The sequence below is a fragment of the Eufriesea mexicana genome, unplaced genomic scaffold (assembly GCF_001483705.2).
Source record: "Eufriesea mexicana isolate 0111107269 unplaced genomic scaffold, ASM148370v2 scaffold605, whole genome shotgun sequence".
NCBI lineage: Eukaryota > Metazoa > Arthropoda > Insecta > Hymenoptera > Apidae > Eufriesea > Eufriesea mexicana.
This window is the reverse complement of record NW_016908762.1, coordinates 540,478-612,566: the sequence shown is the minus strand read 5'-3', so window position 1 is coordinate 612,566 and position 72,089 is coordinate 540,478. Positions and strand designations below refer to the sequence as shown.

General features: G+C 47.0%; 1 protein-coding gene across 3 annotated transcripts; it reads left to right on the top strand.

Annotated features, from left to right (window-relative positions):
* Positions 1-12,196: 12,196 nt before the first annotated feature.
* LOC108546084 (glutamate receptor ionotropic, kainate 2) lies at positions 12,197-66,357 on the top strand. 3 transcript variants are annotated; one of them, XM_017898011.1, is made up of 16 exons: positions 12,197-12,369; positions 23,230-23,349; positions 48,811-48,966; positions 50,095-50,306; positions 53,308-53,607; positions 57,591-57,689; positions 59,500-59,673; positions 59,863-60,081; positions 60,385-60,600; positions 60,895-60,979; positions 61,065-61,203; positions 61,377-61,514; positions 64,842-65,040; positions 65,105-65,333; positions 65,409-65,674; positions 66,054-66,357. In XM_017898011.1, exons 2-16 carry the CDS (start codon positions 23,238-23,240, stop codon positions 66,288-66,290), a joined length of 2,781 nt encoding a protein of 926 aa, XP_017753500.1. In that variant the 5' UTR covers positions 12,197-12,369; positions 23,230-23,237; the 3' UTR covers positions 66,291-66,357. The 3 variants fall into 3 exon arrangements, with proteins under 3 accessions (XP_017753500.1, XP_017753499.1, XP_017753501.1); XM_017898010.1 differs by lacking the exon at positions 12,197-12,369 and adding an exon at positions 21,583-21,660; XM_017898012.1 differs by lacking the exons at positions 12,197-12,369; positions 53,308-53,607 and adding an exon at positions 21,583-21,660.
* The last annotated feature ends 5,732 nt before the right edge of the window (positions 66,358-72,089 follow it).

The following is a 72,089-nucleotide window of genomic DNA, read 5'->3' as shown; positions in this document are numbered from 1 at the left end:
CGTTGGTCGTGCATTCGACAATTTTTATACCCTTCTCTGGACTTAATCGACAATTACTTTAAACGAGACCAGCGATTCCTCTGGTAAATAAGAAGAAGCCCGAGCTGGGGTCGATAAGGCGAAAAGAAGGGAACAAAGATTAGCTCCGTAACTACTTCCCATTCGATACTGCGGGTCGGAAATAAACTAGAGTGGCATTGTAAAATCCGAGATAGAACCGACGTAAGAATTAATACGTAGACTCGTAACCGTCACCGATACGGAACTATCGTGAAATAGAACCGGCGAGGAATCGATACTTGAAAAGCAGTCGGACCCGTAAGAAAACCCGATATTTTCCCTGATTTCGAATCTTTATTACGGTTATATAGACTAACGATTCTTTGAAACAGTTTCGGGACCCGTAATCGATATTACAACAGTTTTCATCCCCCGCGAAAGGAAGACGAAAAGGGGTTTAATATTCGAGCGCTCGCCGCAAGGTAGTTACAGCGTTTTCGCGTAGTTTGCCTGCCGGACGTAGGAATTTATCGTTCGTACGTAAAAGCGCGGTGGGACGAGCAACGAAAGCGACGATGATGTATTCCTCGTCGTTCTCGGCTGCGACCGCCGATTATTACATTTCATATCCCGGCGAGGAGCACTCGAAGATATTGGCTTTCAATTTGCCGGGCCGGGCTTGTTCGTTTTCGCGGCCGCGGCTATCCGTGCAGCGGTGCATTCCTCGACTTCCTGGCAAGTCGAATAGGCCGGAATCCGCGTTGGAATGCCAGCGGGTATTTTAAAGATGAACGCCTCCCTTACGGCCCGAATAGACGCCGTTGGATACTCGGCTCGCCGAGATTAATTGGAGCGCCGAACCCTGTTACAGGTATTTTAAGTCTTCTTCCTCGTTAACACGCTGCATTCCGTCGCTGTGCTCTTATTACCTGTCACCGTGAGCGAAGATTTTTCCAGGAAAAATAGAATCCCGAGGTCTCTTCGCGGCTCGAGGGGTTGTTCGGGGTGACACGACCTCTGCTCGAATGGAGTTCGATGTAGCGCTTCATATTCGGTTTCTTTCTCGTTGCATAGTCGCCGGGACGGAATTTTCGGATAGGCGTTCCTTACTCAGCGACTGAGATTCGAGTGTCGGACACGCGAGGGTGAGCCTGGGGTGTGAACACGAGATTGGGGTGTGAAAGAAGAGTACATGGTCTACCGAGGTTTCGGGTAGACGAGACAGAATGTACTCTGAGAATGTCTGCATAGTTAGTTTGAAGTGAGGGAAAAAGAGCGTGGAGGAGAGGAAAGTAAAGCAGAGCGTGTTGCTACATCGCGCGCGAGGGGTAGTCGAATGGAAGTAAGAGTGAGACTCGCGGGGTTGTTTTGCATCGTTGCGACTGTTTCGCGTCGTACGGCTATTTTCCCTTGTTTCTCGGTGTCGAGTTTCGCGCTTCGAAATTACGTTATTTATTCGTATTTCTACGAGCGAGATGTCTGGCAAATTTATTTTCGTCGAAATCGACGTAACGCGATAGCTGAAATGCAACAATCGTAAGCAACGTCCAGATACGTTGTCGAGACGCGCAAGGTATACGAATTGCACAGCGAGCCGCGATTGCGCAACGATTTGGAAAAACGTTGGGAAGAACCGGGGCTATTTGTACAACGATACCCAACAGTTTTGCCTGAATCTTCGGGGCGTATCAGCGTCAGTTGACAACGCTCTCAGGGGTAACGGGAGGCGAGTCTGAGTGCAACATTAATATTCCCGCGCGAAAGAAACTTTGTTGGAGTGTTTCGACGATTCCGCTGAAAACTGCACGGCACGGCGACTTTTATTCGGAATCGCCGTTGCGACCGAACAATAACTCAGTGCACGACCACTCAATGGTTAAAAACGGTGAAAAATAATGGCCTCGTCCGAGGGTAGGAAGCATCGCGGGGCGGAAAATCGAGAACAGGAGGGTACGGGAGTAGAAAGGGAACAACGAACGTTACGAGCGACAACTACTTAGACTTTGAAAGCCGACGTTACTCGCGCGTTTTTCTATTCAATTTCCGAGCAGCAGGCCTGGTCGTTCGATGGCGAGCGTATTCGAAATTTTCGTTCGCTCGTCGAACTGGCACGACGCAAATGTCCAATACGCGTACTAACCTAACGATACTGCCGGATAAGGGGATTGCGGAGCAAGAAAATCCAACGCGGTCGCTGGGATTTTTAACTCGTCGTTGAAATGGGATTATCCGCGACGTGGAATTTAATCCGCATATAAAACTTTCCGCGAACTTACGGATCCGACTTGCCCTTCCTCTCCGCCACCGTTGTCTATCCCCTGGATCGCGAGATAAAGAATAAGCTGCGTATCGCTTTCGCGAAACTTCGTTTCGCAGCGTTCCCGACGGATATAGTCCGATTTGCATTCCCCTCTGCGATCCTTGCCGCTAATTTTTAACCAACAATTTAGCTGGACGAGTGTCCGGACACGTTGGGAAACACGGGGTAAGTGGTTAATCTGGTTAGACAATGGCCGACTCGTGTTCCCGATACGGATACGTGTTCCCGAGGTAATATATTTTATCAAGGTTGCTGGTTGATAAAATATACGAATATCGCGTCCGCCCTACTCGAAAGGGGAGCAAGTATCGAACAGCGTGCGCGATCATCGATCTTAAATTCGACACTTATATAAAGACAAACCGTAGAAAGGTAAGGGGTCTAAAGATAAATCGCCGAGACTTGTCCGCGAGGAACACATATTTCAAAAGGTGCAATTTACTTCCAGCTGTAATCTTTCAGCTCGTAACACTTTATTCGAGGGAACGGGAACCCGGGGAACGCGTTGTAATTTATTTCGCTGAAACAAAGCAACCGTTTAAGTCTGCTGCATCCGAAGAATTATTAAACGTCTTCCAATTTCCCTCGTCGCATCGTTACCTACCTCACGCGATTCGCGACCGAGACGTCTTCGAGTCGCGTGACGCTCCTCCGATATCAAAGCATACGATATTTTTACGGCATCTCCGACTTTTACGTTTAACCAGCATCGTTATCCGCGAATCTGTATCCGGGCGAGTACGTAGACGTCTGGCGAATGTAAAGGGTGGCCGTGGAAATTTAAATTGGCCATGAAATATCGTAACTCGATTTGACGCACCTCGGCGAGCCAGTAACGAGAAAGAATAACGCGGTTTTAATTCGAAAACGGGTCGAGGGCCGGTTTTACGTGTTGCTACCTTTCCTCGGACGTCCAGGCTCGTATAATCCACGACCGCTTGTACACGCCGAACCCTTTCGACTATTACCTGCTCGTTGCGTTCGAGATTCTCGCCAAGATTTGTCGCCGCTCGATTTTTACCTTTCGTAATTTAACAGCCGTCTCCCCTGACACGGCATGTAAAAATATACCTATGTACGCGCGTATATACGTGTCCCGGAAATCCTATTAACAGGATCCCGTTTCGAATTTCTCGAAGAGGCGCCATCCATCGCGACGATGTTAACCGAGGATGAGGATCACGTTATTATAGGGAAAACTTTTCAGGACGAATCATCGAGCAGAAAAATAAACTCGAACGTCTTCCGTACTACCCCCCTCGACCTAATCGACGTTTATAAATTCCACGTACTCGTTTCGGCCGCGAGAATAGAACTAATTTCCGCTCCGTCTTTGAATTCGCGACAAGTTCGTTCCGATTTGCTCGGATGTAATTGCATCGGGTATAACACTGCTCCACGAAACGTATATTTATCGTGACCAGACGACTTTCGGTCTCGAAGGTCCTACTTTCGATTTTACCGGTGGCTGGCTCAGCTCTCTGCAGCTTAGACTCTGGTAACGCGGGCGAGTAAAAACTACAAAGCATCGGGAAATGCCTGCGGTTAGAGGTTTTTATGATTTTAAGCGAGAAACTTTATGACATCGATATCGTTTTTCATATTTGCCTATTCTCGATTTTTTTTCTTTTTTTTTTTTTATTTATTTATTTATCGCGCAAGAGTCCCGCGGTTGAATCGCAAAACACAATGGGACATGGCTAGTTGCTCCTCGTATATATCCGCGAGAACCACGCGAACCGAATCGTCGAGAAAAAACGTATTCGCAAATTAAGGGATCGTGGATTCTCGACTTGGAAACGAGGTCGTAGATTAGCAAGGAAAAGCGTGGGAAATTATTAGCGAAATTTCTCGAAATCCCGTTGGACTTTTATGAAACTTGCAACGTAACGGGGCAACAAGCGAATATGTATGGACGAAATTTGATGGAAAAATGTTTGTCGATCCTTTTGAAAAGAGGAGGCTGTTCCATGATTTGACGCGTTAAAGCTTGTTTCGTTTTTGAGGGAAGGCGAGCAGAGGGAAATTCGCAACGTAACGTTGTGACTTTTTAATTAAACGTTTATGAATCACGCAAATAGCGAACGAAATGGAATTCGATGAACACAGTGGCACCGGAATTAACTAATAAATTTGCATCCCAGAGAACATAGACACACGGGTCTGGTGCGTACAAGAGACGTTTGTTGCAATTGCAAACGTGTACATTAATTGTTTCACGGTTTAGTTCGCTTTACATAATTATTCCTGCAATAAAATATCAACGTAATTGTTGCCAGTGCAATAATACGGTTTCCATTGCGCGATCGTTAACGAACTGCAAAGCGTTCGCGGCTGTAAGTGCTGTCTTCCATAAATTTTGAATGACAAAGATACCGGCTACATACCGATCGGAATTGATCGCATTGTAATTTGTAGAATCGTTACACGCGATTGCAAACGTGATTTAAATAAACCGTTCTATACATTATCAAACGAACGCGTCGCGTTCCGCCACTTTTCATTCCTCCGCAGGGGTGCCGATTAACACCGCGGTTTACGTAACTCGCCTAATTTTTTCCAACGGGATGAAGGGAAAAAAAATTCGTTTCGAGATATGAAATTAATCAGAGAATCGCGTGGAGCACGATTCGAGGACACGTCACTCGAAATACGACGGTTCTGTTGTAAATTTCCGTTTCTCGTGTTCCGAGAAATACGCAGCTGCGTGCGTTGTGTCGAGACGTGGAACTGTCGCTGGGGAAAAGGGAATAAAAGAACATGGAAAAGCGAAAAGAAGAAAGAACCGGAGCAGAAACGAAGCAAAAGCGAAACGCGAGGAAAATTTAATCAAAGGGAAAAAGATTTTTACCCGTTCGCCGGTTATTCGAGAGTTTCTCGTCTTACGTTCCGTAAACACCTGTATCGCGTTCACCTCCTTTCTTCTCGTTTTACCCCCGGATCTCGTGCACTCCATCCTCTCTGTTCGACGTTTAGCTTTCGCTGCGTAGTGCACACAGCTGTTGCTAATTCCCCGAATATTAATAACACGAAGCGGGTTAAAGCTCGTTGATTTATCACCGAAAAACAACGCGATATTCATACTTTCGGGCCATCGATTATTCCGTCGAGCAGTCGTTTCGTACACAGGAATATTTGATTTGGTTATAAACGCTTAAATAACGGCGATCCCATGGCAAACCCTCTATTTCGTTCGCGTTAATAACCGTCGCTCGTACAGCTAGCGAAGCTGGAATAATAGATACGTCGTTCCCGCCTAAAATTCGCGCGCTAAAAACAGCGAAATTCGCGTGACTGACACTGTACCCTATCGTACAGCTAAGCGATACGAATCCTCGACGTTCGTTCGACAAATGCCCCGTCATTTCGTGTCCAATTTCTCGTTAATTCACCGGGTCGTCCCACCCTCCTACCTCTTTCATTCTTTACGGCCACGAATAATTGAGATCCATGCGTCGCCCCTTCTTCGTGGCTCTCCTATTCTCTCGAGAAATTACGCCATTATCGCGCCATTTTTCCGGCAAGACGTCTGGCAAGACGCTCGGATGTCGCGGCGAGTTTGTCGGGGCGGTGGCTCGAGGAACGGGAGGAGCGATTTTAAACAGCACGCGCGTCGGATACGATTAAAAGGCGGGAATAGGGGATGAGAACGGGGGCGAGAATTGGGGCTGAGACTGAAACGGAGTCGGAGGGAGAAGGAAACGCCGGGAAAGACGATGGAGGAAGGAGAAGAAGGGTGCGAGAAGTGGCAGGAAGGAAGGAAGGGGTGCGGGACGAAATGATTGTTATTAAAAGCCGCGAAAGCGCGAAGCTCGAGTCAATCTCTCCCAAGCCGGACTTTTGCCCGGCGACACGGAAAAATTTCGCTGCTCTTTCGCTCCCGCGTTTAAGTCCCGCTACCGTCGCGTACATCAGAAGCTGCGACTATTAAGGAACAAAAGGCGGAAAAGGAACGAGAGCGAGGCACACTCGGGGATGCGGAGGTGGAGGAGTTGGCGAGCCGCGGAGGCCGGACAGGGTGGCACAGGGTAAAATGAAGGAACGGCGAAAGAAACTCATTGTTAGAGTGAAGAAAATGAGAAAAACAGCGGGTACCGTGACGGGCGGAGGGGGTGGGTGGATAAGGATAAATATTAAATGGAACTGCAAAGGGGGCGTCGTGCACGGTGAAAAGTTGATAGAGACGAGGACGAGGAAGCGGAGCGAATGATAATGTAAAATGTAGCAAAAAGAGAAGAGAGAAAGATAGCGAGAGAGAGGAGGGAAAAGAGAGTGGAGCTCGTCATGGTCGTGTAACGGGAAAAGAAAGGGAAGGAAAATGGATAAAAACTGCGAGGTGGTTAGTACGAAGAAACAAATACACACTCGCGGGTAGGGAAAATGGAACGGAAAACATCCGAGTTAGCTAGGAGGAACGAAGACGCAGAGCGAAATAAAAGTACAAGAGAGATAGGAGGAAAGACAGAAGGGGATGGAAAGGATAGAAGTCGTAAAGTCTGGCCGCGGGAATTTCATATTCTCCTTCTTCAACGGCGTTTCTCCGGTCTAGAGGGAAACTCGGGGGCGAAAGCGTGGATCTTAAACTCGAAAGTTTACCCGCTGAAGTGGTTAGCCAGTTGCGATCTATGCCCTTGCTCGGAATTTACAAGTCCTTAAATCGCGCACACGCCGGAGGGGGTTGTTCCAGGGTGTTAAATTCTTCGCGGATGCGAGTTTCGTCGCGCGACATATCGTCCATGTCGACGATGCTCTATCTTCGCTAACTTTTTTCCTGGCTAACGGCTAGAGGGATCACGCGTCCCTCGTGATAGCTGCAATTAGGAAAACCTGCGAGAGGAAGGGAACAGCGGTGGACGTTCGATCATACACGTTTCGAGTTTAAACCCGAGACTCCATTTGTTTCGCGAACCTCGACCCACGAGCCGAGGTAATTAGTCGCTACCTTGACTTTAGAGATAACGAACAACCCAGAGTCTCTAGCATCCTTGATCGATCGCGACACGAACGAAACGGTGGATGCAAGGCTAGAAAGAAACGCGCCGGACGATGATTGATAGCGAAAAATGCAGACGCGTTCGCACATGGCAGAGCCATTAAGGCGACCCGTTGAACGAGCGTGTCTGTTTCACGAGCAAACAAAAAAGACTCGCCAGCTTCGGCCATCAATAAGACGTTATGTCCAATATGCTGCAGTTTTTCGCTAGACGTTCGAAATTATTTCCCCGTTCCCCGGATCGAAAAGCCTAGAAAGTTGCGGGATAGAGGGCCAGTTGAGTCGGAGGAATGCTGTGTTAAAAAGTTTCCGATGTCCACTCGCTGAATCCTCGATTAACCAACGATGACGCGAAAAACTCGACCAAACGCGACCCGACCCGTGTTTCGAGGTCCATTCTTTGCTCGTTCGATGCAAATTAACCGCGAATTATTAATGGATAAACGGAGCTTTTTGGCTTGGCTGCGTACAGGTTCGCTGGCATGATCGACCGACGAATTAGTGCTTTCGCCGGCACGCTCGGATAACCGATTAAATTTGTAACTGGTCGCGTTTTCGATACGTCCGCCAATAATACGGTTTGGTTACTCGTGCTGTGATCAACGCGAAATTTTCCACCCCCCTTTTTTTTTTGCTTCTTTCCCGTTTTTCCTTACGCGTAATTCGTTTCCGCGATTCGCGTCCAATGGAGTGGCTGTTTTTATTAACCGCGAAGGGGTGGCGCGCGCCATTTTGGTTTCGCTGCCATGTAAATCGCTTCTGCGTTGAAGTTCGAGAAACAGATAAGGAAAATTTACCTAACTCCCGTCCCGTATCAGATCGAAGAAATAGTGTATGCAGTTTCTGTAACTAAATACGTGGCTACGCGTTATAATAAATTCAACTTACTGTCGTTGGGAATTCAACTGTTTTCCACTATTCGCAAAGTTGAACGGAAGATAAAGGATGGAGTACATAAAGTTTCAGACAAACGACTGCCACGACCGGCGCGATACATTTTGAAACAACGGCGTGCGTTATCTTGACACGGGTCCACCGAACGAACGTGAACCGTGTGTAATAAGAAATATTTAAAGCGGTACGAAAAGACGTAGTCGCGTGCTGCAGAATTCCTCGATAAATTCTACTTGTCCCGGAGTCTCGATAATCCTCTGATAAAATAGGTGTCCTATCTCCGGCAAATCCTCTCCTACTAATAATAAGTCTATCGACCCAGTTTATCAATGTTGCGCGAGATAAACACGCTTTAATCCCGGTAAATCCTTGGCCTCGAAATTGGGGGTGAAAGAACCCCGGCGAAATTTAGCTGCCAGGCGGCAACAGCTTTTTATCCCGCCCGATGTGAGACCGCTAAACTCGCAACGCTTAATTGCTGATCGGATTAACCCGCTGTGAAATACAATATTCGTACTGGAGCTCACGACTTCGTTTCCCGGTTCACGGTTATTAAACAATTAGTTCTTTCAACTTTCCTCGCGTTTAATTGCCTCCCTAGTACCTCGATTTAACGCGTTCGTTATCACCTCGGATTTGCGAATTTTCTACTTTGCCACGTTTCGACGACACGCGTGTACGTTCGCACGCTATAAACGCCACGCCGGTCCCTATGGGCGCTAGATTTTTCGGCGCTAGATTTTTCGTTCGGGCCCCGTATGGCCCGGAAGGGCCCGCATGACGTGCGTTGGATCAGATAAAATTACAGGAATTTTCAAGGCGAGCTTCGGATAAGGAATTCTTCCGCGAGCAATGTCCGCGAAAGGGTTAATCGAACGTTTCCGTGTATTTTGCCCATTTCTTTTCTCTCTCGTTTGTCCCTTGGCGTGCGGAATTAGGCGACGCATGGCGGAAAAGTTCTCGTTGCTTGCCGCAATCTTCCGTGGCCACGTAGTACGCCGCAAAAACTTTGGCGCAAGAATTCCGGGTCGGCCAGTGATATAGTGCAACGGGCTTTAATTTTCCGACGGCGGCGGTGCTCAAAATTTCTATCCAAGTTTTACAATTCAACGGCCCGCCCCCTTCGGCCGGTAACCAATGTGAATCACGGTGAAACAATCGGAAAGTTAGCGCCGGTAACTACCCCAACCGAGAAAATTACGTTCGAGGCGAAACTTCCTGCCGGGGTCGGGAGGAAAGAAAAAAGCCGTTGTTGCTGCAGATTGAACCGTACTGCTGCGACAACGCTGACTGGATTATGCGCCACTTCGATAAGTCTCGATATGGCTTTCGAAAGAAGTGGAAATACCACTCGGGCAAACTGAGGCAATGATATTGCGAGTATTAAGTAGCCTGATTCTTCGACTTGGCGATTTTGTATTTCGAGGGTTCATTCCACTTTCGAAAAGTAGATCTTGCTGGCATTTGCTCTAGCTGGATCGCTGAAAGTTTTATTACAAACTGGACACGAGGCACGGCAGGAACAGTGGGAACAATGTCCTTTCCCGTCTTTCGAAGCGAAGCAAAATCGGAACGAATTTCGTATAGCGGCAAATTCGCTGAAAAACGTACGACACGCGAATATTCTAGGCACGGTGGATCTCGTAAAATTAGTATTTAATGGCCGCTTCGACAGTTGACTCGTTCTTGTCTTACATCGAGCTTACCGAAAACGTATTATCGTTCCCTGGGCATTTCATATTCTTGCCACAAGTTTTTAATAAAGTCACACGCGACCTACATGCGTGTAACGTTCCTTCTTATTTATATCCATGGAACATAGAAGTTTAGTCGGTAAAAAGTGGGACAACCCGTGCAGAACCGGAGTCACGTCTATGAAATTACTGCTACGTATCCAAGCGATATTCCGCTTGCGTCTTCCGGCTCGCTCTCGCGTCGCGCGGAGTTAACGAGCGACGCGGAAATTATTCTCGTCGGGTAATTTGACGTCGTTCGCCACACGTCAAATCAAATCGTGGCGCGCGCACGTCGCCACGTTAGAAAAATAATTTACATTGTCGCGGCAAGTAAGCGCCTTTGAGAACGTTTCCTCTACCTTTCCGACCATTGCGAGAGCTTTCGCCGAGAGGCGGCGCACGGCCAGCGAACCTCTGTCGCGTGCAATTCCACCGGACTCCTTTCTGTCGGCCTGGAAGAGCTTGAATTTCCCCTCCGAGTCGCGCCTGCCGTCGCGCCCCCTTTCTTCCATTTTTCTCCCCTCCTTTTTCTCCTTTTCCATTCTCTTGAAAAACGTAATCCTCGTTAAATTACGTCCTATATAGCCTCGCACAGACCTATTAAAGGGTCAAAGTTACTTTAACTTTGACACGGCGCGGCTACAGTGCCCCAACTTGCTCCGGAGCAATTATAGAATAGTCGACGGCTGCAATTAACTTGAGACCGCATCGGTACAAACGCCACACTACCTGCCTCTGCACGCCTATGAACACGTTTGTTTTTGCAATTAACCAATTAGCACCTGTCGAGACGCTCCGTCCGGAATAACGACGAAATCGCAATTATACCAACCAGTAAATAAGTAATATCCCTGTACCCCTTATCCTTGAGAAATCTTCCAAATCGCCGGTTAAATGTCCTAAGGATCGATTTTACTTACGGGACCGACATTGCTTAGAAAAACACCCCGGAATTTAACGAAGTCGTGTTTCCTGAAACGTCAGAATTTCTTTCGCATCGCGGCGAGATCGACAGGTACCGATTTATTTAAATTTAATTCAGTCGACTTCTCTACTTTGTCGATTTATTAACGGCAAAAATTTTTATTTTTTCCAACCCCGTGCGGGCGTCAAGATCTCCAGTCGAGAGCTCGGTTTATCGCGCGTCGAGGGGGTTAAATCCAGGAGCCAGTGGCAAGATATAAAATCCCTTTTAGGGTACGCAAAAACCACGTAAGCTCGGATGCATTCCAAATGTACAGGGTGTTCGAATAAGAACGGGAATAATGAAATTCCTGTCGGTCATACCGCGTTTCCATATTTATTACGGTACTGTTTTACGCCATTTTCACGGTTTATAGATTCGTAGAAAAGGATTTCATTTCCTGAACAGTTTTGCTTCCCTCTTTATACGTTTCTCCCGTTTCCTGGACAACACGCTGCGCATCTCGCTTGCCCAGCCTTGAACTCTCAGTTTTGTCCGCTTTGCGAGTTCACTGAACGTCGGTATACCACCCATGACCTTTGAAAATGAAATATCACCGTACCCTTTTTCTCTCACGGCGTAAAGTTGCAGAGGCACGAATTAATCACACGATCAAAACACACGCCCATTCATTTTCGGCTCTCATTACCACCCCTCGTAGCTTATTATTACGGTTTAAAATTTATTCCCGTTCGCTCGTTACACATCCCCCTACCCCGCGGGGCGTAAACGCTGTATTATTTCAGGGCCGTATTGCTCGCCGACTCGAAACCAGCCGAAACATATTCGCCGGAAATAAATACCCACCTCGTACGTAAGACGCCCACGCGACCGGCCAATTAATTCCCCATCCTACGGCCCTGGTTTCTTTCGTTTCCGCAGTTTCGCGGCCGCGCAAAAAGCCCGGCGTAATTTATAATTCAATAACTCGGTAATTTAACGTTCAACAACTAAAAGCACTTCGACCGCATAATAGTTTCATAATTGGAGCGCCGACGGGCCGGGAATTTTTAATCGAATTTCGCGATTCGAGCCTGTAATTCGGTGCCTCGTTAATTCGATCGGGACGCCGGTGAACCCGTACGATAATCGAACCGCGAAGAAAATCGACGAGAATCGTCGCCGGCATCGAAGATCGCGCGCGTGTCGCGGCGTTCCTCGAGGCGTGCAGCGTCGTCCGGTGCGTGTATTTAGGCTGGTCCACGCTAAATTTAAATCAGTCCGTGGCGAGGCCACTGAACGCGACACTGCACGCCACGTTCCCATCGATTTCGAACTTCTCCACGGTGTCTCTTAGTGTTCGAGAAGCTTCTCGACGGGAATTTCGAAGCCGAAAGCTCGAGACGCGGCGCGTTTTTCCGATTTGCTCCTCAACGTATCGCTCGTATGCGCGATCGAGGATGAAAGGATGAAAGAGTGCGCGTTCATCGTGATCGCTGGATGAATTAGCTGAGATAATCGAGTAAGTATGTGTCTCTGTATCGAAATATACGTATTCGTATTTATATTTGGAAATACGGAATTCGATTTCCCGGATTCGGAACTCGACGATGTATCCGTGACGCGATCGGAAGGTTCCCCGTCGCTTCGTTAGTTTTACCCAGTGTATTAAACGGTTTCTGCCTGTGTCCAATATGGCGGCGCTGGTACAGTTTCAGCATCCGGCGAGGAACGAGATTCGATCGCTGCGCGATTATATCGTTGGCTGTTTATCATGCAGAAAATCTGCCCTCGACGCCGGCACAGATTAAAAGAACAACTCGTCTCGCTTGATCGTCGATGCGATCGCTGAAATTCCGCTCGAAAAGTATGGCATTTCGTTATAAAATGTTCCACTCGCGATGAAAAAGCGCGGTACGCTGGCGTGTGTCGACGGAAATATTTGCAAGCGTGTAGAACGCGCTATATTTATCGAAAAATTTCTCCGTACAAATTCCAACTAATAACCGATTCATCGAAACCGCGACTATTCGAAACAATCGTTGCCAGGCGTTCGGAACTATTCGTTCCTCCGGCAAGCCGTGGCAGGCGATATTTAAAGCTCTCGAAAAAGGGGAGTTGTCGCGAGGAGAAAGAGAAATGGGGAAAAAATGAGAAAAAATAAGGAAAAATGTCGGAATGAAAAGAAGTGGAGGAAAACGGGAGAGGAAAGGGGAAAAATTGTGACGGGAACTCGCGGATATTCGTCGAAAGGCGCAATGCCAGGACACCGAGCTGTCGATAGCTCGGAGTTTTCGTTGGGTCGCGCGGCTCGTATCGAAACGAGGCCGTCGTTACGTTTTTAACAACACCGACACTCGACATCTGCCTTTTTAACGATCATGATCCACGTAATTCCGGGGGAATAACCGAGCTTGTCTCACCCCGCGCGTTCCGTCGAGCTTCTCCACGACCGTTCCTCCGACTCGGCAATTATGTCGGGTTCAGCTGCAATTAAGCTCTAGTTCGAGCCGTAAGTGGCGCATCTAGAACTACTATTACCGATAAATTTATAGCCTATCGATATCTTATAAAGGGGCGGGGGGTGGGCCAGTTAAGGATCGGGTAAATGTAAATTGTCGACGAAAGAGCTTGAGCCTGGTAATAATGTATCTATTGATCAAGGAACGAACGAGAAAAAGCGTTCGAGACGACAGGTGAACTTAGCACGAGTCGACGCGCGAAATTTATCGTCGCCTGTAATTGCGAATCACGTTCTTTGTCAATTTGGAAATTCGTTGCGAGAACATTTTTCCCCGGCGAAGCTTATGTCTTTCGTTGGAGGAGAAAATTCGGGAGCGCCCTTCCAACGGTTCCAATTATTTTCGCTGCTATCCCCGTTAGAAAGCCAGTTTCCCTGCATCGTGCCGCCTAATTGGAACATTCTAATTTCCCCTGTCCCGTTGTTTTCCTGCCCGCTGACATCGCTAATTCCAATTTCCGGCGTTGCAACAATTCACTCGACGTGGCCGACGATAACCGTAAGGAACGAAAAAGCCCCTAGAAATTCCCCGGTAACCCGTGGCCCCTTCTCCGTTTCGATTCCAGTCTACCGGAGACGGCCCCGTACGTTTCCACGCTCTACGATCGCTGTTTTTTCCCTGATTTTGTGGCCACGAGAAACCCTGGTATTCATAATCCCTGCTAGACTGCGAAAGAGGGGAGAACTCGAAATTCCACGCGGTCTACTGAATGGACCCGGACCCGATATTCGATTCAATTTCTGCACAGGAGTATATACCAGACCGCTAGCCAGGAGAGCTCGAATGGAGACCAATGGCCGGCTGTTTCTACCCCGTAGCTCGGATCGGGCTCGATCCAGCGCGAGTACCTCACGCTGGGAAACTCGACGTCCGACGCGTAAAAAGAGGAGTCGACTTTATGGTTGTGCGCGCATCGGCCACCTGTTTTTAACCAGCAGTTCCCATGGCTCGGATATTTTCTTGCTTCCCCTATTTTCTTCCTTTTTTACACCCTCCTCTCGGGGCTTGATTTTTAAAGGCGAAAAGTAAATTAGCTGCACGGCTATCATTTATCGCGATCATTATTCGACTCCGCCGAGCCGAGTCGTCGCGTTCGTATCGGATGAAGAAAATCGAGGAGACGTCGATTCGAAATTATCGGGTACATTTGCGCACGACGAGTCGTAAATAACCGAGACTGACGCGGTAATGAGCGGTCGATCTACTTGTAGCCCGTTCCCCTCGGCTATGTAATTAATTTGTCAGCTTCGAGTCGGAGAGGAGCGTTTCCTAGTCGGATAAAACATCGAATTATGACAATCCAGCTGGATTGCACGCGGTATATCCGCGTTTCCACACGAATCAGACGTCAAGGCTGAACGTAACGTACGTTAACGCGACGCGAGAATAAAGCTCGTCGCGAGGATTCGCTCCAAGTTACAGACGTCGCTCGGGCTTTTTCGAAATCTCGTTTCCAAACAAGCGAAACAAACTGACCGTGACAAAGGGTCGCCGCGCGAGGACGGATAGAAGATTTTCCACTATGAAACAATACTCGCTGTAACAACGTCGCTTTACAAGTCCGTATCCATTATCGTAAATTTCGACTCGTACGCGAGCAAACGCCGTTGTTGAAATGGCACAACCGGTTTACCGAACAATGCGTAAGATTTAGTATCGATCGTTGGAGAAAATGGGTGGAAAGTTTGGACAAACGAGCCGGGTAACGCAACTGTGGACCGGGTCTTGCGTACACCGCGGGAAAATATTGCGATTGGCGGTGTCAAAGGATTGAAAACGGTAGAAATTTCAGCAAAACGTGCGGGAAAACAGGCCACGTTGCAGGTTCACCGACATTTTTAGGAAGTCCGTGTGAAGCGCGAAATGGGCCCGTGACTGTCGCTCGTACTTTGTCGGCCACGATGAAAGTTAGTTCCGCGCGCGAATTTTCACTCGAACGATAAAAATGTCCGCAATATTCAGCGAGACATCGATTTCACCGTGTACCTTTTGTCCGGAAACGCTGCCATTAAGATTCCGTCCCTTCGATCCGACGTTAAGTTACAACCCGCGTAATTGCACGTTGATACGCGTGCGAGATAATAACCGAAGGGATTTTACTTTAATCGCAACGAAGGTTGCCCGCTCATTTTTGCTAGCCATCGTTCGATGCATAAATAATCGCGGATAAATCCACCGTTCCGCGAAACGCTAATATTATTCCAACGACTCGCGGCAGGTTTAATTCGTCGTTTGAAAAATCAGCTCGCTCGATCCCCGTTTAATTAAATTACCGTTTAAAGCACGTTACATCGAAACATCATTTTTTCCCCGATTTTTCTCCGGCTCGGGTATTATTGCCGTCCGCGAAATCGATTTTCCATTAAGTTGCTCGCAAAACGAACGAAATGATAATTAATCGAAAGACCTTCCGAAGAATTTCTTCTCGTCCCTGTAATCCCGGATTGAACGGAAAAACGGCGAAGAGATGGAGGATTTGCGCGAAGACAAAGGGATGATGACGCGAGGCGTCAATTTTCAGAATTTCCCAGTCATCTGTGCGCCATTTCTCCGCGACCGTCCTGCGACAAAGTACACAGAAAGCGGGAATAGCGCGAAAATAGTCCTTTGATGTCAACTACAGTCACTATGGCAGTTTGCCGAGCTTCATTCCCTTAAAAACCAACGTGCCGGATTTATTTACAAGCGAAATTCACCGAACATCTCGTTTCTCGTTGAATCCTCATCGAATCGGCAAGTTTGTTCCGCGAACACGGATGATCGTTGAATAGAATCTCCTCGAATATGAAGCTGGAGCAATTAGAGAAGCGACACACCCTTGACGAGTGAGTGTTTGATTCCATTTCGTTGGGGTTTGGTCGTTAATTGTCTGGATCGATAAAACGATCGGTTGGTTTAATTAATTTTCCCGCGCATCTTTCCGCGATAATTAATATGCTAAATTCCGTTATAAACGGGGAAAAAATTGGTATAATTAGAAGGAAATAACGCAATAATTAAAATTTGAATATCTGATCGTCGATAACCCGTGCAATTAACGCGTTTTCAGCGAAACGAGGAACCGGGCGCAATAACTAAGCTTGCAAAACACAATTTTCGCGAGGCTATTACGGTAATAGCGCTCTGTTCCACCTCGATTCCCGCGCCTTGTACTTATCAGCATTGTCTTCGCTACCGGTATTATCTCTATCATTGCCGCGTCAGTTATTATTATTCGCACTCCGATGTTTGTCGCGCGTGAGTCAATTTCAACACAGTGACGTGTACTTTTCCCGTGCGATGCATCGGTGTTCGTAATTACCAATATTCGCGTTCAATTCGTCTGGGAATCTAATAAATCCGGTTGATCAAATTTCCGCTCTCGACGCTGATGAAACAATAACGAGTAATTTCCCGAATAAACAAAATTTCTCCAAGTATCGAAGCCAAATTTCGTAGTTTCGAACGAATCTCCTGTCGGAACTTTCCTCGATTGCCTTCACTCGCAACTTATTTTCCCTGTAACTCTGGGTACGCCCCGACTCCGTCGACTGTTTCCTCGTTCCCTTATTACGTGTAACCAAAATCTCCGTTTAATCGAAAAAACAGAACGCGCAGTTTATCGCGGATGCTGATATAAATTCCCAATTTTCGTCTCGCGAATTTTCCACGACGATAGCGAATATCGTCGAATTTTTCGAAGCATCATTCGCGATACCCACGAATCGCGACTCTGACGAAGTAATTACGATGTCGATCCTCCGTCGAGAAGGCCATAGCCACCTTCGATGATTTCGTATAATTCAAGCGCACTTTGGATCTTCGAAGCTCCAACAAAGGAAAGAGAGCGTGCAGACGATTCGACGAACAACACTGCAATTAACTTGGACCTCTCGAACGCGGGAAAGTAGGAAGGATGCGTTAGAAGCAGCGATCGAACGGCCATTTTGAGTTACGGGCCGAGAACTCGTTATCGGGGGAAAAATCCTGCGTGTAGATGGGGAAAACTTCAATATCGTTGTGAATCGAAAATTCGTGATAAAGGGAAACGGAGAATTAAGAAGAGAGTGGAGAAATGGATCGACGCAATAACTGGATACAGCGTGCGGAAACCATCGAATCTATTTCTTGATACGGTCCGATTCACTTTCATTTCCCAGGTGTAACGTTTCACTTGCGTATCGATTCCAGTTGCGTTTTCATCGAGATACACGCGCGTATGTATATGTGCGCAACGATATTAGGTAATGAAAGGAGAAACAACGAGAATGCGAGATCCTACCGTCGAGATCAGGCTTTTCCTTTGCGTAATGAAAATCCGCTTGTATCAGGCAACAAAGGACGTTGGAAAAATTCTGCCAATTAATTATAAATCGCCCACGATGAAATTGCGTTCGTAGATTTCACGGATCGCTGGGTACACGACGAAACGAACATCGTTAACTTGCACATCGTGAAAGGGTTTCCCGTCATTGTAATAATATGGCGAAATTAATGCCGTTTCTTTCAAAGATTCGTACTTAAATTAATAAAATTCTGTCTTTCTATCCACGTCTCGAAATGCCGGGGAAAATGTACATTCGAAAAACGCGAATAAAATTGCAGAGAAGAAACGTTTGCCCTCTTCATTTACGATTGCACGAATTGCAATAGTAATTAATTAAATAAAGCGCACCCTCTTTCATACGTTGTAATAAGAGAAAGAATGATTTTTAAAAAACTTTCCCGTAAGAGGAATATTTAACCATCGTTTCTCTGTATATCGAGGGCAAAAGATAATAGAGAAAAAATTGAATAAAATACTGCAGCAGTCGTAGAACATTTAACGGGTATGGCCAAGTCCTCCGGAAATCATAATCATCCCCATCTTTTTAATTTTCTAGCTCCCGCGCGAATTTTCCAACCTGTCGAGTCTGGGATTTCGATTCTCCGACCGCGATTATAGCCTTCCGATATTCTAAATCTGACGCATATACCCTCTCACTCGTATAATCCGCGCACTCGAAAATTTCACGCGCAACGATTCGATTCATCCTTCTGGCTTATCCGCGAATACTACCCCGAGTCCAGTCGCGTCGTTGGAAACAATAATTAAGGAACGAATATCGCGAACGATAATTGCGACGAGGTACGAAAGGTCCATCGACATACTCGATGTGGCCGCCGGCGTCGCGATGACCCCGGAGGAAGCGAAACGTTCGAGGGGTTGCTGAAAGTATCAATTGAACGAATTCCGTCGTTCTCGCGGATCATTACAGTTCCCAACCCGAACCAGTCGACAGAACAGCGACTTTAACGAAGGTTGACACAGATTCTCAACGAGCCAAAGGGTGACCGAGGGTGTTTCTGTATCCGATAAAAATCGCGCCCCTCTCAGACGCCTGTCGGGCTTCCTTCATCTTGACCTTCTTTCGCGTGCTCGAATCAATCCGCCGGTATTTTTCGCGACAGCCGGGGAAACTCGCCAACTTTTCCGCTAAATAAGTCATCCCCCGCGTTGTTTCGTCGTCGACAGGGGGATGTTCGTTTCGTCCGTTGAAGTCGAGCAAACGATTCGCCGCGAACTTCGCCATTAACCTTTACTCTGCAACTCGCCGTTCTCCATCATGGCGTTGCCTGCCATTTTACGCGCACGCCGTTCCGCCAAGGGTGAAACGTGTCGGTTATTAATATGCACGCGTGTACTTTGGTGTCGGCGAAAAGTAATTCGCGATTTACGATGAGTTATCGGACAATTTTTCAGCGCGTTGACACGTTTCAAATTAAACCGATTTCCCGCTGAATTTTCGAACACATTGTTCTATCGGAAACACCCCGAATCGCATTATCGCGCCGCAACTTTCGCCGGGCGAGGTAAATCGCAGCATTTGTCCGGGGAAAATAAAATTTTGACAGAGTTAGTTCATTTAACTTCTGACGAGAACGCGGAACTTGTTTTCTCCCGGTTTTCAATAACCGACGATGCAAACTCTGATACATTTCCTACGTAACGGGATCCACGTCACATACTCGATTACATTTTTCCTCTTTTTCTGTCCCTCCTCCCTTTTTCTCTTTTCGTAGTTGTATTATCCGAGGATGATCGTCGGAACCGATTTCTTATTTCTCAGAGAAGACGGTATTCGTAAAAATTTTAGATTCCAGATTCCAACAATGGCGGAATGCTATTTCCTTTTTCGTATTATCCGCAAGGTATTCGGAATTTATCACCGTCGTAATTTCCCGGCATTTACTTAATTAGAATCTCGAAACAGGAGAGTTTAGGGAATCAAAATTTCCGAGATTGGCTATTCCGTTTTATCGTAAACGGATTTCAGTTTCGCGTCTCGATCGTAACGCGTAACAACGACACGACTCACGGGATGGACGTCTTTCGTTTTATTAAACTCTGTTACGACTTTGTTTACATTCGAACTATTTGTCATCGAAATCGTGGACGTGGAACGATGGCGGAAATGTCAGGCGCCACGCGAGGCAGTTAAAAACTTTTGCCCCCCGTTCATCGCCTTTTATTTTATCACTCGCGTATGAACAGAAATAACAGCCCGAAAAATTCGACGGGGAAAGGATGAACGCGTTAAAACATCGAGCGTACGAGAAAACTTAGGATTCGTGGAGAAACTCGTCATCGGTCTCGCGGTTTATTTTTCTTTATTTTTCTTAATTTCTTGCTACCAGCTTCGTGGATTTTCGAGTAAGTCGTGCAGATATTTCGACGAAATTTTGAGTGGCTGCCTTGGAGTAAACCGATACAACGACTTGCCCGATGTCGAGCCCGGATATAGACCTTGTACGCCGCGTGCGAATGACAACTGTTTGGGATAGCGTAGCAGAGATCGAGTGACTGTTTGGGATTGAACTTTGGTCTCCGTTGCAGCGCGTACTCGAACGAATCCTAGGAACGTACGTACAGTTTTGGACCAGTAGGGTACGCAGTTTGAATATGACAGCTACCCGCTGTAGTTTCGAGGATAACTCGCTCGAAGGGGCCGGAACAGGCGGGCTAAAATCGAATAACACGAACGAGAGGATAAAAAAGATACAAACGTCTTTAGTTCTCGGCGTTGGAAGATACAAATGGCATGGGACACAAAGGAACGTACGGGGGTAACGATAGGAAGGGTGAAGGAACAATGGGTAGGATGGAACGCAGGATTTGAAAGGGAGAAGCTGGACGAGCATTCCGAATGCTTTCGATAAATTCGAAATTGATCGGAAAATCCTCTATGTTCCGACCGATTGCGAACTCTGCGATATTCTCATGAAGTAAACTCGCTGCCAAACAGGCAGCAATCGTCCTGACCCCCTCTTCCGCGAACCCTTTTAATCGCGAATTTCATTAGTTAATTAAAAATCGCGTGGAACCTTTGGACCCGTTCCGCTTGACGCGCTTCGCGAATATGAATTGCCTCTGTTCCATTCAGACCTGTCGGACGGGACGCGTTTCCGCTTGCCGTATTACGTGCCGCGGGTGCGGCCACGAGCGAACGGGTTAACCCCCGGCCGGGCTGTTGTAATTCGTTGTTTTTAAGAGGGTCGACCGTCGACCACGGCAGAAGCTTGTCACGCGATCGCGTCGTTAAACGACCAGGATTAAAGCCAGCGTTAAAGTCAGCCACCGTTCTCCCACGCGAAACGCTCGTCCGTTCAAACGTTCAAATTTACGCCGCGCTATAATTCCAGGTTCCGCTTCCGATTACGCGTCGTTCCACCGCGCCGGATCGCAACCGGGCCAAGCTTCCCGCACGCTCGCCTTGCGATTTACGACCGATCCGCGAGATATTCGACGGCCGCGTTTGATACGGAATAAATTAGCCTGAAGTGATAGAACGTGGACCGGAAGTGCACCTCTGCGGACTTACGGCGCGCGCTTGGATCGATTCGGGGTGGAGGCAAAAGCGGAATAAACGTAATCTCGAATTTTTCTCGCAATTATTTCGGGCAGGTGATAGCTCAGGAAATAGTCTTTCATCCGTGTGTCGAGTGCAAAAATCGTGCGTGCCGTTGTGAACGACGTCGAAGGAAATTTCGTCGAGTTTCGTCTGACCTCTTTGTCTACGATATTATGAGGGATTAGCGAGCAGGAAATTGGACGAAGCACGACGCAGTGAAGGCCATGGTTTGTAGATAAGACCCAACGTAAACATCGTCAGGCTCGACAGGCTCGGACAGGCTCGCGGTTCATTTCCGCAGATATTTTGCTGTCTCAGTTGCGTGTTATTCCTCGCCGCATTCGGACGACGCGGCTCTGCGTGTGACCGACCTCGTGCGCTGTTGATCATGGCACGCGCCATCGGGACTTCAATCCTAAGGTAAGACGTTAATAATATATAATACGTCGTAGATCTTTACTTTTTACTCAAATCAAGTAGATAATCTGGTAAAAGATCCGTCCGCGAATTAGATAACTCGGAAAGAAAGCAAATTATTCGACTCTCTTTCTAAATTAAAAGATTATTACAAAGTTAGACAAAGCGTAACGGGGATTTTAAACGACCACCGAGATAATTAAAGAAAACCTAAAGACTGAGATCAAAGCTGCGTATTCTCTGCGGAAAGGGAGGCAAAATATCGGGCAAAAAGCGAGTGAACTCGGGCAACTCGTGGTCATGCATTTATCCGAAATATTTCCCGATCATTCCCCGCGATCAAAGGCGTTTGCATGCGATTGATGCCAGGGAAATCGCGCATTCGATCGACACAAGAGTGCACCGACTTCACTCGAGCTCTATCGCAAAGCGTACGTGACAAATACTCGATGCCTCTTAAATTCGGAAATCAGAAAAATTCCCGGGCCATGAAATCACGCGCTGTCCGTCCACCTGGTCTTGCGTTCTTCCGCCTTTGCGATCCTGCGCCGAATCACCGGTTTGATCGACCGATCCGGAACGCGAGGGGAGAGTGGGATCTAATTCGTCGTTTAACGCATTAGAAATTGGAAGAGGGTCCGTGAATCTGGTAAATAATTCGCAAATTCCTTTTAACAGTCGGAGGACAAATTCGTGGTAATTAATGAAATTAGGCGAGCATAAAATTTGTCAAAAATATATCTCTCTTGGAAGATTTCGAGTCGAATGTCACTCGACTAGAGTAATTAATTCCGACGCTGCCAATTTATTTATAGCGACTCGTGTCCCGAATACGGAGAGTCGAATTTCCGGATCAAAGTGATCACCGCGTGTGTAGATCTTCTCGTATCTGATAAGCTCGTTCAGCTAGAGGAAAGCTAGAGAAAAGAGCCGGAAGCGGTTAAAAGTAACGAAAATCCGCGTTCTCTGGAATATGTAATTGATTATAAAAGTTGGGCGAAAAAAAAATTATCTAAAACTGCATAGACGGTTACGACTTTGGGTTTTATCTTTAAACGCTGCCATTGGCAGAGGAAACTCAGATAGTTGAAACAAGAATCGCTATTCATTCGGCCCTCGTTTCACTCTATGGTATTGCGAACGAGGAAACATTAAGCACAGTATCATTACAAAGTTTGAATAGGATATCGATTTCTGCGAAATTTCAATTGTGCCTGGCGCGCTATTTTTTCGCGGATTCTCTTCTGGCAAAAAAAAATAAAAAAAAAAAAAAAAAAAAAAAAAAAAAAAAAAAAAAAAAAAAAAAAAAAAAAAAAAAGGAAAAAAGTGGAGGGAAAAATATAGCGATTTCATTACTATCGCGAGTGGAACGACTTTCCATTGGACGAAACATAACTCTCGTCGCTAGTTACGATAAATGTCTATGAAATACATATTCGTCGAATCTAACTCGTTGAAAAATATTCTATCTCTGTCGAAATGTTTGGTACAATAATATTTGATTAAACGTCGCGCTAGGCAAAAACAAACCGGCGGTATTCCTGATTTTAATTAACTGCTACGTTTTTCCAGATTGCACTATGGCTTTTAATATGGATCAAAGATTACTCGCCGCTGTCGCAGTCGTCGTGGTCGTTTTGTCGATGGCAGCAGTCCCAGGCAGCCATGGCGCATCGCGTCTAATCAAAATTGGTGAGTGACAAAACGAAGAGAAAATTTGTTAACGTCCTCAAAGGATTGATAAAGTTAATCCGCTTTGATTCTATTCGCGAAAAGTGCCCTTACATTAAATTAACTCTCTGCCATTTCGATGAAGACCGATATCGAATCTGTCCCCGGTCACGCGAATTTTCGCCACGGCAGAATTGCCGGATCGAAACCGAGACAAAAACGCGAAAAATCTACATCCGTCCAGCGAAATTTCGCTTTCGACGAAAACACCGAGTGCTACGAATTTCACGGAAAACAAAAGGTAAACCTGAAGGAAAAATAGAACATGCGCGGGTGAAAATTAAATTTCTACCAGTGTCGGGACAAAGCCTTTCGCCCTCCGCGTCCCGCGCTCTCCGGGCGAAGATAAACGTACACAACGAAACGTTCCATTCCGATGGGACGAAACGCGAACGAAAATATTTCCGAAATAACGATGCTAGCTAACTACGAGAGCACCTAGAGCACAGCCCTCGTCCCTCGAACGAAATAGACGATACCCAAGGCTCCTCGACTTCTTTCGCGTCCTTCTTTTCGACCCGAATAATTCGCGAACGAGTCGCAGGGCCGATACCACCGGGATCCTGTAAATTGCACGTACCTGAAATGTGGCCGCGTATCGTCGAACCGGAAGCACACCGCCGGTGTTTGCACTTTATAGGCGCATTACACGACTGCTCTCACGGAAGTCACGTACGTAGCCGCGGGTTACCGAAGAAGTACGCGTTTGTCATGGCGCCGGCTTAGTAGAAGCTCCCCTTATGAAAATGCCCAAATATTTAGAGAAGAACGGATGGGTTTCATAAGAGGTCTGTTCTAGTAGCTGCATTTACCATGATATGTACACACCGGGCCGCGCGCACATTCGTATACATCCGCCGCCGTGGTGAACGCGACGCGGACTGGATATTTCGTTGAGTAGCCCTGCTGAAAATCCCTCGGAATTCGTATACATACCTTGCATGCTGCCAGCTGATTCATGTCGGCGATCGTAACGAAAGAATTTTCTTCCTCGAGAGGAATTATTTAAAAGTTTCCCCGTCCGAGAGCATGGGCGAGGAGAAACTTCTTTGCCGTTCACCTCGAGGAACGTTCTCGTGAGGTGGCGTGTGAGATGAAAGGGTCGCGTGTTTCGTTAAAATTTAATACAACGCCGGTACAAGGCTGCTTAATTAAAGGAAATTCAAGCTTACTTCGGATCAGTGCTAAGACGGAATAGTTTATCCCGTTTTTCTCGTTAACAGCGCGAACCAGACGCGAAGCGCAAACACGCGGGAACGTCGCGTCGAATCGATCCCTCGAATTTTCGATAGATTTTTCTTTTTTTTTTATACTTCGACGAAACGTGTTGTCACGATCGAACACGAACTCCCAATATTTGGCGTGCTTCCCTTTCGTGTACCCAACATTTCCGATATCCGTATACGTAGCCCAAAAAGGCCTCTCCAAGGAAATCAATTTCCAATCGCCGACTCTCTTCTCTTATCTCGCATTTTTCTCACCTATCTCGTTGACGCGTTTGTTCGAATTAAACGGAAAATGGAGAAGAGGAAATATTCTTAACTCGAAAAGAATTTCCCCATCCTAAAGATGCCGGTAGATTAGATCTTCGATTCTCGTAACGCCTGACCTCCTTCGCTCGGTGCCACCTTCGAGATTTATAACCTTTGGGTCCCGGCATTCGAGAAACAACATTCTCGCGTGTAACGAGCGTGTCAAAGGCAATTACGCCTTGAAAGATGCCTCGAGGTACGAGATAAGGGAAGTTATACAACTATTTATCATCGTTTCCTTAAAATTGCCATTTCGATCCCCGCGCGTCACGCGAGGGTCCTCCTCGTCTCGAGTCACCCTCTTAGCACTGTGATTCCGTTTTATAATTAATCCCGGAATTTTTCGCATATTTTAACCGTAAGTCGGGATCGGGATAAATAGACGGTGGCCACGAGCCGCAAATTCGAGCAACCGTTCCGACTCCTTGCGCTAAGCGAGGCTGCATTCCGTATGGCTGACTATGAATGGGCCATTCTACTGCCTCAAGTCGAATCCCATTCATCAGCGTAACGCTATCGAACGACTCGGGTACAAATAATGAAATATCCTCGGATGATGCACAACCGACGGAAATGCGCCGCAATAACAATTTATTCTACAACCCTAATATGCGCGAGCCGAATTTACGAGCGAAAGGATCGGGGAGGTTAACGGTAATCGTTTTTATTATTATCGTTCTAAATTGCGCAATTTGTCGCGTCAAATTATACTATTTCGGGAATAGTTGACAGATCGGATAAATAATATCGACATTACTATAAATACTATCCGGTCGATTAGCCATTTCGATCCTATTGTCTTTGGTGTCTATGCCAGTCCACACCTGAGTGCTCGCAGCGCGTTATGGATGACTATAATCGATCTCCCGCGTCGATGATATTTCATTGTCGTTTTTCCTTCCGATATCGCAGTCTTGAAACGCCACTGTCGTAATTCCCGGTATCGCTTTGCTAATTTAAAAGCGACGCGAGCAACGCTACCCTAGGTCACGTTATTACAGATAGCACTCTGAGCGAAAATATGAGTCGCCTTGGCGGTGGAAATTTCGGCGAAAAATGTAATTACGCGATCTGCGGAACGAATATTCGTCTCGAGGTAAATTATTCCAGAACGCGATACGTGACCGGCATCGCAGAGACTCGTGTATTCATCGATATTTCTTTCCCGCTTTTTGTCCCGCCTTCGAGATAATCAACGAATTGTAGCGCGAGTGGGTGCAGCGACTCGATTGAATTATCAGCGAACAAGACACGTAAACGCGTTCGTACGAGGCTAGTTTTCATTGCTTTACGACCCTCTCTCGAGCCAGCGCGCGTCTCGCCTTTTCCACTAAAGCCGGTGTTGTTCACGAGAATTACTGGTCATTCGAAGGGTGTAAGGAACCCTCGTGGGCGGACGGTGAAAATTTCCAGCGTGCCAGCGCGATGTGACTATAAATAAGGATTATATCCGCGTACGACGTGTCGCGCGTATAAAATTATACGCCCCGGTCGGTGTTCGAATAGACAGCTTTACGGCCTGCCCCGTAATTTTAGTCGAACGTAATAAACAAGCAGAACTGCAAAACCATCCACAACGTTGCACAAGTTTAATCAGCTCCCTCTTCAGCTCCCGATCGACTTAACGATCTCTCGATCCCGCGTTCGGCTTTCCGTGAACGTGATCTAACGTAACGAAACGTCGGAGCTAATTCCGAGCTAATTTCAGGTCGATTTCAAATTAATTTCGAGTTAATTTCGAGTTAATTTCGAGTTAATTTCAAGCCGATATCGAACGAGCGACTCGATTGGTTGTGTGTATCGCGATTGAACGAAATCGGAAACGGAAGCGATATTTCGCGCGTAGATCGCTCGCGTCGTTACGCTCTTTCGATTACGTCGGGTCGCATTTTTTATGGTTACAACGATATCCGAATTCCGCTTGGCGCGCATCGATAGACAGAGATAGAAAAACACGCCGTGCAAAGGTACGCATATTCGCAGCGGTTTTTAATATCGAACGAGGGAAGTTGTTTCGCTCGTTGAAAATGCCGATCAACATTTTCCCAGCTCCGCAGCAACGGAAATATCAAACACGAGTAATATCCGTAACTCAGTTTGCCAGCGGAACTTAGCCGTTTCGTTGCATCTCGTCGCGCGGGATTATTCCGGATCGCGCGCACTTTTTATCCGAAAATTCGAATCACCCTGTAATTTATAGCCGTCGACGTTTCAACGAGCCGGCCGGTCCGTGTCGATGAGCCGTCAACAATTCGATTAAAAATGGCATTTTCCGTTTCGAGAGATCGAAACACCCCTGTATAGATAAATCCACTCGCGATTGCTTTGCGAAAGCTCGCGGCTCGTTTCGCGCGTCGCGTATAAGAAGTCTCGTTCATCCCTTCGGGCTGTGCGACGTTTATCGATATGTGGAGGGCGTAAAGGGAGGAAGCGGAAAGAAAGGGCCGTTTTCACGGGGAACGATGGAGGAGCGCGTGGACCCAGTGGTCTCGCGATGGCAGGAATGGCCGATTTCCTGTTCCGCGGAGCCTGCGGCTTCGGGGCTTGCAACGGGCGGAAGAGAACGGCATCGGGCCAGGTAGCGACTTCCTCTGCCCTGCCACGAAGGCGGCCACTCTTTTCAAACGTACGGCATGCCATCGCGAAAATACCCTTCCTCTCGAGTAAGTGATTACTTCCCTTTCAAACGTGTAACCGGATCGGGTATGCGTGCGCCACGGCTTTCAATGCAACCAAAGACGCCTTTTCATTGGCATTTCCCGTAGAAAACTGCGCCCGGTACTTTCGTACCCTTCCGCTGTGAACTTTTGATAACGTTATTACAAGTTGCACGCCGATCGAACGGCGATCCCGGTCGTGGAAGCGGTTCCTCGCGGTTCGCTTGGCTGAAATAAAGTTGTCCGCTAGGGACAGATAAGGGGAGAAAAGGAAAAAGGACGAGGAAGAGGGTGAGATGTGGAGGGGAAGAGAACGGGTTGATCGATATTCACCGGTAGATAAAGGATGTGATGTATCGCCGCGGTGAATGTGAGAACGGCGAGGATGCTGCTGGCATCGTTGACGGATGCCGCTGTTGCTGGAAATGATCTGTGGTTCCTAGGCGAAGAAGATATCCGCGCTCGATACGAATATGGCGGACGCGTCCTCCGACTCGCTTCGCTTCGTTTCCGCTCCTTCCAGCAAATTATTACCGCGTCTGCTTCTCCAATCGCGTTTGGGATATCTTAAGCGTTTCTTCTTTACATATTCCATACGTTTAAACGGGGAAACTTTCGTTGTTTCGAACCAACCCTTTCCAGCTGTCTCTCATACTTTCGTATTTTTCCGAATTATATTTGGAAAGGTGGAAAATTCTTAGCGAAGATCTCTTCTCGTACCGATTACGAGGACTCTCTGGAAACGTTTGCTATTTCCGCGCGAAAACTTTCGTCGCGTTCCACTTGCCCGCAGTTTCGCAGAATTTTTGTTATCGCAGTGGGAGAGAGGACGATGGAATCGAAAAGAGCGAGTGCGATTGTTCGAGAACGATACAGCCGGAATGGCGACAAGAGCTGTGCGCGAAAATATCGAGTCGCGAAATTGACTAACCTGCGAGACCAAAGTTCCTAATAACAGTTTGGTTCGCAAGCGTCCTCTTTGAAAATTGTAATTGCTCCGTGGAATAATTCACAGGCGTTACAAATGTCCCGGGGACAAGAGTTGATCATAGCTCGCCTAATGAAGGATAATGATTAGTCCAATCACCGACTATTCATAACGGTTCCGTTACAAAGGGTGTACTTTCGCGCGGACCGATGTCGCGAGTGTCTAAAGCCACCGGACCGGTACCCCGGGCTCTATCACTGGAATTGTTTAACGAGAAAAGTTTCCTTCAATTTCGGACAGGAAACTACGTCCGTATTTACCTTGCTAGGGACTTTTTCGTGCGGCGAGGAAATTTTTTCATAGGATACTGCTCGACTGGAATCGGCAGGACGAAAGCGTAGACCAATTAATTTTTATAACCGACCAGTTACGCGTATGCAAATATTTAACGCGTACCACGCGCTGCGGCCGCGAGAGATCTCGTTAAGGACGCCCTAGAAATTTTAATAACGGGAACAAGGAATTTAATTGTATTCCTTCCTCCTCATCTATTCCCGCCTTTCTCTTTCCTAACGATTCGAATACTCTGCTTTCTTCCCTTTCTCTGTTTCTTCTCTTTCTCTCCCTCGATCCACTAGCCGAGCAAGAGAGAGAGTAGGCACGAGAGTGTGGCGTAACGTCGAAAAATAATATCGTCGCTGGCTTTCATTCTTTTTCATTATAATTCTTTCGCCGATATTATCGTCGAAAGAGATACGGAAGTTCCCCGTTTCGTCTTATATCCCTGCCGTTCTTTGCTCCCTTTGCGTCACTCTATTGCTGGCCCGATAATAGCACGGCTAAGCTCGACTTTGTGGATAATAGTTATAAGTTTAATTAAACCAGTTCTTCCTAACGTAGCCCCCCATTCTTCCCCTGGGATATCGTACAGCCGGAATGGCGACAAGAGCTGTGCGCGAAAATATCGAGTCGCGAAATTGACTAACCTGCGAGACCAAAGTTCCTAATAACAGTTTGGTTCGCAAGCGTCCTCTTTGAAAATTGTAATTGCTCCGTGGAATAATTCACAGGCGTTACAAATGTCCCGGGGACAAGAGTTGATCATAGCTCGCCTAATGAAGGATAATGATTAGTCCAATCACCGACTATTCATAACGGTTCCGTTACAAAGGGTGTACTTTCGCGCGGACCGATGTCGCGAGTGTCTAAAGCCACCGGACCGGTACCCCGGGCTCTATCACTGGAATTGTTTAACGAGAAAAGTTTCCTTCAATTTCGGACAGGAAACTACGTCCGTATTTACCTTGCTAGGGACTTTTTCGTGCGGCGAGGAAATTTTTTCATAGGATACTGCTCGACTGGAATCGGCAGGACGAAAGCGTAGACCAATTAATTTTTATAACCGACCAGTTACGCGTATGCAAATATTTAACGCGTACCACGCGCTGCGGCCGCGAGAGATCTCGTTAAGGACGCCCTAGAAATTTTAATAACGGGAACAAGGAATTTAATTGTATTCCTTCCTCCTCATCTATTCCCGCCTTTCTCTTTCCTAACGATTCGAATACTCTGCTTTCTTCCCTTTCTCTGTTTCTTCTCTTTCTCTCCCTCGATCCACTAGCCGAGCAAGAGAGAGAGTAGGCACGAGAGTGTGGCGTAACGTCGAAAAATAATATCGTCGCTGGCTTTCATTCTTTTTCATTATAATTCTTTCGCCGATATTATCGTCGAAAGAGATACGGAAGTTCCCCGTTTCGTCTTATATCCCTGCCGTTCTTTGCTCCCTTTGCGTCACTCTATTGCTGGCCCGATAATAGCACGGCTAAGCTCGACTTTGTGGATAATAGTTATAAGTTTAATTAAACCAGTTCTTCCTAACGTAGCCCCCCATTCTTCCCCTGGGATATCGTAGCAACCGCGCAGAGCGCGGATGATTCCCCGTATCAAAGAAGAAAAATTGCGGGACTCCAGACGCCTACTACCCCCGTTCCCTTTCTCTGCATTCCCTTTGAAAATCGCGGCAACCCTGGCGAATTTACAAAGAAATTTTAATCGCTGCCGAAGCAAGAAGCCCCTCGTGCTGAATAAATCTGCGTAATTTATACGGCAGGACAATATCGTAAAAAGCTGTCCGTAAGTGCAACGAGGAGGAATTAAAGAGTCGCGGTTATGTCGGGTATAATTGCTGGCTATAAAATTATATCTCCTTATCCCGTTGGATTTTTAATTCCAATTCCCTTCTTACGGCGGCGGCGTGCCGAAGTACGCCAGTAAGAAACTCGTCGATTACGGTTGCACGGAAGCATAATCCACTCTGAATTTCGCTCTAAATTTCAAACACCCTGACTGAAAATTAGTAGATAATTTTCTCTCGTCCTCGTCATCTCTCTTCGGCTTTCAATGGAAAATGTCATGTTAATCACGGAGTTTATCAAAATCAAATCCAACGACATCCGCACCCCCTACTCGGATGTCTAACCACTGCCAAAACATCGCAAACTCGATGCAGCGTTCCGCAAGCACCCCTAGATCCGTCGCGCAACCCTCCATCGACCACGTTCCCAGCGGTTACACTTTCGTAATCGTTCACCGACGGAATTTCGCCGTGGAAAGGGGGAAAATATCGCGGTCGGTTGACACTCGTTACATATTCATGGGAATCGGAGTGCGATTCGCGCTTTTTGCCGGTGCACGTAAGTCGGGCTGACCCGTAGCCAGGCTGTAGGCAGGGACTCGGGACAAGGCGGACGAGGAGGGAAAGAAATAATTCCGTGAGAAAACATTAATGAGGCGCGGAGAGGGGTGAGCTGAATCTCTGGTCCGATTTTTCAGCGGTTGGGCGTCGAAGTTTGAACGAGTGGCCGTTGAAAGGAAATATTTTTCCTCGTCTGGGCTTTTCCAACCGCGTCAAAGGAGTCTGGAAGAGCCGTGGGCCGGGCGGCAGGCGGGAAAGCGGGCTGGTAGAAGAATCCGCGAGGGGAAGTGGAGTTTTTCCAACGAATGAAATTAAACGAGTCCCGGCGAAAGAACTCGTTTAAAAGCGTATTCGCCGCGGCATTTTCGCAGCGGACGAAAACGGCCGGAGTGCCGGCGAGGATTTCTCGAGGACACGTTAAAAGCCGCCGGAAGAACTGCTCCTCTGGTCAGGCTGAAGTTTTCTTCTCGACGCCGGCGTCCAACGACCGTTTAATCGGCCAAAACTGACTCGTCGCTTTGGAAAATTCTACCGAGCCTCGTTCCGCTCCGCGATAAACTTTACTTGCCCGATATAAAGCAAGATGTTCCCATACGATATGACCGAACGCTTGAGGAATTTCTTGCTTTATATCTGACCCGTGAACTTGAACTTTTCCTTCCACGTAGTTAGACTTTCGAGGATACGAGAAAGTATTCGTTATAGCATGGCTACGCTATCTCGACTGGCTAAACGAGTCGTTTAATCGCGAATGAAATTAGCGATACGATTATGGATCAAAGGCCACGACACCCAAGGAAAGCTAGACCCTTACGGAATATCGAGATACCGGACAGCATTTCCATCCAGCTATTACGTTCAATTTCTCAAATTAGGGAAATATTATGTTAATCGTTTTTCGCATCCCATCGCTGAGCAACGAATCGCTCATCTCGGAGGTATCCTTAACGAATTTCTCGCGTTTCTTCGCCTTAACGAACCTCTTGCTACGTTTCATCCAAATTATCTTATCCTTCTCCGATGCCTCTGACTAGCGTACATTCGATTGCCCCTTGATTCCCCGAACGTAGAAAACGAAAGGGGATCGTCTTCTTTGACCGTCCCGGGGAAGACAGGCTCTGAGATAAGTCGACGAATATAATCGACGGAAGACAAAGAAGCATCGTTCGTTTAAATCCGCGTTTTCCCAGTGTACCATTCCGAGAGACGAGTCTTCGGCAGATATCGAATAGCAAACGTTCGTTGAACACGTCGGTAGGAGAGCAATACAAATTCGGAGCACAAAAGCTGTCGAAGTTTCGCCGTGGCTATTTAATTGCCGGAGGTAGAACAATGCTGATTTTTTGCCCCGTGATTCTTCCTTTTATTCGCGCGAGGCTTTCATTTATCGCCGAGCGTTTTAAGCGTGAAGCGAATCGATGAATGGAGGTCAGACGGAGAAAACGGTCCGTCATGGGATAATGAGGATAGTCTTTTCCATTTATTCGAAGGCTCCGAGGCCGGTCTGTCCGGCGCTATTTTACTATTTTCCCACCCCGCGCGATGCTTCTTCGACTTTCGATACAGCGAGGACATCTGGCCGAGGGCTTTCAGCGTAAACGGTGTACGCCATCGGAGTCAACGTTGCCGTTTAAAAACCCTGGCAAATGGTTCTACGTTTTCCTATAGATTCTCCTTCTCGTTCGAAGGACTACCGCGGACGTTGCAATGGGAAAAATTCAGATCTAACGTTTCGGGGAGGGAAAAGTCAACGGTGTCTCGCGCGACGCGGTCGTTTAAGGAGACCCGATGCCGCGGCAGATTATTTCGCGAACGCAATTATAATCGGGATTACGACCACTTTAAAAGTTTACATTTCGAGTAACGATACTCTGTTTCCGCTCTTTTCGCACGGATACCGTGGCTTGCGTGCTTTTAACGTCTCCCTGTTCGCCGCGTTTCCAGAGATTACCTTAATTTTTCTCCATTTCGGCAAGGAAAATATTTAAACGCGTTCCCGCTTCTCTGTACATTCCAAGGTTCATTGCCGTGTTCTACTCGAAGGAAAAGTCCCTTTAAAGGAAGACTCGTAAAAATTCACGAGTTTTCGCGAACAGCGGATACCCAGGGCGCGTGTGTCTCTCCCGTTGCTGCCCGTTTGTCTTCGCATTAAAGATTCAAGGTGGACACGGTCAACTCGTGTTAGATTACGGGGTCACCCGTTGGACCAACCGGTTACCGTTGAATTTTAACCAAGTTATAAATAAAGCCGACATTATTACCATAGGGAACCGTGCCCACTGTGCAACTATTCGGGATAATAACCGACCATGTTTCGCAATTTGCGCCATTGTAATGTCGTTTTAATTGATGAACCGTTAAACGTGCCGGTATACTAATGCGAGATTATATCGAGCCTCTCCACGCGGCTTTCCAGCCCTGTGCTTTTTCGTCCACGACGAGTATGCATGGGTAAAACGCGTTGTGACATTTTCAACGAATCGCCTGATGAATCGGAAGCCGTGAACGTGGAAGCGGGAATCGGGACGATAAAACGCGATGGAATCGCTGGATCGTGGTGTTTTTATGTTTACCAAAACTTCTAGCCAATTCGCCCGGTTCTCTGACTGTTTATTTATTCTGACATTTTTCCGCGTCGTGTTTTATTTATTCGCAAACAACGACGAAATTCTAACTCCATATTCCAAATCCGCGGATGGCAGTTCATTTAATCGCGGACTGCTTTCCAGTGACCACAGACGCGGGCAGTATTACGCTGAACTCGATAACTCGCGTCGCGTTGGTCGCTTTTCACCGGTCTCGCGCATTTCCGGCACTCTCGCGACGAATTAATGGCACGAGGACACTTGATTATCGAAGATGCTGCCACGCGGATCGAACGAATCGGTGAGATATTAAATTACTCCATTTCAACAGGCACAATGCGTCCCGTCCAACGTTAATTCGCTTATCGCGATGTTACTAAATTAATTCCGTTAAACGCCTTGTATTACTAATTCAGCGCGATATTTCTTTTAATTAACTCGATACGAGGAAGGCGACAATGGCGAAATCTGCAAGAGCAAAAGGCGAATTCGAAAGAAATTTGGATTTTCATCGATTTTTCGTCTCGAATAACCGATTGGTTATGGTGAAAATTTTTGTTTATGTCCGAGCTCGATAATTTCACCGTGTCTCATTGGACGAGTGAATTCCTAGTGAATGTACGAGGTGCCTAGAGGTAGAAGAAAACAACGAAGACGATTGACACTTTGACAGCGAATAAAGATGTTTCTATGTTTAATCTATCCGCGTACCGGTCCGAATTTAATCTACAAAACGTCTGTACAGGATTCATCGAATTATACGAATGGACTGGCTGAGCTACCCTCTTTTCATTCGTGAACAGCCCGTTCCGGTCGATTGCGTGCTATCGATTCGTCGATCGGGACCTCGACTAGCAGAGCGCGTCGACTTTATTTTGTTTTTCATCCACTGGTCTCGGGAATCCCGTGAAAAGGAACTGAAACACACCGGGAGAAAACCACTTCGCGACGGTAAACAATCTGAAATCGGGTCCGTGAAATTTGACCGATTTCGAACATCGGTTATACGGGAAAATGAAAAGAAAACCAAATCGCGTATTTGAAATTATCTTCCATTACGTTGCGACGATAAAGAGACACGGTAATTTTTCCATTTACATCCCGATGATCGATTTCTGATAGCCTCGCGGACATTTTGTCCCGCTGTACGCCGTTAAGACCTTAAAATGGCCCTTTTACAGACGCAAGTACGGTTTAATGCACCGCGACACTTCGAGCTAGTTTCATTTCATTGGCAAAGCTTTCAGCCGTCCGGACCCATTATCCGGTACTATTAACAGTCTTATGCAAATTTTGTTTGCCACCGACCGGCAGTATAGACGAGCGGGGGTGAGTCGAGCTCGTGGTCGACTGCGGAACATTCCCGACCGCAGTTCGAATGGAATCGAAGCAGAGCACCGCGACGAGATTTCGTCGGAAACTCGAGGATTCCCTGCTTTTCTTTCGCCAATGAACATCGCTCACCGCGAACGATTTACTCCTTAACTTGTCGCGCGAGATGCTAAGAGGAAATTGCACGCGTATATCGTGCTACCTTTCCCACGTATGGGGTGCAAAGCACGAGCCTGCTACGCAACCCTACCGATCGACCCTTTTTATTTTTATCCCTTTTTCTTCTCGCCTTTTTTCCATCACCGTGTCGTCATTTTATTATTTTGTCGCGGAAAGAAAACAGGAATTCTGCTGAATTCAACATGGCTTTAACGCGAAGAGTTTGAAATAATTGCGGTAAAAACGGTGGCGCGCGAGGGATTAAATTTTTTGTCTCTTTAAATGTACACACGTCGATAGTTCTCTGAAACTGGATACGCTTATACCGCATTGCGAGAGAATTCAACGAATGTATAATAAAATACGAGCTTTATTGACGGCGGAATTGAAACGCGAATGGGAACGCAACAGCTTTTCGTCGTTGTTAAATTAAATACTAAATATAGAAATTAGCGCGGGCATAGGTTGTCGTTGCGGTTAAATTGGAAAGTTTAATGGAAGGAAATTTGCCTTCAGGAGGCAGGACGCGACAGTGTTTGATAAACTTTTATTAAATGCCTTTTACAAGCAACAAGTGCCGAATCGTCTATTACCGGCGATTTATTCGCTGCCCGGTACGCAGGAAACAATTCACTTTAGTCCAAATGGATTTCAATAAAATTTGTACACGACGTCGTTGCCGTTATTTATTGACCCGTTAGCGAAAGAATGGGGAAAATTGCAATCAAAATGCGCCGCAGTGGCGATTAACGATCTATCGTCTTAACGTTTCCAGACGCGTGCATCGCGGAAATAATTTTATCCTATCCCGATTCCATCGCTGTTCCCGTTGATTTCGGCGACTCGCTCGGATAACGTAAGTAACAATCTCGCGCGTTTGTTTTATCGTGATTAAACACCGCTGGGCAAACGCGCAAATAAACAGAATTACAGGGAACAAACTTTGCTAAACGCATCCATAAACTCGACTTGATTCCCCATGGCCAATGAAAGGCACCGTAGAACTTAAACAACCTGGCTTTAGAGGGATTCAAACATGACCGCACACCCGTTGGACGCGATATCGGCAAACCTGCGCCGCTGAACCCCAATACGAACGAATCGCCATGTTTATGGAAGCATACAATTCGCAACTCATGGGATCCGGTATAAAAGATTCGCGGCTCGCTCGATGCAATGTGAAATTCACAAGTCATATCGTATAACGGAAACGATCCTAAATTTCTCGAACATAATGTACCAGACTCGTGGATCCCGGTATAAACGATCAGATTCCAGCGGATCTGACGCGGCGGGGAAACGAGAGTTTCTACGGAACTCGATTTTCTCGATATCGAACCTCTACACACCGGTATCTACGATCGCGAAACCCGGTGTAGAATGTGCCGGATATAAAACACCATTCGGTAGACGCTACATCGTTATTCTACGGTAGGTTCTCGAAGCTTTACGACTTCGGTTCGAGATAATCGACTCCGGTGCTCGACTATATCCGAAAACGTAACGCGACGTACTCGTGTAATCAGTCACGGACTTGTCGAGAAGCTGCTGAACAAGCGTCGTTAAAGTTAGGAGCCTAGTCGCGTCGTAGAATAGTAGATTTAAGAAGATGCGATATATGATCATTCGTTTAAGAGCGAATTCGATTACGAAACAACCGTAGAAACTGCGAGAGAGCCCCGATCATTATTTCCTCTGGTACCCGTTATCCGCAGCAGCCTTTGTCAGGGTACGTCGTTTCTCGTCTCGCAACGAGACAAGCGTCAGCCCGATGTTCGTCAAACTGGCGCGATTGAACCTCTCGTCTGGCGTTAACTTGCCTTGCTTCTCGATTAGATTCTGCCGCGCGCGGTGGGTACGTCGACTTGGAAACTCGGTAATCTACGGCCGGATAAGGGCTTAGCGAAACAGAGGACGAGAGCTCAAAGTGACGCTCATCCGAACGCGTAATGAACCGGTCAGGCCGCTGGTCCGCGTTATCGTGACAAACCAACAATTACACGCCACGGATCTAATTACGCCGCCTATTATCCACGCCGCTTCCGGAATAAACGCGAACGCGACTTTAATCATTTTCGTCGCCATGCTTCTCCCATCGAACGATATTTCGGACTGGCAAATCGATGGAAAATCGTCGAGAATTGAAAGGGAACGAACCCACGTCTCGTCTGATACGGCACCCCTTCTTGCAGGGTAGTGCGTCACTGTTAATGAAAATTGACGATGACGGTGATCTCTCTCGTGGAAATTATTTTCGCAGTATAATTCACGGTTTCGGTTGATATTTTTTTCTGAAAATATTTTTTAATATCGATATTTCGCGAAGCCGTGTAATGGGGTAACGTAAAAGGAACCCGGCAGGTGGAATGAATAAAGATGGTCAAATATGGTTCTTATCGGGTTGTAATGGTAGAACCGGTTCCATAGTAAGTTAAAAGTTTCTCGGTTAAATTTGCAGCGACTGGTTCAACTAGTTTCCCGCGGAAACTGACTTTCCCGCGATTTCTCCGAGTTAAACTAAGTAGTAAATGCCGCAACGATAGCCGATTAGAATTACATCGTTGTTCTTGCCGTCGAACTTTCGCCGTTCCTCCTTGTTCCTTCGTTCAACTTCTCTTTCTCGTGCCTCCTTTCTCTCTCGCTTTCTCCCGAATCTGTCGTCGACATTCGAATTTAATTTACGCGTCGACCTAGGGTTCAATTTGGACGAATTAGGGGGTAGTCTCTCGATAAGAATAATTTTCGAGACACTGTACCGTAAGATCTCGAGTTTCCTCGAAAGTAGACATAGTTGGGCTTAGCAATTATTAAGCAGTTCGTACAAGTGCGAACAGCCCTGCAGCGTAGAATGGAGATGACAAGCATGTCGGGTGGAACGAAATCGAGTTCTTAGTCGAAGTTTAGTTCCAGGCGAAACACGTGTGTGCATAAATTCCAATAAAATCGCGCGAGGAAGTTCCAACCTTAACCCTCGACGTTATTCCCCCGCTATTAATTTCCTCCTCGCGAAGCCTATCGTAATTCGGTCGAATTAATATTATCGAGGAAATTTCGCTTCGTCTACCCGCTGGTATAACCGTTCGGCAAATTATCACCGGTGTAATGGAATTCGGGATACGAGGCTTTTATAAATTCGCGTAAACGTTAAATTGCCGCTCCCGGGGAACGGACGTCGCGTGTAAAAGCGGCGGCGTTTCATCGAGGACTTTAAAGTAGTGTAAGTCAACGCCGGCAGCGACAGCTAAAGGTGTCTCGCTTATTTTCAATTTCTTCGACCACCTCCGGCCAGAGCGAAAAACGGCCAGCCGTGCGGGGACGCGAGACAATTTTCTTAGAAAACTTCCGTTTAGTTCCCGCTGTCACCAGGGGGTTGTACGTACAACTGGAAAGAAAGACCGTGCCGTAAAGGCTGCCCTTAACTCTCTCCGCTCACAGGCTGTGCTGTTCCAATTTAATGCAGTCGTAAACCCGCCCAGACGGCAAATTATTAACCGGAGCCATAGATTATTTAACAGGGGCAACAAAGGCTTCGCATCCTTTGGTACTTTCGCGCCTTTGCGTCCACGCCACTTTCCTCCGCCCTTAGCCTTTAAAACCACCCTCGCGAAACACTTTAGAATCAACTGCAAATTGTTCTACGCGTAGATTAAAACGTCTTGAGTCATCTCGTCTTTCCTTCGCGACAGGGCACGCTAAAAGGCTCGAGATCAAAGGCAGAATCCGAGCTCGTGCGCGAACCAGCTTTTTCTCTTCGTCCAGGTGCCTAGAAAATAACCGGGCTACGCGCGTGGATCAGCATGACCGTTCCCACGAAACTTTATCTCCACGTGCCAACTCTCGAACCAAGGCTGACGGGTAGTTTACCTTCTTTCTCCGCCAAAGTTTTCCTTGCACTCGAGCGACGCCTGATCCTCTTAACGACTCGTTACGTTTTCCCCGTGTACGCAACGCGAGGTTGGAAACGGTATAACTTTCGCCCCCTGTCACTCGTCGTTTTATCCAAAACACGGAAAGCGATCGAGTCAATCGATTGGAAAATATCTCGCCGCGGGAACACCTTTTCCCGCGATTAAATTCTGCCCGATTTTTGCCACGAATTAACGGTGAATAATGGCCGCGGCGCGGGTTCCAGGCCGCAAACGTGGACGCCGTCGACCGCAAATATTTTCATCGTAGATGCGATCGATTTAACGAGGCTAGCTATTCACCGGAAGCTGCCGTACCGCGTGGAAATAAGTACAGATATATAGGCGATATCGGATGTGGCCCATTTCCATAACAGAGATGGCGAATCACGTCGTGGATATTGATTATTCGATTTTTCCAGACGCTCCCACGGACGGAATAATATTGTTCCGCGGGTGAAAAAACAGCCGGGACCTGTGTCAACCGTGACACCGAGGACCATCCGCGTTTGCGCAACGTATCAACGAGGGCACAGGCGAAACCCGCGACGCTGAAGAACCGCGTGATTTCGTTTTTCGTACCCGTGGCCCGCGCCACCCGCGTTACCCATCTATTTATCACGCTTCCAGAACCAACGTTTCTCCTCCTTTCTTCTCCCTTTTCGCTTTTATTCCTATTCCACTCGGATATTCCGCTTAATTAACGCGGAGAACGAAACGGCGGGAAGAAAGAGGAAAAATGAAAATCATGTTTGGAATGTTTAATTATCGAACAACATTTTAATGAAAGCCCTTGCTTCGTTCCATCGTCGTGTCTACGGTCTTGGTATAATAGAATTCTAACGATCCTCTCGACCCATCGGATAGGAAAGAATCGAATGCGATGATTTGCCGATATCTCTCCTCCTTTTTCTTTCCCCTCATTTCCCCGAATATTTTAATTTTAAAGGTATTTCGATTCGTTTCGATGGCGTAAAATTGTACCCCGATTTTTCTCTGATCTTCTAATTCTCCACCGAACAAATAATTTAGTACGAACGTTCGAGGAGTTTCTCGAAGCAACTAATTGCTAATTGAAGAAGAAAGTTAGCAAAGGCGAAGCATAATTTTCGCGAGACCTGTTGAACACGCCGTCAATCCAGGACAGGTGCATCGGTCGGGGTTCCTGGTCGATTTCCCAGCCGAATACGCGTCACGTTCGCAGCATCGATTTTCCATATCGGCCGCCGCTGGACCGAACTTTTATCACGCGATAGGAGATGAAAGTTTCGCCGGGAAAAGTGAAGCGAAGACAAAGGGAGGCAGATCGATCAGCCGCGCGGCGCTCCGTTTTCGATTACGCTCGCTTCTGCGAGCGCCATGTCTTCGAATGGAAAAGTTTCGAGGTGCCGTCGCGCGTTTCGCGAGCAGGCGGGTCAAACGAAACGGCGAATGAAATTCGCGTTTGCCACTGGATATCGCGCTTTCCGGCTGCACGATTGTCCCTCTTTTTCCCGAAAAGTATGCAAATTTTCTGCAACTTTAACGTCGACAAAATAAAGGATTCCGAATACATGCGATTCAATCGGTTTTCATGCTTCCAGATCATCGTGACTGTCGCTTTTCGATTTTTCTCCTGAAATTTTTATGAATTTTCGTAAATTCGGAGAGGTGAATTATTCAGTCGCTTGTGAATTTTAAAGCGACTCGATAATATTACGTTTGCAGCATAAATAGAAGAAATATTCGTTAAATAGATGTGACAGGAATTTGATACCGCGTATTAATTAAAAATCTGATGCTTAATTCGCTCAGTATGCGAATCAACCAATCTGACCGACGATGCGTTATTCAACGGCATAACTCGCCTCGTATGAATCATAGTACATCATATATATACATCGTATCAAATATTTACAGAAATCTCCGATTCGGCCGACAGTGCAATTTAAGAAGCTGAAATTTTAAACCCACCACTGACCGCTTTATCCCAACTAATTCATTATTGAACGAATAAAAATATTCCATTTTAATAATTCAAACGCGTTCGATTGGCTACCGATCGTATCTTCCATAGTGTTTCATAAATTCGTCCATAACGATCGTTATATATTGACATGAGCAGGAGGAACGAAAAAACAACGGGATTTCGACGGAATTTACGTACCACGTTGCAGCAATTTCACGCGTGCATATCGTTAACTTCCATTGTTTGTCGTTCATCCGGTTTCGTTCACCAGCGATTTTCGGTAAATCGAGATTATCGAGATTCCGTACGGATTCGATTAACCGTGAAAAATCTTTCCCCCGGAATTCGTCGAGATGCTATATCCCGGCTAGTTACGGAAATATCGACGGTAGGTCGAAATTAATCGACCTCGAGGCGATTCGCGATTCCGGGTCGATCGTAATGGAATTAAGGCGAATCGCGAAGGTGGAGCGGAATAAGGAGTGGGAAAAGAAAGTAGAATGATCGATCACTGAACGATACGTTGGTACGAGTGGTATCCGAGGCATCGGGCACGCGTAGGATTTAATGCGAATCCGTAAAAAATGGTTCCATTCGAGGCGCCATTTTTCGATCAGGATAGCCGCCGGAGAAATTCAATTTACTATCAAACGGCAGCCGTCGTAAATCATTCCGGGATCATTTTTCCAACGACGTACGCGCGTTTTCGCGAAAGGAAACAAAACGGGACAAACGACGAGAGGATGGTACCGTTTGTGATTACGATCGCGGAGGAAGGGAACTAGGAAACGAACGAACCCGATGGGTTATTTCGAATTCCCGTTAACCCGTGAAACTTTCACGAGTCGAGGCTCTAATTATCAATTATGATACATGGGTGTTTCTCCGAAACAAGTCGGAGCCGCGCTAACGAGTCGTGTAAGCTTGCGTTACGACTCCGTCGTTGCTTCGCGATTGCAGAAAAATCGCAACCATCGAACCACGGGAAACAGGCTACTAATTAAACCGTGTGCGAGTCTAATACCGAAACGATAGAGGGAGCGGAAATAAAAGCGCGGACGAAGAGTACTCGCTGGCGCGTGGTCGAATGGAAGGCGATGAAATTAAAGAACAAACGGAGCTTTCCGCGGAAAAATTTCTTTAAACAACTGGTGGCTGAAATTCGCTACACGTGCACAAAGAACGACGTATTTTATTCATTCCAGAGGACACACTGCCGTCCGCGTTATCTCGCGCGCGTGGTACAGGCTGCAATTACGATCCGCCCGGAGCGTTGCTCGCTCCCTCGTCGACCACAGCCGCTGGAGAACAATTTCCTGGACGCTAAGACGTTCCAGTAAGTTCACGTTTGTCGCAGAGCCGGTAAGCGGCTTGGTCGTCGCGTCCTGTCGCGGTCCCCGACGCTTTCGATTCGGTGAAAATCTGGATTTATCCGTGGCCACGCAGCCACCCTTTCTTCCGTGTAACACCGTCAGCGTTTAGATCAATCCTGCTACCACGAAACAACCGACACATCACGGGGATATACGAGCAGCTGAATTTCCGCGGGATTCTTCCCATGCTCTGGCCTGGTTCGCCCCGTGTTCGCCAGGCCTTGCTGCGAATAATCCGATGGTATAAGATTGTCACTGTTTTTCGACTCTGTCGTTCGTATCCGTATACGGGAACTCCGTTTAGATTAAAATAATCCTCGACTCCTCGCAGCGTTGCAACAACGGGCTTACATTTAACGCATTTTAACGCGAGAATGCGCACAAATTTTAGGAACTTGTGCAATATCATCGCGGGACCAAGTATATACCTAGTGTCTAATTAAAATTAATTCTACTCCACTTTGTATATATACATATATATGTAGAATTACTGCTGGATGAATCCTGTGCAGACAGAGATCTGCGCGTCTAATAAACAACGGCTCCTTTTTAATAACAAAATTAATTTATTTCAACTAAAATATTACTAGATTTTTCTCAACTCAAACACACGATTCTCTATTCGCTATGTCTCGACTACGTTCTTGCACCCTTACTTAAAGTCAAAACTCTCTATTTTCATACACAGACTTTCTTTCTCGATCACTCGATACAATCATAGATATCCCCGCTTTTGAAGGGTCCGAGGGTTCCCATGCATTCGCTTAGAAGTAAGACTGCACACCCATTTGCCCCGCAGTCACTCTTAATACTATTTCCTTTGTTCGTGTTCTTCGCGATACAACATACATATCATTTTCGTCTTTAATCGTAAAACTCCTGAATTCCGCGAGCTGTGCCTGAAGCTCTGATATCTTCCCTTTTAATCTACTCATCCGCTGTAATTGACAGGGAGTAACATTTTCACTTACATCGGCGAATTTACGGCTGTGACGATAGCGTCTGGCGCGCGTCGCGTCGTTTCAATTAGTCTATGGTAAATTAATACGAAACTGTGATCACGTTGGCCGAGGTCGATGCGATGCATGGATGACGAGCAGCTTCAAGAAGACGCGATGGAGTTGCCAGTTTGGACTGACGCGTTAGTACCGAGGTTAATTGAACGATACGCGATCAAACGATGAGTTCGATACGCAGGAAGAAGATACAGCGCTGTCGCGTACTCGGAATAACGCGTTAACGCGAGGGTACAATTAATAAATGTGATTACCCGAGCTGGGGGTTCGTTAAAGAGGAACGAGATGATCAATCGATGGTAATGGATTCATCATTGTAATATTTCACGAACATTTTCACTGGGATGAACGGTGTCGTTTCTTTCCCTCTATAGGACACGGTAAATGTCTGGTTCATTACGCGAAGAAACATCACGTTTCATTGATTCGCAATATAGCGCCGCATTCACCATCGTCGTGTCACGTATTCGAATTTACGGCGCCATGTGTCTCAGGATCACGATGTTAACCCAGCAAATTGAGACAGATTGTATCCAGCTTTTCGATTCGTCATGCTCCTTGCAACACCTTTAATCTCATGGAAATCAGATTACGCTTACACCGAGCCGCGTGCCGTGACGTCCGTAAAAGAAAAGAACAAACACGGGTTCCCTGTTTTGAATATCAGCATTCATCGAGGGAAATTCCTATGCATGTTAAGTATATAAGAAACATGGCGGTCAAAGCGGATAAGTCGATAATGGAAAAGCCCGGGAATTGCACGAAGATGCTCGTAACTACCTCCTCCGCCGCAATTTTATTTACATGCATAATACAGGCGAGGCTCGGATAATGGCAAAAATAATCCTGCCCTCAGCCGCGAACTTTCCCGATCTCGCGCTTTACGCGACCGATCGGCGATAACGAAAAATCAATTTCGCTGCAATTTATCGCCGCGATTTTCATCCCGCTATCCGCCGCGATCATTAGAATTTTTTCAAATTTCGCCGCATCGCCTCTCGCATATAAATAGACCCATTACATCGAGGAATTCCTTATCGGCTGACTCCCCAGCCACCCCTATCTCCGTATACGAATAAAACCCCCCGTGTCTTGACGCTTCTTGGTCGAAACGGTGCTGCCACGACCGCCGAAGAGGCATCCACGGCCACTTATTGATTTCACGATAATCAGGAGCCATTATTGCCGGCGTAATCCCGGCATAGACGTCGAATCGCCACAGCAGGCCGGAGATTATGGTGCTGTGTCTAAGTATCGATATGAAACGCGACATGCAGTGGGCTGCCAGTCAGGTTCGGCCACTGGCTGATGGGCTCGTCGCGTAATCCCGTGTTGGCCGAACGATTGAAATTATCTTCATGACCGATGTCGAGATCTCGTTTGCCGAGCCTATTCCACCAGCTCACACGCGTGCGAGTTACATTCGGGCAACGGCCGCGTGTCAAATGTATAATTAGCGCGATGAAATATGCATTAAACATCTCGTTTATTATTAACGTCGATAGATTTCGAGCATGTCCGTGGGACGCAGTCCCGATCGACGCACGCGGCGCGCCATCGATATTCTTCGCGACGGATTTGCATAAAATTGCGCGGGAAAGGCTGGAAAATATTGCGCCAACGATCGCTACGCGTCGCGGTGCTATCGGGGACGAAATATGCGGGAAAAGTCTATCGCTCGTTAAAATAGTTTCGGGACGAAATGTTTTGGAAATTCGCGAATTCTGGGGCTGAAACGAAAGCGTTGCGGGGGTAGCTGCCAACGGCTACGCCGACTATTTGCGAAGGGTTTTTCGTGCTGCGGTAACCTCGATTGTCGTCGTTATGGGAGATGTTGAAAATTCCGATCGGAATATGCGACAACTCAAACGAAACAGCGAATAATGAAACAAAGGACGGGCTTAATAAATTCGTTTTAAACGGGAATTGTCGAGTGTTGTACGCAAATTTGACCCGTTCGACGTTGAAAGGCTAAATGATAGCGGTGTTTCGTTAGAAATATTTGCTCTCTGCGTTTCTTTTCCGAATTTCATCAGACTTTTCTTTTTTCTCTTTTTCGGTTCCTATGCCTTTTGGGAATGGTTTTTCCGAATTTATTCAGAGCCGCTGCGAAATCAAAAATACACGAGCAATTGATCTGCTCCTGTGACCGTTCTGTTCCCAGAATTTTATACGTTCGAAATGAATCTGTCATCCCGCGACGATGAAAGAATGGTATCGCGCTAACCGTGATTCGGAATTCAATATTACGAACCGGTTTTAAAACACAGCGTGTAACCGAACGTCTCTTTGAATTGTTCGACGAAAGCTGCGAGTTTTTTTATCCCTATTTTTTTGCGTGAAAACTAGCGTTGACGCGTGATCCATTCGAGCCCGTTGACGCGTAATATTTTTAATGCGATTTGCGCGGTAACGCGATAGAAATCGCGGATCACGCGACCCACCGTAAAATATTACAGCGTTCAAATTATCACTTTCCTACAATTTTTCCGCAGTCGTTCCAAGGTATACTCACGAATAATCGCGGTGCTGTTTGATATTCCTATCTGAGAGTCGCGAATATATTTCACCCCGAAATTTACGATTATGTCACCCCGTAGCGACGAATAAACTTGCGAAAATCTTCAGCTGGATCCTAATATCTCGTTATCCGTAACAAATTTCCAACGACGGGTAATATTTCAAACTTTACACGCGAAATTCGCTTCGTCGGTGGTGCAGTCTTAATCGCCCAAACTAATGAATCGAGTCAACGTAATTCGCGCGAGAATAATTCGCATTCGCGTGTCACCGACACTTGTTCTTCCGTGTCGTTCGAGTTACTCGAAATGCAGGGTCGAAAAATCGAGCTTTCGCCATTTACATTCGATCGCGGGTTGCACTCACCCCCTCGGCTCTGCAACCCCCAGCCAGCTGGGCCGACGTCCACGTTTCTAATTAAATTCCGGCAACGTGAAACACGGGATCGTTTCGTGGCGACGCGAACGAATTTTCATTCGACGAAACACAGGGACGATCGGTTTCTCCCGCGAGCGTTTCGACGTCGTTCAAACGACGACGACGACTTTCGAACTCGCTCGAGCGTGCCGGCGAAAGATTGGCCGAGATCGCGACGGAAGGCAGAAGCTTCGACGAGATTGGACAATTTCTCGCCGTGGAAATCGCTTTCTTCCGGTGGAAATTCAACGACGTGCGAGCGAGCGACAATAAAAGGAACAGAAGTTTGAATTTATCCGGTCAGGATGCTCGAGGGTCCTAGCTAATTCGCATTAAATCGTTCCCCGTGGTCGACTTCCTGCTGTTTGCTGTTGGATCGCGACTCCGCTTCCTCTTTGCGAGGAAAACGCAACAGATACGTTGAATTTTCGAAAAATTTCCGCGCGACGGCGAACGAAAAGTTTGGAATACCGTGATTCGATATTAAACGCGATAATTCGAAGTTCGGGTCAAGAGACAAAGGGGGAATTAATATTAACGCGGTGGCACGATTTTGTTCCGTTTTATGGATTTTCAAAGTTTTACGGTCGAATGTGGGTGATTGGGACACTTTTAATAATCGCATAGATATCAATCTTACCGTTCATGGAATATTAATGTATCGTTGGCGAAACAATCAACTCGATTGTTCTTCGATTCGTATCGATCATCCTGACGTACGCAGATTGGTCTGCCTTTGATCGAATTGTCTTCGACGTTCGTCCCATCTACTTCGAAGCTTCGCGATAGCCAGATAGCAGATATGCGGGCACAATACGGGAAATCAGGCCACGAAGCACGAGCTTGCGATATCGTGCAATTTCATTTTCTAATTAGCCTATTTAAACCACTCTATCCTCCCATTACCCGACGCAATTATAAAAATATAAACTGGCTGAAAAATTCTGAGCTACGGCTCTACCGCGGCAAAAACTTAATTTCTAAAAACGTTTTATAATTGAAATGAAACCACAACACGCGCGGCTGGCTTCCTTTGCGCTCTTTATAAACAACCCTCGTAACAACAGTCTCTCAGACGTAACAGGAATCTTACTTTAAACACGCCAAGGTACCAACCGAGTACGAACTCGCGCTCAGTGGGAAATTTCAACGAAAGGCTAGTCAAAATACGAAGATGTCTTTCGATTTCAACGAAAATTCGTGTCTCTTGCTAATTTCGAATTCGAAGTCAAAGGAAAAACGAAAAATAAAATTTGGAAATTCTTTTCGCGAACAGAAATTCACATGTCGACACTGTCTCGTGTAATAAAAATGAGGTCAAAATTCACAACGATCTTAATTTATCTTCGTTTACATACGAATGCTTGCGTAGCTCTTAGCTTGATATCATATGCCAAAGATTTTTCTTTGGAAAATGATACCAATTACCAGGCCTCACCGTGTCGTGCACAAAACGACTATTCAAAATTATGGTATCTTGGAACAAGAGTTACACGAGTAAGTTCAGAGTTATTTTGTATTATGGAATTGCAAAGTTTACGTTTATAGGATGCAACTTATGGGGAAAATGTTTGAAACGCACAGTGTTTTAAGTACAATACGTGCTGGTATATCGAACACGCTGTAAATCTGAAGACATATAGGAGCTGTAAATTTCGACAACTTTGATGACCTACATCTCGGTAATCGATGACCATTTGATTCATCGAAATGTATGTAAGAAACGTGTCATAGTAGCGAAACGCTGTTTTGCACTCGAAAAATTGACTTTTGGCCAGCTTTTTGACGAAATTCCCTACTGTGCACCGTAACTCCGCGATGATCTTCAGCCACGTAAGACGTCACATTTTATCTCGAAACTAGCTCGTTCCTCTAAATTCTTATACTTACCCGGTTCACCATCGCGGAATTGGCCCCTGGTATGCCATCACCTCGAAACCTCGTACATTTACCGTATGGACGGTATCTGGCGTTCCAAGTCTTGTATCTTCCGCCTCGGATGGAAAAATAGAAGAAAATAAAAGAAAACAAAGGAAAATAAAAGCAGCAAGGGATACGATATCGGATAAACGCGCAGACGCATATCTCATTATTCCGTTATTAATTTTTAACGAGGGGCATTTTATGGCTATACTCTTTCGTGGTAACGAAAAGATGGAGAATTAGCAGAAACAGACGAGACATTCGCGAGTATCCAAAGATTTCGATTCAACCGAGTCGGAGCCAGCCGTAAAAGTTGGCTGGCACCGAACTCGGTGGAATTTTCGCGAAAGATTGGGAGAAAAATTTAGAAGCTAGTAGTAATGGCGCCGATAAGATGGCCGAATAATACGTCACGTTACCCGTTGTTGTCAGGTGCAATCTTTCATGAAGGCGACGAGGACCACATGGCTGCGTTTGAAAAGGCTGTGGAGGAAGCGAAATTCGAGCACGTCGCACCCGCATTCGAGCTGGATCCCGTCATAATAAAGGTGAAGGTTAATACCGACAGCTTCAGGACCGCCGTCGCTGGTTTGTATGAATATATAATATATATCTACGTGTACACAGTTACAGCCACAATGTCTGATCAGCATTCGTCTATTTCCCTTTTGCCTACTTCGACCTGGTCCCTTGCCAATTTCCATGATCGTTGCGATATTTGTAACATTTTGCCAATAAGACGCTTGTCTCGCGTCGATTTATCCCCATTGCGTATAGGTATTTCACGAATGGACGACTATTTACACGCTATAGCGTGTAGACCACCCGAAAAGTCTCGGAAAAGTTCTACCGTCTTTGATAAAACGGTTTTGTTTCCAATAAATTACGAACCTCGAACTACCTCGGTGATTTTTACTCGGACGAAATGCTCGATAGCCATGCCAAGACTCGCAGGGCGTGTCTGCCATCGTCGCGAGTAGTTTTTACCTCCGGTTGGAGGTGCACGCGAAGCAAAATCACCTGGCCGGAAGATGAAAACTGCTAATGAACCAATTAACGGTGGAACATACACGGTCGTTCGATCGGGAGAAATTTAAACGTTTTATCTTCGTTAATTGTGAAGGAAACGCGACGAGCATCGTCGATATCCGTGAACAGGATCCAACGAGATCAGGGATAGCAGCCTCTGATTTTCTTGTGATCGAGCGCGGTGAACCCCTCGAATCCGATCGACGCGATAAATTTCGCGTTAAATCCTGTCGCGAAGCGGACGGGTCGTGGGGCGGGGCGATAATAAAGCGTAATTGGACCTCTTTACCTCGCGATGCAACTCGATATTTAAATGGCTCCTTTCTTCTTGCTTTCTCTTTTCCCTCCCCTTTCTCCTTTTCGTCCCCTTGAAATTGAAACGAATAATAAGATTACTTTCCGTACGCTCGTGCCGCTCGAGCACCGTTTCTTCTGGGTCGCGGGACACGGAGGATGGAATATTGATTGACTTTCCTTCGAAATTCCATCGCTCCGACACGGTTTCGCGAGAGGTAGGAATAAATGGGACTTAAGCCATGCGGAATTGATCAAATCCCGATTTTCGCGATTATCGCGCGTCTCGAGGTTTCCTCGGTTACCAGCTTACGTAGCCGTCCTCGTGGACCAACCCCGCGATGCAATTTGCCCTGACCGGCCTGGCTAACCTAACGCCTTTTAATGTTGCAGCTTGCCAGCTATTGGATCAGGGTGTGGCGGCAATCTTCGGCCCTTCGAGCCCGTCCACTTACGGAATTGTCGCGAGCATCGCGGCGCGGTACGACGTGCCTCACATCGACTATTTCTGGCGGCTGAACGAGGAGTTGCAGGCCGACCAGGAGCCAAAGAACCCGAAACCTATGACCATCAACGTGTTTCCCGACAGCGACATGGTCGGCCAGGTAAGCGGAAATCGAACGTTTCGTTTCTCAGAGGTGGAGGATCTTAATCGCTGCTTGAAAGGATAGATGTCTAGGTTCGAAGATTCGATTACGATGATTTCACCGTGTCGAAAAAATATCGCGACCTTTCGTACTTGGTTTCACGCGAAACGGCGAAAATTTGACGCGAAAATCACCGGGAAATTGGACGCCGCGAGTATCTTGGTTGCGCGTTGGACCGCGCGAACGTGTATTTACCCGCGAGGAAAAAGAGGAGGAAAAAGGAGGAAATTACGGCGGAGTAATTGATCGTGAAGGAGTGTATAGGGGGAAAGCGCGAGTTTTGGCCAGGACGATTGGGAAGGGGAAAGGACGCGAAAGAAAAATATCGGGTCAGAGGGAAATACGCGAGGGCGAGCACCGCGACGGAGGTGGCATTTCGATGCATTTTAAATTACTCGTTTAACGAGGCAAATCGAGCGGTCTTGAAGTAGCTGGCGCATTAAACCGGCTAGTCGAGGCTAATGAGCGCGATCAAAGACCGAACTTCGGCTAACGACGCCGGATGAGTTTTTGTTCAGGCACCCTTTTCACGGGCAGCGGCGGGAAAACAAACGAAAAACGTTGATACCGATCGAACAGGTCCCCCCGATTAAGTCTAATTAAAATTGTCGACGAACGAGCGTGGCGGGTGTAAAGGATTACTTAGCTTTTCGATCTTTATAGCGCAATTAAAGCGCCTGGCCGTGTGTTAGGTTAGTTAAATCCCCATGGTAATTGGTACAATGCGTGTGCCCGGGCTTTGCCCCTTCGATGCATAAATATGATTGCGAGAAAGAAGAAACGAGGAAATGAGAATATAAAGGAAGCGTTAAACGCGTAAAACGCGAAGAGGCGCGGCGGGAAGCCATTAATGTTAGAATATATCGCCGATCAATACGAGTCTTACGACTCGACGCTCGTTAACGGATGCTAATAATATTAAAATGGCGAACGGGTGTGCAACTTTTATTTCGCCGGATACGGGAATTACCCGACGAAGTATAACGGGAACCGTTAACGAGTATGCAAACACCGCGTCCGTTATCGGTTACTTCAAATCTGTACTTCGTTACGAAGTATAACCGTCGAAAGACCCGAGTAACGAGTTTCATAAACGTAATTACACACCGGAACGCATTTTTCGCACACGCGTGAATCCCCCGTTTTGTACTTCCACTCGGGTAATAAGAATTTTGAAAGGTGCGCGTAATTTGCACGTCCGTTTCCGCTTTGATTTCCTTTTCCTCCCGCGTGCTTCCGATCCGCGAAATATCACCGTTTTATCGGAAAATTCCTCCCCACTGGAACGTAAAAATATTTCAATATTCTCTCTAGTCCTCTTGCCCTTTGAAGGCTTTTATTTCGTTTCACTTGTCCCCACCCCCCCTTTTTCTCTCTTTTTTTTCCTATTTGTCGTTTTGTTTCACAGCGACTCTCCGTTCGCGGCATTTTTACGCCGTTCCCGCAGGAGGAAACGCGGCGAATTTTTCGTCCGTCGAATTTTCACATGCCCGAACAAACTCGACGGTTCCGTTAATTTATCGCGCGCGTCGCGACGTTCAACGTTTCCTCCACTGACAACGATCCGCTCGTGACGAATTCCTGGACGATTTTCCGGCTTTAAACGCGAGTTCGAACGGTCACGTCGCGTCGTCTCTCGTGCAAACTAATACTTTTAAATATCGCAGTCGAACAACCGGTCCCTCCGCGTGCGAAACTTTTATAGCTTTTTTCTCTCTCTTTCTCTCTCGTCAAACGGAGCATCGTCGCGTAGATTTTAATCGTGGTAATAGTAAAGATATAAATTTCCAAACGCAACGAAGCCGATGAATCGCTTAAATCGGCAAGAAATTAACAGCTTCGCCGTTTAAACGACGAATTCGATAGCGATCGGGCATTAACGGCGTTGTCGCAAGCTCGATAAGGTCAGTCGTAAAAAGAGAAACGCGAAATACCGTCGGATCGACGTAGGACGAGTTAAATCCGATCCGCGAGTTTCCCTTCTACTTTACGCCATTATCGAGGGACAATTACGACGAAATGGAACGCGTTTTACACGAGTCCGCGAACTTTTTACACGTATCGCGGGATAAAGCGCGGAAACGCGGGAACTGTTTCGCGTAGTTGCGGATAATGTACGAATATACCTGTACAGCCTTTTATTTCGCGACGCGGTAATTAAGACGCGGGACTTTAGTACGTAACTAGAATGGTGCATTAAAACGGCGTTAAACTCTCGTGACACTTGAGTATTCGTGGTCCAGCGTGCAATTGCGCGTTTGCTTTCCTATTTTTCTCGTTATTCTGCCCGCACTGCCGCGTGCGCGATGAAGAACACGATCCGGCATTCGTTTTCGCGTTTGTCGCGCGAGAGGTGTACGATTTCGTAAAAAGGAAAAAATAAACCTTCGTGCGCTTTTATTATTGCATTTACACCGTTGCAGCTGCACCTTTTCCCGCGAGATTGCATTGGCACCATTGCTTACAAGATCGCACTCGCGTCCCCGCATTCGTATTATCGCACTTACGGCATTGCACTTCCCCCCGATGCAGCTGCGCAGTTGCACTCGCATCGCCACAGTTGCACGCGCGATATCGCAGTTGCGACCCTGCGTTAACGTTATTACGCTTGTAGCCTGCACACGCAGCGCGCATATGCGCCGGTGCACTTGCACTAATACACGCGTTATTGCATTTGCATTATTGCATCTGCGTCGTTACATCGCCCCGCTTCCGCTGCCGCACTTACACCGTTACACCGCGCGTTTGCAACGTGGCACTGCCACTATGTCATCCGGTCTATCGCGGTCGTACCGTTGCATTTCCGCCCTTGCAATTGCGTCGATGCGCCGATGATCGAGACGATCGTCGTCGGCTCAACGACCGCTTACCTGTCAGCTTAGCTCCATCCGAGGTAACGCTGACGTTGCTTAAAGTCCGAGCGTCGTCCATCGATGAAAATCGGGAAAACGTTTTCCAGGCGATCGCAGACGTGGCCGTGTCCATGAAATGGAACACTTTCGCGGCCGTCTACCAAAACAACGACGGCCTCTCGCGAATTCAAAAGGCCCTGTCGATGAGGCGGAAGAAGGACAGCGTGATCACGATCAGAAGGCTCGGCGATGGACCGGATTATCGATCGGTCCTGAAGGAGATTCGCTCTCTGTCCATCTGCAACGTGATCGTCGACGTAGAGCCGAATAACATCATCGAGGTCCTCTATCAGGCGAAGGAGGTCAAGCTGCTGGCGGACTACTGTAATTTCTTAATTACTTACCTGGTATTACGCCACATTCTACTTTATATGCCTAGATGTCGGAAACTCCTAACGATTCCCCCTTTTACGACCGGCCAATCCACTTGGTCGTAGCAGGGGCGAACATCGCTTCGTAATTAATCCCTCTTGGGGTGGAATTCGCGGCAAAACGTATTCGAAAGTTACGTCGTCGACCGTTACCGATGTTGATCATCCTAATAACGATCTTTGAAAATAAAATATCGCTTTTACCACGAGAAGAATTAAATATCGATCGAGTTTGGAAACTTTCCATTTATCGAACACGCTCGATCTTCTCTACTTTCTCTCTAGAATAATCGACTAGAAGTTTGTATTTCGAATAAATTAACACCACTCGGTCGAAAAGTATGCATAAAGTGTGTCAGCCCGCGAGGGATTAAGCGAAACAAACGCAAAACCACTTTGCCCCCCCCACTCGTATATCCGTGCAACAAACTCTCTGAACACGTTTCCTGCCTTTCGTGCATCCGTTTCTTCGTAACAGCGAATGTATTTTGGAAAATGCACTTGTACTCGTTTAAAGGTAACGAAGTTCTGACAATAGAGGTGGATTCGCGAGATCGTACAACGAGCGTTCCGCGTGGTTACGTTAATATTCATACTAGGATAGACTCTACAGAGCGTTGCTTCGACTTCTCCGCATAATTCTTTCAAAGCCGGGACGCATCCATCTCGCGGATCGAATATGTCCATGAAAATTACAAACACTCGTGAAGTTGGAAACCCCGCGTTATGCAGACTCGCTCCATAATTTTCTCCGAGATCTCCATTACTGTAAATCAGAAATTCGGAAGTGAAGCGAAATTCACCCGCGTTCCTGGGACCCTCCTTGCCAACCGTGGCAAGTACCTACTCGCGCGTGACCAACAGCTATATCTCAACCCCGATTCGCGGCAATCGTCAATGTTCCCAGCTCTCTGGTCCGTGATTCCAGATTCGTCGCGTTTCGAAACAGTTTCGCGATTAACCCGCCGCGGAATTTTCTCAGCAGCGGCCACCGGTATCAGGGATAACCGTGAACCGGTCGCGGCTTTCCCGGCGGCTACCTTCCCAACGGAATTTCATTAATAAATCCATGGAACGCGTCGCGGTCACGTTCACCCCCTGGCGTAGTAACTGCATTAGCCGGTTACAATTGCCAGGCTTTTTATTAAACGAACCCATAAATTGCCGCGAGTAATTGTTTTCAGCGATACGCCGGTAATGGCGTGCCGTCTGAACATTCCTCCGCTCGCCATCGCCCCCGGAATCCGCTTTTTATGACGCATTACCACCGAGCACGTAACAATACCTCCATAAATAACGACGTTCGCGATGCGTCGAGGGTTTTCGCGAAAGGCGTATCGTTTCTCCCGTTTTTATTTTTCCCTCGCTCTTCTCCTCCTCCTCCTTCGCCTTCGTCTCCATTTCCTTCGCTTTTTATTTCGAGGAGGAACAACGCGACGTCCTCAGGGTGACGCACCGAAGCGCCCCCTTTGTCGCGGCGAAGCGCCCATATACGCGAAGACAATGCGAAGTTTCAACAGAAGTCGTGAACTTCAACGATTTACGGGCCGGTTCGAGTGCTGGAGGAACGAACGAGGTGTCCATTTGGGGGGTATGTTTGAAAAAGGTCCACGTCGTTGGCAGATGTTACTTCACCCCCCGAGATGCGACTTTTCGACGGTTATTTACGCGGACAAATTTCCGGTCTCCTGGTATTTATCGACGAATAGCAAAGCGGTGTCCCGTTGCGGCCAACACAGGTTTGGTGTCCATTTGGGGGGTATGTTTGAAAAAGGTCCACGTCGTTGGCAGATGTTACTTCACCCCCGAGATGCGACTTTTCGACGGTTATTTACGCGGACAAATTTCCGGTCTCCTGGTCTTTATCGACGAATAGCAAAGCGGTGTCCCGTTGCGGCCAACACAGGTCCACAGACGTTTTATCGTAGACCGATCATTACCGGTTCCATCCGTCCGAGTTCTGTTCGAATTTCGTGCGGGCCTTGTACAGTTCTCTCACGTAGTACGTCATAGGTAATTTCGAACACGTCTTGTAAAGGTAAACAGGTGTGTGCAGAATCCATCCCCGAAGCGGGTCTCGCGTACTATGGGACATTTCGCGTGTAAGGCTCGCCTCTATCGGATTTGATATAATAGAATACTCGATTCGTGCATACCCGAAGAGATTTTCGCGACTCTCGAGCGCGAGATCCTGATTACCTTCGCGAAGCCGGATTGCTTTTAGATAAATACCGATGACTTTGAAATCTCTCGGCAGATGATCTCTTGGAACGGATTCGCCTGGAAATTGTCGTAAAGCGAGGTAGGGGCGCCTTGATTACGCCGGGAATTCGACGGAAGTTGTTTGGACTCTCCTCTCGTCGTTCGCAAATAACGAAATTTGTCCGTGTACACAGGAGGCGAGGCCCGGCGGGTGGTAGAAGGCGTGCCGTGTCGTATGAATTCGTGAGAAATTTCACGATGCATCTATATTTGTCCGGGCTGTCGAGAAATTCGTGGAAGTCGCCTCGTTGAACGGCACTAGAGCCAAACCCTAGACACCGAGTGGACCCACGTCAACGTCACTGTTTCCGCCGCCCCGATGCCGCGATTTCGATAACCCTGAACAACTGCCGCTCCTCAGGGTCGACCTTTCCGTGTCAGCAAATATGTTCTAATTATAGTTCCAGCGACAAGGGAAGGCTTGTGCACGCTGGTGCGGCAAATGTACTTGGCAAACGACGTATTTGTTCTCTCACCGCCTACGATTAATGGACTCTCAGAACTTTTTCGTCGGCCAAGTTATTCGCCGAACGACTATTACGTCGAAAAGTACAAACATCGTATGGCTACCTTCGAAGTGCAACGCGCAATCGAAGATAGTTCGACGACGGGACAATAGATTCGAAATTAGGGTAACAAGAAGCCATTGTTATAATGCGCGTTTATCAAGTTTCTACTTTCAACGGTGGAAATTCGTTTTCTCGTTTTATTTATTTCATTTTTATATCGTTCCCTCTGCGAAGGTTCAGAGGCGGACTAAATTTATCCGAATGGAATTTGGACATTCCGCAGACGCGGAACACACGCCCACCAGGTCTACGGACGTCCATGTTACACGCGCCCCAATTTATTTTATACGCTGCTCCTTCCGATACAAGTGCACCCGAAACAAATACTTGCCATCTGTATCCGCAGCATCCGATCTCCGACCTACATACCCGATCACTCGGGCATCCGAGGAACAGGCAACGCTCCGAGCCGTTTACTCCGATTCCGCGGCTGTTGGGATAAAAATTACGAAGAAACAGCCAGTCAGTCGACGAACCGGCAACGCACTTCCGCGATCCGTCTGGCCTCCGTTTGCAGATACACTTCTTATAGTTAGCGCGGAGTTTCCAAGTTATTTCCCGCTTGTTGCACCGAGACAACGAGGGAGCAAGGCGAACGACCCTTCAAACGCTGGTCCGCTTAAGATTCCAAGTTTCACGGTTGCCGGTGTATTGGTTGCTCCCCGTTGAATCGGGTCGGGTCCGTTGAGACGCGTGTACACAGTGACGGATCGGTTTTTCGGAGGGCCGCGTGAATTCGGAGAAGCATCCAAGATGGATGACGCACGGTCGGAAAGTTTGGCTCCGTTGCCAAATAGGAACGGGGCGCGGCTGGCAATTGGTAATTTCAAAATTATGTCCTGGACAAAACTGGGCTCGTGTACGCGGGGTGAATCCGCGATGTAATTACCCGGGCTACCATTGTTGGACGGTAAAAGAGGCAGAGGTAGTCTGAAACGTGAAAACGAGTGAAAAATAATTTACGTTGACTCGTTAGGCTAGTTTCCGTCAGATATCTGACTGGGTACCTCGATCTATCGATGTCCTTTATCCTTGAGATCCTTTTTTCGCGTTACGGTGTACGAAATTATCTGTATTTCATATATTATCTTTTCACTCTGTTGTTTATACTCGGTTCATAAATTACAGGACTCGACGAAAATTCCCATGTGGGAGGTGAGAAATAAAACAACCACCAATATTACTGGACTCAGTTTGCGAGAAAATGACGTGGAAGGGATTAACTGGGTGAGTATGAAAAATTAATCTTCTAATCGAATTTTTCCCTTCCTTTCAGAGCAACTTTAATTTCGCTCGGTAGATTCGCTTCGGATATTTTTAATTCAGCGAAGCAGTTTGTATCTTTCCTTTCTCGGTAATCGAGATATTCGTCTAGATCCCAAACGAAATGTCCAAGTGTTAATATTTTTGAGCTATCGGTTTGATAAACGTCGATATGTTTGACAGTCAATCCTGCCTCGCGAAGGAATATTTCAGGTGTCAGTATTTTCGGTATTCCATGAATGTAGAGTACAAACTGGGTTTCGTGAAATTGGCACTGTCGATGTTTAAGTAGCTTCGCAGCAATCTCTCAAGAATGTTTCCCCGAGGTCCCAGAATTCGCGGATTAAACGGCGTTTAATATCTTTTTAATCGATGTAACGCGAAACTCTTCTGAAAATTTATACTCATAAAGTGCACGGTTGCCGCGATGAATTAATGACACTGTCAAAAATTCGCGACGTATTTTCCATTACATGAACTACTTACGAACATTATCACCCTCGCACTTTCCCATTAATCTCTACTTAGCAGTGAACCTACCTGAAACTTTTAATTAAAAATTCTGCATTCGATATTATCTCTTTCGTCGCTCGACTTTGCCACTTTCTTTACAATATGCGTATAATCAATTTCCCGATACCTATCTTCCTCTTTCCCCACGTTTGTTCCTACATTCGCGTGTAATATTCATAGACCGTGGCATCTGTATTCATAGATTCGTAGATGCTACACGCGTTACGTATTCGGAAAACCGAGAAACAGCGAAACAAAAGAAATAAGACACTGGGTTAGATTTTCCCAATGTTCACGTACGATTTTTGAGTCGGTTGAACGTACCATTCGGTTACGTCGTTTTTCACGAGCCGGAAAGATCGCCTAAACGCGACGCCACCGGACGCCGTGGTTCAAGGTAATTTCTTCATTAACTCCGCGGTATAATGGAGCCTCGCGCGCTCCGCTTCGAGGATGCAACACGAGGCCTTCCGTTTTCCGGAAAATCTACCCGCGACACGGCACTTGCGAGCAGCTGACGGCTGGCTTAATTTTCCTTTCATTAGCCTCCGCCGATTCGCTTTTGTATCGCCAACCCTTGCCGGATAGAGGGTTGCTGCCCGTACACGCGAGCAATATCGCCGCGTTTCCCTTTCCGCTTCTGCGCGAACGCCGCGTTCTTTCATAATTTTCCGAAATTGCACGGCTTTAAACGTTTTCGTCTCTCGTTACAACGGATCGTCGCGAGCGTGTTACCGGTCCCGAACGAACTCGCTGAATTACAAGATTGCGGTGCATGTCCGATGGCCGAGATTCTTTCCTGAAGCTGTAAAACCCTTGCTCGTTGGAATTTTCTCGCCGTTCCGAGAAATTAGCGTAACTGTTCGTTGCTGAGTTTCCTCCCAGTTGCAGAGGTAATCGCGATGTTCCTGCATTTTAAATAAAGGAATTCCTCTGTGGCGGACGTAGTTCTGGGAAGGTGATCCGGCAAGTCCCCCTTCGGGTTACAGTTTCCCTCGGAATAATTGTTTGCACGTTTGCAAGATAGTTTTCTACAGCTATTTCGTTGGAATTGTGGCACGATGTAGGTCGCGTGTCCTGCACTGATTTCTTAACTATCGTTCTCGAACGTTAGCTTTTCAACGGCAGTTTCCCTGCCGACATGTCAGATCCAGTAAGAATTGTTGCGAAGGTAACAAAATATCGATAATTTTATAATAAAATCGTGTTCTATGGAAGGGGGATATCTTTTACTGATATCTTGTACTTTCTTCTGCAAAAGGTGGAGTCGGCAGTGCTGTACGATGCAGTCTTCCTGGTGTACAACGCATTGGAGGCCTTGAACGCAAGGAACAAGGACAGCAACGCGTCTGTAACTATTGACCCGGTACCGCTCTCTTGTGAAAACGAGGAGAAATACAGCGCAGGTCCCAACATTACCAACCTGATGCGCGAGGTAAAGGCTCTCACCTACTTTCCTCGCGGTCTAAACACCGCGACCTTTCCGGTTCTCCAGGTCACGAGTAGCGAATATTACCGACTATATCTAACCCTCGTCCGAACCTCTTTTAACGTTCCACGCGAACGAAGAAATGAGAATTCCGCGATAAAGGATCGAATCTGACGAAACATGTCTTTCTCGTAGCTATCGAATCAAGGGAAGATCACAGGGCCGATAACGATAGACGAAAATGGTCGACGGCAGTTCTTCAACGTGCGAATCATGGACGTGAGAGAAGGAGAAAGCGTGCAAACAGGGTACTGGGATCCGGATGGTCTTCACTCGATCGACAGCGAACAGGAACGCGAGAATTACTTGTACAAATCCATCGAGCAGAAGAAGTTCAAGATCAGTACCAAACTAGTGAGCATTTCTCTACCCTCCCTGCTACTTGTAATTACCAGAATATCCTCATTGCCGGAGTATCGATAATTACGTCTGTTTGAGGACCAATAGGGACGCTTTGTTTACGATACAGTTAATTGATCGAGGTATCGTTGCAGGCTTGATGAGCTCGGCCGAAACAGGGATCGAGTGGAAGTAAATTTAGGAAGTAAATATGGAAATTCCGGTGACGATAGTCTGGTTTTTAACAAGGAACGAGGAACCAGGGGTGAAAAGGGTGAATGTATTAATAATCGGTACTAATTAATGATAAATCATCAGGGCCCGCCGTACGTAATGGAAGTGACGGATAGCGCAACTCGAGGTATACTGATCGAGCAAACGCGGTACGAGGGCTTCTGCATTGATCTCATCGAGGAGATTGCCAAGCTGCTGAATTTTAAATATGAGTTCGAATTAGTGCCAGACGGTAAATACGGCACGTACGACAAGGAAACAAAGCAGTGGAACGGTTTAATCAGACGTTTACTGGATCGTGTACGTAATTGTTTGTAAGCACGCGGGATTTAATTAAACGCGGCTCAAACGAGATTTCCAAGATCTAAATAGCTCGCGTCACTTTCGAGCCTGGTCGCACGGTGACCAGTGAATTCCTGTACCGACTGATGTGCTAAATTTATCATTTTCCACGTATCAACGTTCTCCGGTTAAAAAGTAATATCTTTTCATAAATTGATATAAATATCGCGCTAACGTAATAAGTTGAACTGGGATTATATTTAAATTTAAGAGAAGAAACAATCGAGATAAAGATATACGACCGGTTTTCAGGACGCGGATTTAGCAATTTGCGACCTGACAATCACGTACGAGCGTGAAAGCGCGGTCGATTTCACGATGCCATTCATGAACCTAGGTACGCCATCGCTAATTCCTTATCCCGTCCCATTTTCGCGATAAATCTCGCGACATTGCTATTTCATCCGATGTGTCCAAATCAGGTATCAGCATTTTATCCAGAAAACCGGAGGAGAAGGAGCCGGATCTGTTCTCCTTCCTGTCACCGTTGTCAACCGACGTCTGGATTTACATGGCGACTGCTTTCTTAGCAGTTTCGATAATGCTGTTCCTGCAAGCTAGGTGAGGTTTTAAAGAAAACTACCGAGAAAGCTGGCAGCTTACGTCGGAGAAGTTTCCCTTTTCGGGATAGAAAAAAATTCCACTGAGCCCTGCAAAGACGTCGTAAAATTAAGTCCGCGAGAACCTATCGAAGGAGGAGGGCACAGGATGCTTAAGGGAAGGTCTGCTTTCAGAATGGCGCCTGGCGAATGGGACAATCCGCATCCGTGCAATCCAGACCCGGAGGAATTGGAAAATAGTTTCGACCTGAAAAACTCCATGTGGCTTACCGTTGGCTCTATCATGCAACAAGGCTCTGATATACTTCCCAAGTAAGTTCGAAGCGGTGAACTTAACAAAGCACCTATGCCACCGCAGCCCGCCTTACGTGCATGCAAAGCCGCGCGATAATCGCGAAACAGAAACCGCAACACCGCCGTAAAGAGATGCAACCGTGCCTGTTTCGCCTTATACAATTGCATATGTGGGAATTACCGTAGTTCTGGTAAACGAGTCTCGGTTGGTTTATTAATTAACAATCGGTGTAAAATGAATCATCCGAGAGAAATAAATTTCAGCATACTCCGTGGGAGATTTTTGTTTCAAAGTTTCAACGTAGCACGTACGTTTCGACGTATTTAACAAGTTTCAACGTATTAAGCAGGATTGACAGGAATTTTTTCGGGTGAATTATAATATTTTTAAATAAACCACTCCCAAGCGAGCAGACGGAATTTCTTGCAACGATGCCACCGACGCGGTCCGCGTTGTATACGCCATTAGGATTACGCAAAATTAAAGTTTAATAACCAAATTTAATTAAGGAATATCTAAAATGCCCCCGAGTCCGGCTTAAGTAGACGAGGACAGCGTTACACGGGCGAAAGGTACAAACTTTCCAGATACGTAACAAAATTACGCTTTATTCCCTGTCTACGGGTATTCTCTTATTAAATCCACAATCTCCATCCGTGAAACTCGATAAACGGATAAACGAACACACCGCGACCCGGCTGCATATTAAATCACGGTACGTCATTTAAAATCTCCTACGACCCGATACCACGTTCTCGGACATTCCGCGTCGAGGCGTCTGCTCGCGTTGAAGGGGAACGAAAATCTTGTTGCCGCGCGATCTCGTTATTCTGTTTAAGGAAATAAAATATCGCGGATCGTTTGCAGGTGAAAAACTCCATGTGGCTTACCGTTGGCTCTATCATGCAACAAGGCTCTGATATACTTCCCAAGTAAGTTCGAAGCGGTGAACTTAACAAAGCACCTATGCCACCGCAGCCCGCCTTACGTGCATGCAAAGCCGCGCGATAATCGCGAAACAGAAACCGCAACACCGCCGTAAAGAGATGCAACCGTGCCTGTTTCGCCTTATACAATTGCATATGTGGGAATTACCGTAGTTCTGGTAAACGAGTCTCGGTTGGTTTATTAATTAACAATCGGTGTAAAATGAATCATCCGAGAGAAATAAATTTCAGCATACTCCGTGGGAGATTTTTGTTTCAAAGTTTCAACGTAGCACGTACGTTTCGACGTATTTAACAAGTTTCAACGTATTAAGCAGGATTGACAGGAATTTTTTCGGGTGAATTATAATATTTTTAAATAAACCACTCCCAAGCGAGCAGACGGAATTTCTTGCAACGATGCCACCGACGCGGTCCGCGTTGTATACGCCATTAGGATTACGCAAAATTAAAGTTTAATAACCAAATTTAATTAAGGAATATCTAAAATGCCCCCGAGTCCGGCTTAAGTAGACGAGGACAGCGTTACACGGGCGAAAGGTACAAACTTTCCAGATACGTAACAAAATTACGCTTTATTCCCTGTCTACGGGTATTCTCTTATTAAATCCACAATCTCCATCCGTGAAACTCGATAAACGGATAAACGAACACACCGCGACCCGGCTGCATATTAAATCACGGTACGTCATTTAAAATCTCCTACGACCCGATACCACGTTCTCGGACATTCCGCGTCGAGGCGTCTGCTCGCGTTGAAGGGGAACGAAAATCTTGTTGCCGCGCGATCTCGTTATTCTGTTTAAGGAAATAAAATATCGCGGATCGTTTGCAGGAAAGTCTACAGAGACGGTGCCAAAAGCAGACGCGGCGCTTTTTTGCCCCCTCGCCCCCCTCCCCTCCCCCTTAGCGTTCTCGCGGCCCCGGCCATCCTCTTTTTTTCACGACAATTAAGCTTAACGAGCCGCTGTTTGCCGGACATATTTGAGGCGGCTTCCCACTTATTAGCGCCGACGCGGCGCTAACTCTCCGCTCGTAACGTCGCGCGTGTTTGCTCGCTACATACTGACGACGTTCCGACCAAAGACGACGACGACGACGGTGACGACGGTGACGACGCTGATGGTGACGGCTAACAACGGCGGATCTCCGTAACTGCTTCCTAGCCGCTTGCTTATGCTGCGCGAAGGTGCCACGGATAGTCGTGATTTGCATGTAATATTCGAGTGTCTTTTCCTCTACCTGCGCTACTCGCCGCGACACGCGATGCAGGACTGAGATCCTTGCTAGCGTTAATAATGCATGAACGCAGTTGCGCTCTAGAAGGCGTCGATCGTGCTCTTTATCTGCTCCGAAGCGGGTGGGTCGGTTTAAAAGCAGCTTTCTAAATTTCGCGTACATTTTTCGGACTCGGTGGAATCTTTTGGAGAAAATATTCGAATCTCGCGAACAGTAATAGGAAATGAGAATATTGTAAACGAAGATAGGGCAACGAACGTTCCGCGTGAATCGTTGATTATGTCATTGGTTATTTATTAACCCTGCAATAGCAACGTAGTTGCGTTTTTGGTCGTTAAGCAACCACGAATCGAGCGGAAAAATCCTTTATTTCGTGGAAACGTACTCTGCTCGGTAGCGGTATATCGACTTCACGCGGCGGCTATTTAATCGCGATCCATTTGTCGGCGAAGGGACGAGCCCGCGAGGAAACAATGTCCTTTGTTTCTGTTTACTCGGCGTCCTGTGCATGCTCGCGCGACACGGAATATCCGCGCACACACACACACACACACCGTGCTTCGCAAACAGGCGTCATTTGCATACGCGGCTCTTTAGCTTGCGCTTAATTAGGAAAACGCGGCGTACGCCGTCTCGTCTCCGCTTCTGCGCTGCCGCGTGTCGCGTCGAGATGCTCCATCCACTCGGCCCTCGAGTACCGGACCATTTATCCGGCCGACGTAGATCGCGATTAGGTAAACCGTAGACGGATCTCTCGTTGCGCCAAGCCCCGCTGTCCGATCTGCGAAAATCATCTCTCCGAGAATAAAGCAAATCACGGTATGGATGAACACGACGGCCGTTCGAGCATGAATCGTTTTCGGTATGACATCTTCGTGGGTTTACGCGATTTTTCGATTGATCGAGGAGCGAGGTACGTCCCGCGACCGGCATCGATTCGCGCAGATAAGCCGCAGCCCGCATAGATCCGATCTGGACCGCGTCCAATTCCTATCGATCCGCTTCGACCAGCTTCGGCTAACATAAATTCGCTTTGACCAACTCCGAGTCGAAGCTATCCGTTTCAACCAGTTCCAATTTCGCCGGATCTAATAGCGACGTACTTCGATTCCCTCCAACTCTCCAACAGCCCTCTATCTTTCTATCTTTTCCACTTAGGGCACCTTCCATCCGGATGGTGGCTGGCATGTGGTGGTTCTTTACGCTGATTATGGTCTCCTCCTACACCGCCAACTTGGCCGCCTTTTTGACCGTCGACAAAATGGACAACCCAATTAAGGGCGTCGAAGATCTCGCTAAACAGACGAAGGTCAAGTACGGAGCAGTAGACGGTGGATCCACGTCCGCCTTCTTCAGGGTAAGTTTGCGTCTATCGAAACCGTGTTGTAGATTTGAATTCTGACGACGTTTTCCTATCGTAGGATTCCAATTACTCGACCTACCAACGCATGTGGGCCGCCATGATGGAAGCCAGGCCGAGCGTGTTCACGAAAAGCAACGACGAGGGCGTGGATCGAGTGTTGAAGAAACGTGACTACGCTTTTCTCATGGAGTCCACCACGATCGAATATAGAATGGAAAGGAACTGTGATCTCGATAAGGTCGGAGGTCTTATCGATAACAAGGGATACGGTATCGCCCTTCCACGAAGTGAGTCGAACGATCGTTCAATTTTACTCTAGCCACGCCGACAGGGATCCGTGAAATATGAACGTTTCCCCGTAGATTCCCCGTATAGGACGCCCATCAGCGGCGCGATACTGATGCTGCAAGAAAAAGGGTTGCTCCAGGACCTGAAGAAGAAATGGTGGGAGGAACGCGGCGGTGGATTGTGCTCGAAGGTCGACCAGGAGCCAACAGTGTCGAGCGAATTAGGGTTGGCCAACGTCGGTGGTGTTTTCTTGGTCCTCCTGATCGGATGTTGCGGCTCGTTCGTCATCGCCGTCTTTGAATTCCTGTGGAATGTACGAAAGGTCGCTGTAAAGGAGAAGGTGAGCCTCCTTCGTGGTCCCTTCCTTCCACTAGAGGCCGTTATCTCACCCTTCTATCTCTTTTACCCTGAAACCAGTGATAAATTTTCCACCGCGTCGCGTGCATCTGAGGGCGTAGGAATAATTCTTCCTCGTAAAGACAGTCTTTACATTCTTCTCCGGGAAAATGACAAATCATAGCCGCCAACTTTTACTCCTTGCTTAGATTCTTCTCTTCTTTTCTCTCTCTCTCTCTCTCTCTCTCTCTCTCTGGTTTAATTCGAGGAAAATCCATCGAGATAGAAGCGTGCAATCGTAGAGAGTTTATATTTTGTCGCCAAAGCGGCAACGAATTGGAATTAAGGAACGATCTTGACGAATTTCGGTGGCATTATTGCAGGTTACACCGTTGGAGGCTCTGGTAGCGGAATTGAAATTCGCCGTGAACATTTGGGCGGAGACGAAACCCGTTAAAATCTCGAAAAGCAGCGGCACGAGTTCGATGGAGGGTGGCATCGGTCGGGCGGCCTCCACGGCCCGCTCAATCGTCGGCTCGTTCCTTCATCTCGACATCCTCGACAAATTCGATAAAGATAACAGTACCAACAATCGCAGCGACGATCGCAAGATCAATTAAAATTCCAGCGAATCCTTATGCTATTACGGATTAAGATCGGTTTGTTACAAATTAGAAATGAGCGATTTAGCCGTCTATTATCGAGCAGGATGTTTAGCTTACTAACTCTTAACAGAGATCTATCGTTTCTTCTTTGTCTTTGAATTAGAGTAATCCATGTACGATTGTAATCCTTTCTCGACGTTGCATTATTCAGAATGTTTAATTAAGTTTAGCTGTAAGTCTCTTCGCTCGCGATCTATCCTACAGTCGCAAGTATAGTACGCTCATTCGTATTTTATAAACTCTTATGGAATGGAATGGAAATTCCTTTATTTACGGTAGAATTGCATAATCCAGTCCGTGTGGATCGACAGCGAGATTAAGTGGGATGGATCGACGAGGATTCGGTGAGGGAGATTTAGAGAAGCGGACGCTGCGAAGCAAAAGAAAAAGAACCGACAGGTCGACCCGTGCTCCCGCGCATAAAGTCGTCATTCTCTCGAATAGTTGCAGAATGGCGACGTCATGGAAGGCAGAAATCTTCGCTGTAGGTCCGGAAAGGAATCCAACAATATTTGGACTCGGCCACAATGGCGCTAACGAACCGTGCCCTTGGTTTAGAAGATTTTCGTCCCAAGAAATCACCTGCAGGTTCCCTGATACCAGTACCCCCCGAGAGCAAGCCGGCATCTTTGTGTCATTATTACCGAGGGACGTTTCACTGCGTATGCGTCGATCGTTGGCGAGAAGACACTTTTAACTTTACCGACTTGACGTCGCTCGCGTCAAAGGGAAGTCGACGAACGACTGGCCCGGTAAGCGACGCCAATGATCCCCTCGATGGTTAAATTATCTTCCCGTGCCGTATTTTCGTCTCTTTGGAAAACGACGGGGTCCTTATTCGAATAGCCTTAGCAGACGAGGTGACGGCGAAAGCTTTGATTATCGGAAGATCGATTGTCAGGAATCTTCGCCCGTTCTTGCTTCTCGACGAGAAGGAATCATCGGACGAACATTTTCGTTCGCTTGGAATCTTTTCTACGAAATAAATTCGTTCGAACGGCGCGTTAAAAGGGGAAAGGAAATTTTACTGCCACCTTATCGCTTCGAAAAAGCATTACCGATTCGAAACGCGTAATAGCGCTTACATGCGAAAGATTTGCGTGGTGTGGAATATGCGAAGGCCGGGAATCGAGACGGCCAAGACGCGGAAAAGCATCTCGGTTAAATCGCGGCGTCGCTAACCAAAGGATTTCGAGTTATGAAGTCGTACGAGCACGCCTACCGGCAGTCCGATGATAAAGGTGTAAGGACATCGATTAATACCCGTTTTCATAGCGGCAGTAAAAGCGGGTAACACGATTACAGGCAACATTTACGGCAACCGAACGACCTGTTAAGTGTACGGTATTTTTGCAACGGGACGTTCATAATCGCGAGCGTTTCATGAAACGAAACTTTCGTCCTTTTACGGCTACGCTGACGCGTCTTTTACGAGCCACGCGTGTTTAGAGCCTGATATGGAAGTGGGTGTATTATTAACTGAACTGTTGCGTGTCACGCTTTTAGCTGAACATCGTGAATGTTTCACCGAGTTTACCGACTCTGCGATAAACGGGAATTCAGCAAACTGAAATGGATACACGGAGGTTGTTCCGTGCTTTAACCCATCGCAGCAACGGCATATTAAATTAATAATTCTCGGCGTTAGACTTACCCGTAGCAAATATTCCTTTTCGGACGAATTTTTGTAACATTTTTCGGAAAGAAAAGGATTTACAATGCGATACCGTCGAAACGGTTACATACGTAGGAAAGAAGACGATTTATTCGAATAAGGTAAAGCGAAAACTGCAAATTATCTGCGAGCAAACTTATTTATTTATGTACAGCGTTTGATCGATCGACGCTCGGCGCAAACCAAAGTACGCGATTTTTAATTTTTTATCGATATCGTTGGATAACGTTGGGCAACGACGACGTAATTTCGCGAGAATTATTTAATTTCCAAGTATTTATTTATACCCGGTATATTCTATATTTTAGCGAAAAACGCATTAACAGACTCTATCGAGTAAAGCACGTAATATAATATAAAATTCGATGACCCAAACATTCGGTTCAGCGTTAATAACCAATGATCGAACAATCAATCAAACGAGCAAATAAATTAATAGCATCCTCGCACACAACGAAGCGTATACCCGCAACACGTTCCTACTCGCTAAAATAATACGTCTCGATGGTCGTAGCTATTATGCAATTTCACCGTAGCTTAACGCAATCAGTTCTCCATAAATCACGTTACTTTCCTCCATCCATTTACGAATCATCTCCCATACCGATTCTGCCGCTTTATTAACACCACGCTAACCTTCTCCCTAACGATGCTTTCCGGCAATAAAATGTATCTTTCCCGCGGAGTATCGAGGTAAATCCTTTCCGGTGGAACGAACGGCTAGCAAAACCGCGGTCGGATGCGATTTAAACGACCGGGGGATTTAAGCGGCTAGCGGATTCAGATTATCGAGGAATCCCCTTAATCGACGGCAGTATAAATCGTTGCAAGGGGTTAATTAAGTTTTATAGCACGAGCGTTGGTCCGCCGTTATGCAGGTGTACCGGCGCGTTATCTACGATACATCTTCATCTCGGCAACGACTCGTCCGATCGAAGGCCTCCTCTTCTACCGATCCTACGTGTCCCTCTCTCGCGCGCGCGCGCGCGAGCGTCTCCGCGATCTTATCGCGTCGCGGCGAAAACAACAGGTGCACGAAATCACGCCCCCCTCCTCGAGATCCGCCGGCACTAGCGGAGTACTTTACGACCGTGCCGAATTTCAAATAGCATCGTAAAACCGTGTCCTCGTCGTCGGTCCACATGTCAGACCTCGTCGTTTCCTCTGTTGTCCCGATAACAGCGCGTAACCTCCGTCTCCAGGAACGGATCTAGACGAGGCGTTAACGCGTTCAGTGGTATTGTCAGTACTGCTGTGGATATGTCCCGGTAAGTGCTCGCGATTTTGAGGAGTCAGCCTGCGAGGTTGTTCAAGGATCGTTAATAGACCATTACTGGACATAGCATTATCGTCATTAGAGACATGGTATTATACAGGGTCGAGTTCCATACTCGTCGGGGGACCCGTCAAACGCTCGACGACCCTAATCCCGATCCCGACGCCTCGTCGCGACGCCGGACGTCGCTGAGCAAACGGTGGAAGCTCGGTATTAGTGGGCTCCGTGCCGAAGGAGCGAGGGATTCGCGAGATGGTCGGCATACCTCGCGACCGTGGTGGACGCGGACGACGGCGATCGGCGAGCGAGGAGGCCGTGCACATAAAATCCGGAGGTGTTAAGCAAGGGGAGGCGCGCATGGAAGCTGGAACGGTGCCTCTCTCAAAGAGGGAACCGCGGCCAGCGAGCGAGCGCCGGCTCGTAGGAATTGAAATTGATTTCGGTCGACTTCCATTACTCAAAGAGGACCGGGGAACGCGCACCGACAAAAGTCACAGACCGATCCTGCGTGGATAAGAGGCTTGCCCCCGTAGCAGGACCCGGACTCGCCAGCCGGACCGGAGGTTCCAGCCGGCCGGCCGTGGCCCAGGAATTCCTGGCGAGTTTTACCAGCGGGAGAGAGGGAGTGGAGACTTTTCTGGTTCCTCCTCTCTCTCTCTCTCTCTCTCTCTCTCTTTCTCCCGCTCTCTCGTCCGGACCGCCCTTCCATCGTCCCCGTGGTGGTGTGGAATCAATTTTTAGCTCGTCCAACCGCGCACCAGGGATGAACGGAGAGGGCTCGAGGGGTAGTCGAACGAAGACGAGTTTTTGAAGGGTTGCGCGGAATTAACGGGAGTAGACCGAAGCGATGAATTGTTTATCCTGTTAATGGGGTTAATGGAGCCGAGGTTTGGTTAGGTGGTCACGACTCGCGCAGATGTAAAACAGTCGTTTGGACTGGGTATAATCGTGAATCTTCCGTGTTTAGGTTCCCAGGGTTGATGGTAATAACGTGATCGCCGGTGAATTTGCCGTACATAATTGTCTATGAATAATTTCGTGCGCGGTAACTCTAGCGATACGCGACTGGACGACATAATCCGTCTCGCTGGCGAGGATCTCCGTTAAACGAACTGGATGTTCGCCGATTTCGCGTGGCTGCCAATGGTATCGACGAGTTTCAAACGGTAACGTTCTTGACGAAACGTCGAATGACGAAGCGGGACATTCCATTGTACGCGAGAGAAATTTTTCAAAAATTCCTTCCACCTTTATTCGGCATGTGTCCTGACGTCTCAGCGGCACTTCTAACGAATCCTCCACGGAATCTCTGTCCCTCTGTGTCACGAGGAGCCCCGGATTCTCGAAACCGTCTGAAAGTGACTTTGCTGCCGTCGCGGTAATAGCGCCTTCGCAGTCGTTCACCGTCCACGGAATTCCCGATGGACTCGTCAGATTTTTCCATTGTGTCACCGGCCCCGCGCCCTTTATGACTGACGGCAATCGCCGGAGAAGCGAGACCACCCGGTAGGCACCACTCCACAACTTCCGGAATCTTTCTATACTCGGTCTTCCTGGTAAGGGAGTTGGACTCGGCTTCGGGGAAGTCTACCTGCTGGAATCGTCCGGGGATTCGAGAAACTTTCGCTCGAATTCGTGAGTACGCCAGCGTTATATTAGTACACGAGCCTTTCGACGAAACGAGCCACCGACCGGCCCGGGAACCGTGTTCCAAGTTTACTTGCTTTTCTTGTTAGACGCAGAGAATGACCAAGTGTTTTATAATTGATCGCTCGATGAAACCATTACTTTTCCTAACTACCTTTCGTTGAGAAGAATGTTGACTCGCAGTTTAATTCGATTTCTTCCACGCGTAGTGTACCTTGCAAACAATTCCACCAACTTCGCGTTAAAAGTAGCCCGATAACACTGCTCGGTACGATTTTTAATCCGTCGTGTCCAATTCTCGTCGAGTTTACCTTCCTGAACGCGAATCCGAGAACGAAATTGCGCTATCTTACTTAGTTTCCGAAAAATGCAAGGTTTTTTAGAAACGCGGGATTATTTTTGGTTGAAACGAAGTATTGCGCGAAAAGTACGAACGTTAGGAGGTTCGTTGTTGTATTACAAATTAGGTGAGAGTATCCCGAGTTTGTCCATGTCTGTAATTATAGTTATTTGTGCTTCTGAATAACTGTAGTCGGTCATCAAAGTTTAAAGGTAGGCATCCGAGCGTAGTTTCTATGCATATTCTTGCATTTTTACATAAAGTTCTTTGTTTGACAGGAATTTGCTAGACAGTATTTTATAGGCTTTTTAAAAAAGAAACCATCTAGAAACAATATTAGGATGATGTTCAAGGTAGACAGGGCGGTAAAATATTCATCGGCAACGCGTAAGCGGGATTTTGCTGCCACGTAGTTATTCTTCGCTCATCTAGCTTCATCAGGGCCGTAGTTATACGTAATCCTCAACGAAATGATCCGCCGATAGATCTCAATTTTTATATGCATAACACGCATCTGTTATCGTGTATTTCTTTATACTAGTCGCGAAATTATAAGGAATTTATAGTTATTAAATAAGGCGCTAGTGCCCCTAATGAGAAAGACTCGTGATCAGCGTCGTCTATGATTGTGGACCAGAAGCTGAAGAAAGTTACACGAACATGGAATACCCATGGAGGTCGTCGAAGACCTGGTCACGTGATAGACAAGAACAGCAAGCGATTAGGAAAGGATGGAATAGACTGAAAAATCAAGAATTACCAAGATTCTGTAATTAATTGATGAACTTTATAGTTGCATAGCAAAGCTGGAATTAC

Excerpts from the sequence above, each read along its gene's own strand:
- LOC108546084 (XM_017898011.1), top strand. The coding sequence starts at position 23,238 with ATGGCTTTTAATATGGATCAAAGATTACTCGCCGCTGTCGCAGTCGTC. Across the intron at positions 50,307-53,307 it reads ACAGCGACATGGTCGGCCAG|GCGATCGCAGACGTGGCCGT; the intron begins GTAAGCGGAAAT and ends AACGTTTTCCAG. Across the intron at positions 60,082-60,384 it reads TCAAGATCAGTACCAAACTA|GGCCCGCCGTACGTAATGGA; the intron begins GTGAGCATTTCT and ends ATAAATCATCAG.